The 61,265-nt window shown below is 41.7% G+C and overlaps 10 protein-coding genes across 10 annotated transcripts; 6 read left to right on the forward strand and 4 right to left on the reverse strand.

Moving 5' to 3' along the window:
* Positions 1-8,743: 8,743 nt before the first annotated feature.
* MELLADRAFT_65227 (uncharacterized protein) lies at positions 8,744-13,255 on the forward strand (the record flags this gene model as incomplete). The annotated part of the gene is made up of 7 exons (XM_007412667.1): positions 8,744-9,574; positions 9,636-9,893; positions 9,974-10,280; positions 10,379-10,523; positions 10,633-11,391; positions 11,479-12,730; positions 12,767-13,255. 7 exons carry the CDS (start codon positions 8,744-8,746, stop codon positions 13,253-13,255), a joined length of 4,041 nt encoding a protein of 1,346 aa, XP_007412729.1.
* Positions 13,256-14,485: 1,230 nt separating this feature from the next.
* Positions 14,486-17,789, forward strand: MELLADRAFT_89752 (uncharacterized protein; the record flags this gene model as incomplete). Its single annotated transcript, XM_007412668.1, has 5 exons — positions 14,486-14,993; positions 15,085-15,498; positions 15,603-17,324; positions 17,397-17,445; positions 17,531-17,789. The coding sequence occupies 5 exons, from the start codon at positions 14,486-14,488 to the stop codon at positions 17,787-17,789; spliced, it is 2,952 nt and encodes a 983-aa protein (XP_007412730.1).
* A 1,096-nt stretch (positions 17,790-18,885) lies between these two features.
* Positions 18,886-19,959, forward strand: MELLADRAFT_108855 (uncharacterized protein; the record flags this gene model as incomplete). Its single annotated transcript, XM_007412669.1, has 4 exons — positions 18,886-19,048; positions 19,173-19,253; positions 19,341-19,549; positions 19,624-19,959. 4 exons carry the CDS (start codon positions 18,886-18,888, stop codon positions 19,957-19,959), a joined length of 789 nt encoding a protein of 262 aa, XP_007412731.1.
* A 1,291-nt stretch (positions 19,960-21,250) lies between these two features.
* On the reverse strand, positions 21,251-22,691 carry MELLADRAFT_108856 (uncharacterized protein; the record flags this gene model as incomplete). Its single annotated transcript, XM_007412728.1, has 3 exons — positions 21,251-21,729; positions 21,829-21,936; positions 22,610-22,691. The coding sequence occupies 3 exons, from the start codon at positions 22,689-22,691 to the stop codon at positions 21,251-21,253; spliced, it is 669 nt and encodes a 222-aa protein (XP_007412790.1).
* Positions 22,692-22,944: 253 nt separating this feature from the next.
* MELLADRAFT_108857 (uncharacterized protein) lies at positions 22,945-26,073 on the reverse strand (the record flags this gene model as incomplete). The annotated part of the gene is made up of 9 exons (XM_007412727.1): positions 22,945-23,134; positions 23,264-23,346; positions 23,439-23,820; positions 23,951-24,033; positions 24,125-24,464; positions 24,603-24,685; positions 24,777-25,689; positions 25,810-25,886; positions 25,963-26,073. The coding sequence occupies 9 exons, from the start codon at positions 26,071-26,073 to the stop codon at positions 22,945-22,947; spliced, it is 2,262 nt and encodes a 753-aa protein (XP_007412789.1).
* Positions 26,074-27,366: 1,293 nt separating this feature from the next.
* Positions 27,367-27,947, reverse strand: MELLADRAFT_29054 (uncharacterized protein; the record flags this gene model as incomplete). Its single annotated transcript, XM_007412726.1, has 3 exons — positions 27,367-27,490; positions 27,577-27,731; positions 27,798-27,947. Coding segments are annotated over 3 exons (429 nt in total), but the record flags the coding sequence as incomplete, so codon positions are not given.
* Positions 27,948-28,593: 646 nt separating this feature from the next.
* MELLADRAFT_89755 (uncharacterized protein) lies at positions 28,594-30,107 on the forward strand (the record flags this gene model as incomplete). The annotated part of the gene is made up of 4 exons (XM_007412670.1): positions 28,594-28,711; positions 28,852-28,959; positions 29,036-29,235; positions 29,319-30,107. The coding sequence occupies 4 exons, from the start codon at positions 28,594-28,596 to the stop codon at positions 30,105-30,107; spliced, it is 1,215 nt and encodes a 404-aa protein (XP_007412732.1).
* Positions 30,108-30,966: 859 nt separating this feature from the next.
* Positions 30,967-33,732, forward strand: MELLADRAFT_44375 (uncharacterized protein; the record flags this gene model as incomplete). Its single annotated transcript, XM_007412671.1, has 10 exons — positions 30,967-31,225; positions 31,305-31,376; positions 31,475-31,589; positions 31,665-31,747; positions 31,815-32,041; positions 32,128-32,590; positions 32,698-32,883; positions 32,949-33,086; positions 33,195-33,375; positions 33,447-33,732. The coding sequence occupies 10 exons, from the start codon at positions 31,196-31,198 to the stop codon at positions 33,578-33,580; spliced, it is 1,629 nt and encodes a 542-aa protein (XP_007412733.1).
* A 1,102-nt stretch (positions 33,733-34,834) lies between these two features.
* On the forward strand, positions 34,835-36,229 carry MELLADRAFT_123954 (endoglucanase; the record flags this gene model as incomplete). The annotated part of the gene is made up of 7 exons (XM_007412672.1): positions 34,835-35,189; positions 35,253-35,387; positions 35,452-35,564; positions 35,646-35,720; positions 35,781-35,973; positions 36,037-36,110; positions 36,182-36,229. The coding sequence occupies 7 exons, from the start codon at positions 34,835-34,837 to the stop codon at positions 36,227-36,229; spliced, it is 993 nt and encodes a 330-aa protein (XP_007412734.1).
* Positions 36,230-40,973: 4,744 nt separating this feature from the next.
* Positions 40,974-43,216, reverse strand: MELLADRAFT_89758 (uncharacterized protein; the record flags this gene model as incomplete). Its single annotated transcript, XM_007412725.1, has 5 exons — positions 40,974-41,512; positions 41,576-41,891; positions 41,990-42,321; positions 42,391-42,470; positions 42,552-43,216. 5 exons carry the CDS (start codon positions 43,214-43,216, stop codon positions 40,974-40,976), a joined length of 1,932 nt encoding a protein of 643 aa, XP_007412787.1.
* Between the last annotated feature and the right edge of the window lie 18,049 nt (positions 43,217-61,265).

Consider the following 61,265-nt stretch of genomic DNA (forward strand, 5'->3'; position numbering starts at 1 on the left):
TATATCGCGTCGCCGCCTGTAACTGTCGCCTCGAACATGTTCTGGCATGAAGTCCGCAAATCTCAAGGAGGAACAATCACTGACTATCAAGATTTCAAGTCTCAATTCTTAAATCACTATAATTTTGACATGATGGTAGAAGAGATATTGGAAAAAGTCAAGATCTGTTATTATAAACAACCCTGGGCCAGCGACCAACACGTCGCAGCAGACCACTTTTTTGTCGTGTTGCTCCGCAGCACACAGGGAAAGACCGCAACTCCGCCTGCGTTGCGCAGGATACCGCAACATGAAATCTACTGGTCGTGTCGTGCCGCGCCACTAGGGCCAACACAGCGCAACGCAGCAACCGCAACACCGCCAAAAAAAGGAAAACAATTTTTTATTACTAATACTTTGAGATTTTTAATCACAATAAACTTGAGAAACTTGATCTAAAACATAAATCTTATTGTATCTTCCACATAGAACTTGTTTTATAATGTGAATAACATGAAAGAAACCAATCTGTATATAATTTTGTAACCGAGTTAGCTTTATAAGAAATCTAATCAAGCACCACACCAAAAGTCTTGAAGATGGCAGTCAGGTCAGCGAAGTCAGAACCTAGCATGACCCCTTCCCTTAACCATAAGCACAGTGTCATTTTACTACTCACTGGCAGGCCAGTGAGTTCTTCCAGCTCAATCCAATCTCAATCCAATCTCAGATCCATGTCAGTTCAATATCAATCCAATTTCAATGGTTGGTCTAAAGTAGCAGACAAACAGCCTTCCAGAATGAACTGGAATAAAGTTTGGTTGCATGTCCACACATGAAGGTGTCAGAATGTCTGGGAAGGTTTGTGTGATTATGCAGCCCATGCATATCCCTCACTCAAACATCATTGGAGATCACGTTTCTCGAGTTGATATTGAATTGAGATTGGATTGAGGTGAATGGAACTCACTGGCCTGCCAGTGACTAGTAAAATGACACTGTGAATCAGCTGGAAGCTAGGGGCTCAATAGTCCTTGCAAGTAGACTGCTGCGATCACTTGCACAAAAATCAGTAGTGCACAAGGAACCAGTGGCGGCCAGATAATCGCGTGCCATGATGGACAGAACCCAATAGGTCCTTTCATTTTTCTACAATTGCAATTACAAAGATGAGTTATCATGATAAGATAAGTTACAATAGAAATTATCAACTTACGGACCACCATTCCAGAGCTGACCAAGGATCAGAGAGATTGTAATCTCTTTGACGCATCTTGTCCGACATGAGTAAATAATTATGCAAAGAATTGTCAACCATATCAGATGTGTCTTCTTCATCTTCAGAGTTGTTGTGAAACATTCTAGTTTTAAGCTGAGAATGATTAGAACTCGAGGCAGGTGTCTCTTTGTTTTCTTTGTTGGAACTTGTAGCGCGAGGAGAAGCCAGATCATATTCGGAATACAAGTGTTGTAGAGTCGCTTCTGCCTTCATCGGAATATCCCCGGTTTTTCCATCAAACCACTTAAGAAAGAACTTGGACAGAACAAAGGATGAAGCAAAGTCGCCATTACAAGGGTTTCACACCCAAGAGCTTCGTCAAGATACTCTTGAGTCTTCTGGAGCATCTTGGCAAGCATGGGATAGACAGCATCTGAGGTAGACAACTTGTTGACCTTCTCTTGTAAGTGATGTCGCAGTTTGACGTATTCCGGAATAACCACTACAGCCGGTAGGGCCGTCACCTTCCATTTTGAGGGTGGTGACAAGGAAAATCTGAACGTGATTAGGTTGCTCAGTAAATGATTGGAATAAAAATATGTATTAAAAGTTAAAACTGTATCATACCTCGAGCTTGGCATTGATACGTCGCACCTGATCCCATTCAGCTGCCGTGATTTTGAGTTGGTGGAAGTAACCATATGGCTTTCCATTCTTTTGAGGACGTTGACCCACAGCAAGAACTCAATCTATATCTTCTTTGCACATTTGATCAATGACCTGTGTAAAAAAAGGTTTGCTACATGTTAGTCTTATGTTTAAGAGTCCAAGATAAAACCTTACTTCTCTTGCCAGCCAAGCTTTGTGCCGGCTCTTGTACTTAATATTCCACCTAATGCCGTAACCAGCAATGAGCGAGCCAGTGAAATGCTTTTTTGCACTGACTTGCTCGAACTCCTTACGCCAAGCAGTCGACCAAGTAATACGACATACAATGAAGTCAACCTAAGGGAGGATGAAAGAGAAAATCATATCAGCGAGTTATATGATAAAGATATATATAACAAATTATAATGAGAGCATACCTTTTGCAATATGAAGTCCACTTGATTTGCTTCTCGGCAATGGGTGGGCACAATTTGGTCCTCCAAAACACCACCAGGTGTGAATTCATCCTTGGCATTGGCAAGGTCCCATTCATTCTCACCATCAATGTCAGGAGTAACCTCGCCAGTCGAAATTGGGGGTATCACATCATCAAGTTCGTCAGGATTGTGTTCAGGTTGCATATCATCAGTTTCACCTTCATCTTCTTCTTGATAGTGCCGATATTGGTTGGGAATTGACCTCGGGATGCTGATTCAACTTTGGCTGGGGGCGGAGCCTTCACTCCAAGTTTGGCTAGACCAGCGTTCACGATCAAAGCTAATTTATGACAGAAACAAAAGATATGCATGGAACTCGGGTCCCATGCATACTTGATACCTTTTTAACCGGCTGCAACGCGAACTGACGGTGCATTTCATCTGCCATTGTCTTGTTGTTCAAACCCAAATCTGTGGTTTGGCAAAGAATGTGAGACACATCAAAGAATATCCAGTTTTATTACAATTTGTCTGATAGATACAATATGAGAACCAACTTGTTGGTACTTATCTTTTGACCTATATCGTGCTTTACCAACAGGTTCACGATTGGTTCTGCTAGCCAAGGACCATGATGGTGCCAAGCTACAACCTTCATTGTCAAGTGCCGGACATGATAAGCCCACTTCAAATCAACATAGGTTACCAAAGCCCCGATAAAACCGTGACGATTTGCCTTACTAGTCCAGCCATTGTGGACTAGGTTAAAACGGGAGGTAAGTTGCTACAAGTCAAATTGAATGTCAGTTTAATCTCATTCATAGACCACAAATAAATGAGACTCTTACCTGGAGTTCGTTGAAAACCTTGGATTTCAAAGAATAGTTTATCTTCTTTGCTTCCGTTGCTACCCATTTACAGCCGTACAGTTTGGCATCACGTCTAAGGTAGCACACCATAGTTCGGAGGATTGGATCTTTGACTTGCATCCATGGGAGTGCATGGCGGATGATCCAGGTGCAAGCCAACTGATTAAAAGTAAGGTTGTCGAACTTGTGGCCGGGTGTGGCAACAACAAAACCATTGAGTGTTGTCCCATCCTTGTTGATTTCAGCCCCGCGTTTCTCTGCAACCAAAGGAGGCACACCTAAAGATGAGTCCTTTTGAGATTTGGCTCGGCCAGTGCAGCCTTTATCAGATCGCCTGGTCTGAGTTGATACATTGTGATGTACCCATAGCGCGTCAGTCATGTTGCTATAGCTGACGCGTACTGGGTCCTTTTCGTTCTTATGACAGAATTGACACGCATAGGACAACAGTGGCTTTTATTCACAGTGTCATTTTACTAGTCACTGGCAGGCCAGTGAGTTCTATTCACCTCAATCCAATCTCAATTCAATGTCAGTTCAATATCAGTTTGACCTCCAGTTATATTTTAGTGGGGGATATGGATGGGCTGCATAATCACTCAAACCTTCCAGACATTCTGACACCTTCATGAGTGGACATGCAACCAAACTTTATTCCAGTTCATTCTGGAAGGTTGTTTGTCTGCTACTCTAGGCCAAACATTGAGATCGGATTGATATTGAACTGACATGGATTTGAGATTGGATTGAGATTGGATTGAAGTGGACGTACTCACTGGCCTGCCAGTGAGTAGTAAAATGACACTGTGATTGGTCCTATGAAAAAGATCAGCAAGTATGGATAAATCGATGGTCAGTAATTGAATTATCCAGAAAATGAAATAGAAGTGGAAATCATCTTAAAAAAGAAACACTTAGAAATATACTTATGTCTTTCTTTCCGTACGTTGGAGGATGATAGTAAGCGCGCAATTCGGTTAATTCATCATTGCCGTTGTCTACCTTGCGTGATGGTCGCTGGATTACGCCAGTAATCTCCACGTCAGAATTGTCCCGAAGCATCTCCTTGGTGACATTGGAGGATATTTGCTGCACGAATCAACAGTCTGAGTTAGTAATCCAATATAACTAAACTAGTAGAAATGCAAAAGCTCACATCATCTGGTAGAGGCGCCTGTGCTGCTTTCTTTTTGTTCCGAGTCTGCTGAGACTTGGCAGTTGCCCTTTGATTATTCTTCTTTTGGGTTGTCTGAACGCTGATAATCAATTCTGTTTCCGAGTCACTAACCGGCTGGTGTTTCTTTCTGGAAGGCTGAAGAACAGCTGAAGCATCCAACTCAGCCTTGGTATTGTCGGTTGGTGCTTTTCGCTTTGTTTTGGGTATCACAGGTTGTTCAACATCAAATGCTCATACGTTGACAAGAATCAGGAGTTGATCTGATCATTCCCGAGTGGCGGACCTGCTTTCTGGAGCAAATTGAGCGGCTAGGGGTCTGTGATCCGGCGGACGACATTCTATGTTTGCTGGTGGTGATTTGAATAGGTAAGAGAGAGAGATGGGGAGTGGAAGGAGCCTGCGATAAGAAGTTGGCAATGATGTATATCTAAGCACATTGTCATTTTACTACTCACTGGCAGGCCAGTGAGTACGTTCACCTCAATCCAATCTCAATCCAATCTCAAATCCATGTCAGTTCAATATCAATCCAAACTCAATGTTTGGCCTAGAGTAGCAGACAAATAACCTTCCAGAATGAACTGGAATAAAGTTTGGTTGCATGTCCACACATGAAGGTGTCAGAATGTCTGGAAGGTTTGTGTGATTATGCAGCCCATGCATATCCCCCACTCAAACATAATTGGAGGTCAAACTGACATTGAACTGACATTGAATTGACATTGAATTGAGGTGAATGGAACTCACTGGCCTGCCAGTGACTAGTAAAATGACACTGTGAAGATGTGAACCAGGGATGATATTGAAGCAAGGTAATGGGATCAGAAGAAAAGATGGAATGTTTTTAAAAGGATGATATCGGATTGTAAAGTTGAGGAGAAATCGGATGGAACAGAAATGAACATAAGGAAACAATTTGGATGGGACAAAATTGAAATCGAAAGGAACTCACCTTATCCTTATACATTCCCTTCCAGTTGTGCCCAGCGTGGCTCCTGTCTTGAACAAACCAATGCATCACGAGGTGCTTGATTAGGCGATGATTGGTCTCTCAATTGATGAGTTTAGCGTGAAACAAGGTGAGCTGATTGCCTGATTGGGCAAGCTGACAAAGAATGATCCCAAGGAGGATCCGGCCTGCAACAGCAGCTGCCTGCGGGGCATTACTGCAACACATCATGATTTGTTGTGGTACAAAAAAATTACAGATTTCAAGGGCTCTGTCGCGCCGCGGGTTGGACCCCAACAACACGGCAAGGTCTGCGGTGCGGTGCTGGCCATGAAAAGTGCAACACACCCGCAGAGCAGCATGCAACATGTGCGTTGCTGGCCCAGGGTTGTTATAAAGGAGACATGAATGATTATATCTTGAGATTCCAAAGATTAATGGCTTACTTACCTTTAGATGTTGTGACCTTTGAATCCCGCTAATTCAACTTCATTGATAAACTCCCAGCTCACTTTAGAGAGAAGATCAACAATAAAGGTGACATTAGAACTATTAAAGACATGGAATTGATTTACTCAGCTGCAAGAGAAGCTGAGAGAACCGTAAAAATCAATAACCAAAGTTTCAAAACTCAAGATCATCACAAACCCTCTAGCTCTCATCACAAGAACTTTGAGAAGAAACCTTTCAATTCTTACTGAAACAACCATTGATCACCTAATCTCTTTGGTAAACCTCATGCAGTTACTAATGAATCAGGACCAATGGACCTAGACTCGATTGACTCCTCCTCAATGGCAAATATCGAATGTTACCGCTGCCACAAGAAAGGACACACTACCAAGACTTGCCGCAATAAACCATCTCAATAGTCAAACAACCGTAACCACAATTCAGGAATTAAGAAGAGCCCCGACTTACTTGTTATGGACCATCTTCCTTTCTTCCCTGACTCCCCTTCTCTAGATTCATTCATCCCTCCGTTTCAAGATCACAAGCTTCAAGAAGAGAAGCCTTTCATCACTCCTTTCTCAGATGCCAACAGTCAGATTTATAGAGCATCCAAGGAATCTTCAGAAAGCCTCGATGGACCTACTGAAGATGGATGAATTGATCTAGAAGAATACGAGAAAAACTATCTTGAAGCCTTACGTGATATAGAACCTGAAACATTATTGAACCTATCGAAGGAAAGAGAATCAGTCGCCAGAGTAATAGAAGACGCTAAGGATTTTTGTTTTTGTAGCTCATCTAAAGGGGTGTAACAATTTTGGTTTATCAGTCAGTCTCTTAACCTGCCAGCAAAGTGACTTTTTCAATGGGTGCCTCAACGGAAGCAGTCAAATTGTCTCTTTGTCAAAAGAGGAAACTTCCATCAGTATCTGAAATCAGAAAGGGTCATGCTCAGAGATTAAGAAAACAAGCATCTGATGTTTGAGCTCATAACAATTAACAACCAGGGAACCTGGCTTATCCACTAGACACTATTCAGTTACCAACAATCCAGAAGTTTTCCAAGCAATCTTTGAATGGATAACTACTCACAAGGCTGGCAAGTTCAGTGAATCATTTCATCTTGACTTGTGAATTTCAGAATCAACTGATTTTCTTTCATCCTCTGATTAGGTCTCGCCTAGAATGCTTGTACTTCATCTTGTTGGTGTAATTTCACCTTGATTTGAAAAGCATACTGATGTGACAGAACAGCTGAACAATGGATAAATAAGCTGGGTCTCACTGTCAAGGCATGCTCAAAAGGCCTCTATTATTATGGGCACAAACATGCTGACGTAATAATATATTAATACAAGTGCTGTAACTAGGTCAAAGAACTCTGGAAGTGTGAGGTCTATTACAGCAGCAAGAAATGTGATTTACCTGTGTATCCTGAACTCAAAGGATCTGATTGGGGGATTGTGCATGTCTACCAAGACAAGTTTACAATCCACTCTCACAAAGAACCTCTGAAGCATTAGTTTGCAGAGAACAACTGTGCTTTCAAGAGTAAGGGGGATGGGAAGCTGATTCACACCTCAGACTTAATCAAAAAGAAACATGGCAGACTTGCTGTATGCAAGGATTCTGACTGCCTGCTTCCATTCAAGGAGGGCGCTGTTGTGATCTATCCCGGAGTAAATGGGGATGCATACTGGAATTGCCTCCAAAATCAAGGACAAATCAAAGGGTGAGAAATTCCAATGTTCACTTATCTGAACTCTGGGTGCCAAGCTCTCTTCATCTTTGACTTCTTGTCTACTTCATTTGCTCTGGTCCAAGTTGAAAAGATGAATATGGGCTCTGCTGGTGGACAGCCTCAACTTTGAACTACAATTATTCCCACAGACAATCTCAATCCCAGGTCATTGCGGACAAGTTAGATGAACTTCCCTCTGGATTATCTTGGCATCAAGAAAATGAAGAACAAACCTGATCTCAAGTTATCAGATGAGCCTAAAGGTGTACAGCAAGGGCTTATTGAGCGGGGATCATGGGACTTTCATAACAACAAATGTGCCTCACCAGGTCTCAAAACAGCTCAGTCCTGAGTTCAAACACAATAAACTCAGTGGACTTGCCAAGGAGAAGATCATATGTATTCGGGCTGAATGACTCATTCAAAATTTTGAAACACCAGATCACCAAGATTTCATTGACTCCATGATCAGCCTGCTCCACTCAAAGGTCAAGATGTGGACTGTTGTGCTTAAAAGCTCTTCTCACATCAATCTGACTTCAAAAACAAAAAAACAGTACTTCAAACAGTCATTGAAGGAGTAGGTCACCTATGTATGTTTCTTCCCAAAGGAGCGGCACTGCGAGCAGTGCAGCCCAGTCAAAGTTCCAAGACAAGGACGAGGTACATAGGGGCTCATAGGGGATGCGTGAACCCGGATTTAACTATATCCGAAACTATACAGCAGAATCTCGTATCCAGCCCATATCCAGTGGATATCGTATATATTCCTCGCGCCTGCTCTAAAATTCACAACTCCGGGCAAGTTTCCGAAACCTAAAAATACGTAAAAAGACAAACTTGAAACCCCGTAGTAGATGATACCAGGATTGGGGGCCGGGTGAGGGCTTCGCCACATAAGATCGGATGGATGGCGTCATGCAGAAAATGTCGTGTTTTGTTCTGTGTATGTACCTCATCTGCATAGCTTCTTCGTAGAGCTTATTCAGAGCTTATTCGGAGAATCCTAGTTGAGTTTGAGAATTCCTATGATGCATTAAACTTAACTATGTCGCACGCCGACCACCGCCGTTGGTCGATGTGCAGCCGGTCGTCGGCGTGGAACTCAGACAAGTTTTGTGATCCATGTCATTTCGCTTTTTCAGGTTTTGTTTTTCACTATTGCCCCGCGTTTCTGGTCACCATCGACGTTAATAATATACAAAACCTCTTATAAAATTAGACCGCCGCCTACCTTTCTGACACCTCAAGGGGTTTGTTGATGAAGAAAGATGAAGATCTTGTCTTATTCCCTGTTTTCTGCCTTGCTGATACCAAATCATTGCTTTGCGCCGCTTCCCAAAGGCGTATTGGAGGCGGAGTCAGAGCATTCGCAACCGATAACCGAAACTTTGCATTTGTTGGATGAGAAAGGTCATCTACCTATATCGTGCGAATTTCCTCAAGAAACCTGTTCGGAGGCAAAAAAGCTACAAACATTTACATCTTCTGACCATGAGAGAGGGCAACAACAAAAGGGAGTCTCGAATTTGCATTGTCCAGATCATGATACCGAGGTCCCGCCCTTGAAGAAGAGTACTTTCGAGTCCCTTCCACGAGCTGTGCGTACTCTCAATAGAATGATCCATTTTTGCTACCTATATGAGTCATTGACTTATCACGTCGTGTTGAATTTCTTAACCAAGGACTTCGAAAAGAGTACAAGAACCAAGAGGGAACAAAATCCTGCTGAACATCATAATCCTAAATCTACTTGTTCCAAGGAGGAAAATGTCGCCTTGGACTCCACCTCTAGGCCGCTCAAACCAGCAAAGTCAGAAACAGAAACAGAAAAAGACACACTGATGCCGTTATTTCAGGTTGGAGAATTCAATATTCCAACAGCACCAGCTAACATCGCTCCAACAGTACCAACAACACGTGGACCGGTCCCTTCGCAAATTTCTACCAATGCGTCGGAACACATCAGTAGCTTCCCGCAACACACAACTCCCTCAGAATCATTGCACGAGTACAAACCACACGGGTACAATTTTCCTGCTCATGATAGTGCAACCATGGAGTATTTCCAGCCGCAACCATATGCTTGGCCATATTACCCAGTGAGCATATTTGGCCATCACATCTTGTAGCTCACCCACCGAATAGGTAGCTGATCAATAGATATATCCAAAGGCAGCGTACATTGGCTCATCAAATACCCCACATGTAAATATTCCTGTTTTTGAGAATGCACACTGGAATCTTCAACCCATATATGGGTCTCACCAACCAGGATCTTTACTCCATTCCCCTCTCTCAGGGAGCTATGCACAACACTTTCCACCTTCAATTACACCCCCCAACCAGTATTTTTTTCAATATGGTTACCCTACACAGTATATGGTCGGGACATTAGTTTACGCAGTTCCAGTGAGCATGGTAAGTTTGAAGGAATCATATTTACATTACACATACTATTATTATTAAAAACTGATGTTAACTTGATGTTTTCTCACTAGCCTTCATTTACATATGAATGGAATGGGTCAGGATATCTATTGAATACCTGCTATCCCTCACCAATGGACCCTCATTTTGCTTGCATACCACAAGCTCCATTAGAAAATACACTGCAAGGTGAAAATGAGTTCAACTTCTATCCACCATCAGGATCAGAAGCTCTGAGACCAGTACAGTATCCAGGTGCAACAAATCTCCATCTGGACAAGGGATCTAAACTTGAAAGTATCTCAGCAATCAAACGTTCAGAAAGACCACGCAGGCCAGAAAGCCAATTTGAACCCAACTCCAATAAAATGGAACCGGGTAGGAGATATTTCCACGAATCCCTCTAAATGAAAAAGAAGACACTTCAAAACTTCTTAGCCAACTCAATCACAGACCTAACATTGTATCTTCATCAGACAATAGGCATATGACATCAACATCTAGCAAGTCAGGAAAAGGAAAACAACCACAATTGCAAACTGAGTCAAACAGTGTTACTCACAATCTGGAATCCTTGAAAATTGACAAAATGACTTCTGAAACTAAAAATCACCATAATATGTGCGTAGTGCACTTCATTTTTTTCATTTTATAAAGGTTGTGATCTCAAGAACCTTTTTTGAAAGAATTTCAGATGCTGAAATATAATACTAACATTTCATACTCAAAGGGATCTGCTAGAGAGCGGATTCAAAGGTGAAACTCTCAACAAATCAAATGAGGAAGCAGATTATTCTGCCAGAAAAGATTTGGATTCAGAGTATAATGAATGGCTAGATTCAGAAGCTAATAAAAAGGTAACACCAAAGGGGTTGTTTGCGTCAAAGTTGGTCCAAAAGATGGCACAAAATCCTTCAGAACCTATCCATACCAGGGAGGATAGTCTCCAGATTTACAATACCACACCCCAGAAAATTTCAAATTTCAATCTCAACAGTGCACATGAGTTTCCACCTCTTCGATCATCTTTTGGACAACAAAATCAATGGTCGGGTAAACTCAATAAAGGGAAAAATCCCATCTTGGAATATTTGAGTTCAGAGAAGACTAAATGTTCCACAGACAAATCATGTGAAACAAACATTGAAGCAAAAAAGCCTTTAACATACAATGAATTATCAACTTTGGTTGGTCATGGTACCCCAGGGATCAAAATCAGCTCAAAGAAAACTGGATCACCTTCCAGGTACAAGGAGGATTCCAACAAAATATCTGATAAGTACTTATTTGATTCAATTCATAAATCAAATAAAGGAAGTTTATCATTGGAATCTACTAGTGAAAAATTTCATTCAAAGAATCCAGTCAACAACTCTATGAAGTCTCTTGGAGTTCTCCAAGAAATTGAAGATTTGGAGAGTGAAGCTACAATTTCTCAAAAGACTTCAAAAACTGGTCCATCAAAGGCTTCTTTGTCTTCAATCTCAAGGTGAGCTCCTGTAAAAATGTGGTCTCTATCTTTATCCATTCAGAAAACAACAGTAACCTCTAAATTACACTTTTATTTTGTGGTTAGAATCAGAGATACTGGAATGAATGCCCAGTCAATCAAGAATGAACATATTGCAAATAATGATGAGAATATGAAAATTGTGGTACCTAGTAGTATCAGATCTTCTAACACAAAGTTCAACATGAGAAAAAAGGTTAAAAGCAAAAATATCTACCCTCCAGTTATGCCTGTTGAAAACTCCTTGCACCAAGGCTCATCTACAACACTGCTTGATGCCTTCCAAAAACTTTCAATGACTGGGCCACATACGAACAAATTTGTTCAATGGATATATACTATGATTTCACAAGTTGGAAAGGTTATTGGACATCAAATTTGGAATGCCCCCCACAAACTTGTGGAAGTTGCAGGTGAAATAGCTACTCAAGCTACTGAGATAGGTCTAAGATACACTAAAGAGTATGATGATGAACCTTCAAAGGATTTCAATGAACAGGAAGGTTTTCATCATCTTGATTCCAAAAATGCCTCACAACTAATTGAGAACCAATCACAGCAAAGAAAAAAGAAGAGAAAAACATTCAAGGCTTTAATTGCCAACCCTCTTTCAAAAGATAATCAAGATAATCTAAGAGGCACTGCAAACCTTGCTCAGACTGTTGATAAAAATTTTCATCAAGAAGAAGGAATGAAGCCTGAATTGATGGAGCTGCTTTGTGGGTTGTATCAAACTCACAATGAAACTGAGTTCTGCTCAATGGATCTTACTTTGAGCTTGCATGAAAAATTGAAGGCTTTTAGTGACTTTAGATGGGAATCTATACCATCACATATCATCCATCACTCAAATTTACCTAAAAATGAGGTTCAAAGAAGGACACAAGTCCTTGCTCATCAGCAAAGTCAATTTATGATTGATGAAAGCTGGAAAGATTATCATCCACACCTTGATGCTCAAGTAGTTCAGTGGCTTTGTTTGATTTTTCAAGTTGAGAGTCCTTGGCCAACCTTCTCCCATTTGAATGAAAGCTTTGAGATATGTGTCAAAAAGGAGTTAAGCTCAATACCTCAAATTGGAGAGAAGTTTGACACATTGAAGATGGTTTTGGGAAAAGAGCTAGACACAAGGAATGAATTGATTCATTACATGATCTCCCGTGGATCCAAGCCAATTTGGTGGGATGTATCTGAAATGAGTGAAGCCAGAAGACAAGGAATCTATGTCATGGACCTCATCCGACTAGGTGATGCTCTGTGCTTTGATAACCCTCAAGCTTTCAAAAAAACACTTTTAGTATTAGATGAATCCAAGCTTGTAAGTCTCAACAGAGAGCTGGACTGTATATTACAGAATAGGCAAAGAGACCCCCAAAAGTATCCAGTATATGGGTGTGATTGGGAAGATTCACCGGAGAAGAATTGGTTACGCAGTAAACCCAAACTATGGAAGATCTATCAATCTAATTTGAAGGAATTGATTTTGGCAACTGACAAAGCTTGCCTATATTTACATCCAGGGTTGTTAAATCACATAGGTATATCCTCAGAAAGAACATGGTGGTCAGGAGGAGATTTATTGATTTGGAGTGATTCAAGTGCGCCAGTGATTTTAATGAATAAAATTGGTGAAAGTTTAAATTTGAAGAATTTTAAAGACCTAAAATTTGATATGATTCCAATAATCAAAAAGAAGATTACTAATCATGGTATTGATTCAAAAACAAGGAAAAGGATGATGCTTTGTTTTGAGAGAAGATGTGAATTGAACTTGGAACTTGAAGAGAGAAATAAAGGCTTGATTTGGAAGATAAAGGATCATATTTTCTCAGCTTGGTCATAATTACTATTTAAATAATTATACAAATGAATTATAATTGATACATATATTGCTTTGTAAACATGATAATAAAAGGCATGATTGACCTTCTAGGTTATCTTCAGTTTTTTCCTTATTAAGATTGTTTATGTATGAAAGTTTTTAGTATTCACCTAAGTATCAAGCCTTTTGATGTGGTGATGATCTATAGAAATCCACTTGGATTTTTGTATATTTCTGAGGTAATTGGTAAGTTTTGATGTCTTTATTTGAAGGATGTATGATAATATTTTCAACAGTTGTTACATGCAGATGGATGATAATAGATCATGACATTCTTCCAACATGCTCCTCATGAGTTGTGCAAAAGTGAGATGTTGAAGTTTGGGTTCAATGATTTTGTATCCAGATTGAAAGTCTTTAGTGCAATGACCTAAGCTTACCCCATGATGTTGCTTTTGTGCACAGTGTGGTATATACATCAATGTCTTTGTGGCATCTCTCTTGTTTTGGTGTTTGGTCCTGCATTGCCCCAGAATCACCACTTTTTTAGTCATCAACATCATCATTCTGAGCTCAAACTAGAAAAAGGAGTGTTTGTCATATATATTTTTTCAGGTTAAAAACAAGTAAACCAGGGGTCAGAGCATCCAAGCTGTTTTTTTTGCAAAACCCTAAGTAGCTAAGTTTACCTAATGTTTACTGAATGGCCTGAATCTGAACTCATAATTGTGGTTGTCGTCACATCTTACATCACATCTTCTACTTCTACTTCTTTGGCAGGAGTCTTGGTAGCAACCTCTGAAGTTGCATGGGCACATCCCACCCAGTAGGACACATAAACGGCTGATTTTGCAAAAATAGTGATTTTGACTGCTTATTGCCTCTCACACTAACTTATACACCCTTGTTCTTTTATTTTTGTACGCCTCAAAGGTGGACTTGGTCAGTTTAGCCTCTCACGTAGCTTCTTCTAATCTCATTGCAAGATCTTTCCATCCTCTTGCCTTTTTTTGATCAGTTCAAAAATCAAAATTACTATTAAGTATACATGTAATAATCTTCTTGATAAAGCCCTGTGCCCACCTGATGCTGCCGCGGGCCGGGCCACGATATAATCAGGCGGAACTCGGATTCGGGTGGGATATGATCGGATACTATGACATCAAGATTCAACAAGCTCGAGAAGCGCTCAGCAAGAGCTGCTCAGCAAGGAACAACCACAAAGAATCAACCAATCACTCAGAATAGAAAATGAAACCCCTTATCAGCAAAAGAAATTTAAACAAGCCATCAACTATCTCAACCCTTTTGACGGTTTCGATCATATTTACCATCAACTTAATCTCAACTTTTTATTCTCATTCGACAACTGCCAAGAGACTATCATCAACTTCTCTGCTAATCAGATTACATCGAGTCTCAATCAAGAAAAGATCGATTCAAACATATCCTACTTCGAACCTAACTTCAAACAAAATCTCAACTTCAGCTTCACATCAAGTGCCATTGCCAACGCCAGTGCCAGCGCCATTGCCATTGCCAATCCCAATTGAGCATGAGCAACCTCCTGGATCAATACCTTATCTCAAGCTTTACTCAGCACTCTCAAACACTCTGAAGCCTCTTGGTTTATTTCTCTTGATATTTTGGTCACTCTTCTTATTCGCTTTCGTCGGGATCGTGGCCTCTGACTTCTTCTGTCCAAACCTATCGACAATTTCTTCGAGTTTAGGATTACCGGAGTCTGTTGCTGGTGTTAGTTGAGTCTTTTTGATCCCTACTTTATATTTCCCCTTGATTTCTTGTTGAACTCATTCAAAATGCGGTCTCTCAAAAATTTATCACTTCAGCGTTCCTTGGTCTCGGTAATGGCGCTCCAGATGTATTTTCAACTTTCGCTGCAATGAAATCTGGAAATGGCTCTTTAGCAATTGGTGAACTGATTGGCGCAGCTTCCTTTATCGTCTCTGTCGTAGCTGGCTCAATGGTACTCGCTTGTCCTTTCAGAGTCCCTCGACACTCTTTCTTGCGTGATGTAGGCTTCTTCACATTTGCCATCGCCTTTGTGCTTTACATCATCCATGACGGTCGAATTGTGCGTTGGGAAGCTACTGCCCTCATCATACTTTATGTTACTTATGTCTTCGTTGTCGGATTCGGTACTTGGTGGATTGAACGTCAACATAGGAGAAGAGAATTGATAAGAAAGGTTCGGAATGAATATGCTGATGATGGCGAAGAAATCGAACCTTATCAAGATGATCGTCAGTTCTCTTGATGAAAGATCTTTAATCTGGCTTCAAATTGATCCACTGATACTCCTTTTTTCGATTTGTGGTCGTCTTCTCATTTCTTTCAACACCTTAAGCCGATTTTCCCATTCAACCGGGTGGATATTCGCCTGAGAGCGTCCTTCTGACGTCAACTACTCCTATCGGTTCCCCGCGACCGAATGGCTCCCCGCGTCTTCTTCCAATTCCAGCCGATTCTCCCATCCTGAATTTCTCCACCCATCTCAATGATAATCAAGATGCGATCTCATCGCATTCCGAAGAGTTTTTGACAGAAGCAACTTCTAATCTCAATCTTCCTAATTTACATAACCGTCGCATGCGAGCTCCTTCACTCTCATACAAAGCTCACCAACACGGTATAGGTTTTTTAAGCCCTGTCTTTGCCATCTCAAGACCTCCAAATGAGCACCGTATAACAGATGTGGAATACGGACAGACTCATACAAGACGAAGAAGTAAACCGATCAACAGTTCGCCTGCGATTCGTTCAAGTATCCTTGGTGCTATCGAGTTTCGTGATGTGGTTAACTCTCTCAACCGAGACTCGCGTGCCGAATCTCTGGCTCAGTTTACCTCGCGACCAAGATTATCTGCTAGTATTGGTCCAGCTCGACCAGCAATCTCTGATCCTAGTCTTGAATTCAATCGTAAACGATCTGGTAGTCATAGCTGTGCATTTCCAATACCTCTTAATAGTTCTCCATCTCTCGTAGTCTCTCAATCACCTGTTTCGCCTCTCAGTCCTTCTAATTTGCTCGAGCCAAACAAGAGTCCAACCGCAAATCTGTCCTACGGTAGACGGATGGGACATCGCGCCTCACAGAGTGCTGCTGCCGGTACAAGTCTCTTCAAATGGGGAAATGATTGGGCCCGATCGCTACCTGCTCAAGCCTCTGATGATATACCGCCCCCGAGTGGATTCCCTTGGTTGGGATTCAATGGAACGGACTCGCCAACCCCAAATAGAAGAGCAGTTGCGCAGATAGAGGATGTAGCTCAACATACAACAAATCGAGAAAGTCGAATCCTTTCCCAAAGTACCAGACTAGGAGGGCTGGCAGAAGAAGGAGATCTGATAGAAGATAGGACATTGAACACTGGATTGATACCATCGATCATGATCATTGGAGAGAGAGGAGACGCTAGGCAGCTACATGATCAAGAATCGGCACCGTTAATAAAGAAAGAGGTTCAATATTGGTGGCTGATATTGAAAGTCATATGTCCCTCTATTCAAGATTGGAAGTCAAAAAGTCATGCTGGACGACTTGCAGCTATCATCTCTGCTCCAGGAATTTTACTTTTAACGCTTACTATACCAGTCGTACAAGATAACTCTGAAGTGTATGATCAAGATGATCAAGATGAAGAGGAAGCCGAAGGGCAACAAATTATGGTGATCAATTCCAAGATGGATGGAGAAGAAGAAGGTGATGAAGGAATTCCATCAGATGAAAGAATCGCACATTGGTTATCGATCATCCAATGTAACTTATCACCCATCTTAGTGATTGTAACTCTCTTATCAGAAGAAAGATGGTACTATTGGTGTACTTCGGTTATGATTGGAATAAGTCTTTCGATTTATATTTCTCAAAGATTAGATCAAACTGTAAAAGTTGTGTTATGTTTTGTCGGATTTGCGATTTCAATGGTTTGGATTTTAACTATTGTAAATGAAGTGATTGGGGTTTTGGAAACTATTGGACAGATCTTGGGATTGAGTGACGCGGTTATTGGGCTTACGATTTTTGCGGTTGGAAATTCATTGGGAGATTTAGTAGCTAATGTCACAGGTCAGTCTTTGTTATCTAGATGAAAGTGAAAGTTGCTTTGTATATGAAGCTGATTGTTTATTTCTGCATTAGTTGCTAGGATGGGGTTTCCTGTTATGGCTATCTCTGCTTGTTTTGGAGGGTAAGTCAAGATTGTCACTTCTCAAATTAGTATTGATTATTTGCTGACGTATTCAAATTCACAATCTTCTCTTTATCACCATCAGGCCAATGTTAAATGTCTTACTAGGGATCGGATTATCCTCGACTTATTTAATTTCAATCAATGATGGAAACCCGTATGAATTTAAAGAAAGTTCAAGATTATTGATTTCAGGGATTGGTTTATTAATTGTCTTATTAATCACTTTGATTGTTGTACCTTTGAATAATTATAAACTTTCAAAACCTTGGGGGATCTTTTTAATTGGTTCTTATGTATTTGGCATGATTATTCATTTGTTTTTTCAATTAATAAGTAACTAGAAGAAAAAATGGTTGATCTGGTGTTGTTTGTTGTAATCTGGAGTGATATTTTGATTTGTTTTTTCATATTAAATTCATCTTCATATATTTGCTTTGTCAGTTCTTTTGTATTCGTTCTTAGAGGACATTCTGGTATCTTGTTGTATGTATGTTTCTTACTGTTTGAACATACGTTATAGTATAGAAAACATGTAAGATTATGATATATCATTTACAAAAACTAGGGGGCAGTTATATTGGATTTGATAAGTTATCATACATCTATTCTATCTTCTTCCTTTTCAGTCTCCTCACAATCCTGTCTTCTGTAACTGAAGCAATGCCAGAGTGGGTTGTAATTCGTGTACGCTCTCTTTTTAAAGAACTGATGGCCGTGTGTAAACCAACACAATCCTCTTCTGGTACCTCATAGGCTACTGCAGTAATTGGTGCGTCAGGTAAAATCAAAAGCGCTTTTTTGTCACCGGCAGAATCAAGTGATAACAAACGCATAGTAAGTTGATGAGATCAATGGCAAAATGACCTCTTATGACTGGTAATGGTTAGAGCGTCTCGTAACTCGAGTACAAATCCTTCTAGTCGTTGAGCGACTTACAGAACCTCAGCATCGAGGCGGAGGCCTAGATTTGATCCATTCCGGCCAACTTGAAAGGTTGCAAGGATCTCTACGTCATCGTTTCCTCAGCTCAAGATCTCATAACAAAATAGTGGCGATGCCTAGGTGAACCAGGCAGGCAGATCTGTCAAGACAAATTTGTGCCGAATCATTCTCGTCTACGTGATACGGTTTCTCGAAATACATGGCGATTTCATCATAAGGTCGTCAACGACTAAATCAGTAAGAAAAACTCCCCAAGAAAGTGCGACGGTGACGATTGTCAATCAGTTGAGGAATTTGTCTGAGTTTGAATATATATCATATTCTCAAAGCGACTTCAGATTGAATAGTTCACTTTTACAAAACTTCATCCTTTTCCCATCTTGAAACCTCTTGCCAAATCGACTTCTTTTGCAGTACTCATTGAACTTAACTTGAGCGAAACCGACCAAAGGCCTTTGAACTTATTTATTCATCATCAAAGCTCCATCCTTGACCATGCGTTCCAGCTTCTTCCAACTTCTCATTGTCCTTCTCACGTCGACTGTCTTTGGTAGTCCATTCAATCATCTTCATTTGAGATCATCTACAGCTAATCGTGGAATACTCTCGAGTTGTGATGTCTCAGGAGGCAAAACGGGACAAGACAGTTTTTATCCTGGTGAGTCTCCACCACCGCCTGCTCAAAGCCACTTATCGGATTACATATCACAACAATGTATTCCTCAAGGATGCAATACTGATTTTTGAGATATCCATTTTTGTACATTGTGTGATTGCTTTAGGTGGTGATCACGGTCCAAAGACAAAATTCGATTCAGAAGGAAAATTCGAAGTTTGGAGTCGAGTCAAAGACATCCAATCAGGTAAATATTGAGAGAATGTTTTTTCAGCCTTCTACCATCATATCTTTGTGATGAATTCCTGATCTTTTATACATTCCATCTTCGTAGAATCTCAGATCCGTATGTGCCAAATTGACGATACTGGAACTGGTGATATAATTTTCATGGCAAATACCAACTTTGAGGGAAATGGTAAAATAGAAGAGATTGAAGATGGAGAAAAGGTCCAACCAATGATTTCGATTCAAGTTCCAAGTAACACTAAGTGCAGCGGAGGTGATGATGGAGAGAGTTGTGTGTTGAAGTGCAAGATTGAGGTAAAAAATTCCACCTATCCTTGACTACTCCCAGTGAAAATTAAACCTTCGTTTTGTTCTGTTGCTGTTTACAGAACTCCAGCTCTTCTATGGTTGATAAGTGCGTTTCATTTGGTCACCCTGAGGAAATTGACATCAACACTATCGGTCAAACTGTCTTCGGAATGTCATCCCATCAACAGGACGTAGAAGAGAGAAATCCAGATAATGAACTTCCTTCATCATATCATCTCGAAACTGCGTCAGGAAATCGTCACACGAAACGTTCGATCATCGAAGCCAGAGCTGATGACTCAGATTTGTCCCCTCAAATTCAATGGGAAGAGTCTCGCCTTCCGGCTAATCTTCCTAAGCAGGTAGACCCCAAAGACCTCTCTCCAGTAAAAGAAGGAGAAGCAAAGAAGCCATAAATTCATTACAGCATTTTGCATTTGTATCACTTTGTTATGCTCGATGGTTACAAAGGTGTTATAATTCTGCGTTTAAAACGACACTTTGTTTTTGTAGAACATCCCCCTCCCTTTCAACTTTTAGAACATTCAAAAAAAAATAAACGTAAACATATCTTGCACCAGAACAAATAATAATCCTTTCAATGTAACAGAATTTTGGGTGCATCCTGCCTCTTCCCAGCTCCAGTTTTCTGCGCCATATCATCTATCATACTTCTTATCTCTTCTTAAGTCAATTTAATTCAAGTTGCCTTTGAGAAAACCATTACCTGAAACTTGAAATTATTTGATATCGATTAAATCTTGACTTCCAAGCAAACACGTAACACATAGTACTCAATCTTACTATCTGAATCTTGTGTGCCCGGTGTTATCTTTGATAATTTTGAGGGAGTCTTACATGCGCCATTTGAAAGTTCGATTGACAAATGTAGCTTGAAAGCACCACAGCAGATCAAAGCTGCACCCAAATACTCTTTCAGGGGAAACTCTGGTCTCCCTTTGGCGTTTGCATCTGTACACCTTGTTAACAACTCCACATCTCGGTAGTGTTCCAAACTTGAGCATGTACACACTGAATTCCATTCTCGAGAGTAGAAGGAGTGACAGGTGCAGCCAAGGATGTCACGTGTGGTAGTACTAGTGATGACATCTCCAACACACTCGAATTTGGAAGATGAGAAGAGAGGAAAAACTTCATCCTCTCTACTTACTCCAAATTCTCCTTGCGCTGATTCCTGGCAATCCTGCAAGTAGTTATTTTGGCTTCTTCTCTTTTCTCTCCATTGTTTTTTCAAAAGCCGCCCACCGCCCAGTGCTTCTGGAGTTACTATAATTAGGTAACTCTGATATACAGATGTCTATTCCAAAACTTGCTCTCCACGAGGTCTGAATGGATCTAGATACATGCGGACTTCATTTTCATGAATCGAAAGGATAATTATCCTTTTCCCTCAATTCAACTTGATCATCGATAAGCAGATTGATAAAAACTAGGATCAAACACAACTTGATTTTGATACAAAATAAGGTAACATTGGTACATGCAAAACCTGTGGAATTCTACAGAACAGAAACACTCCTCCATCGCAAAAAAATATCCCTATCATTCCGTGTCCCAGAAGTTCCTTATCCTTTCAAAAATCGGTTCTATCTGTTCCAAAAAACAATTGATACATCAAAAAAATGAAACCCTCTTGCCAAGAAGTATGAAAAGGATGACTTACATCACTTTAAACCCGAAAAGGTCTTAAGAAGAACGGAGATAATAGTCTAGACTATCTTCTTCTTCTTCAAATGATGCTCTATGAGGATCAATTCTATTTTCCGGAGTATGAAAAGGGTATGAGAATCCAGAAGAAATCTCGGAGGAAGATTGAGAGGAGGAAGGGGAGGAAGAGGGAGACCGGGATCGAGAACTTGCAGAAGGTGAGCAAACTTCACGTCGATAGTTTTGCAATTGCGTGATTGATAGTTTCCTAGGTGGAGTCTTAAACCCACTAGGAAGTAAAGTATCTCTCGCTTTTCTGGTCATTCTTCCACTGAATATCGCTTCCTTTACTTCTTCTGGGCGAGCTGGTTGACATATTTTCATTGAATGATCAAATCTTTGTGAGATCTCTTGACAGACCTCAGCGAAAGATGGTTCGTGGGGTGTGACCCAATCGTCTCTAGTATTAAGCCTCGATGAAGGTCTACTACGTTCAAGAAACTCATCTGCTTCTTCACCTTAAATATTGAAAATCATATTTTAAACCTTGGTTAGTTCTGAATTGGTGATCGGAAAGAAAAAGAGTAAATGAAGTCATATTGACTTGCAAAACGAACTTTCAGCATTTGCCTGGTTCGCAATTACCCTGGCTTTCCCAAAAGCACTTCCGAGTGGTGGGGCGATATTGGCTGCGCTAGCCCACCAACTTCGAGGATCGAGGAAAGCTAGATAAGTAAACAGAATCAAGGGATTAAGTTAGAACAAAAATTCAAAAACAATCATGATGATATACGAAATTCAAATGACCCTTCAATCTTCCATTTTCCTTTGGTTTTTCGAATTCCATAATAGTGGCCCTTCGTGGGTGGATAGGTGCGTTCTCACTCGTGTTGGAAACGAGTGTAAAACTTTCTTCTTGAGTATGAGCCGGAGGGGTAGGACTCTTGGAGGTAAAGCAAAGTGATAAACCCAATGGAAGATTGATAATCATATGAGTCGATAGATAGGTATTGGGTGGTTGAAATGTGGCAGATTTGGAGATTCAAGAAAATCAGTCTAGATTGAGGGAACACAAAGAAGCGTTGTCGATTTGTTGATGAGAATATTTGAATCTGAAGCTTGATATGAGGATCGAGTAATCGTGTTCTCGTGAGATGATTGAAAATATCAGGCAAGGATGCAAGTGATGTTATAATCGATTTTGTTCCTATCCTTGAGACGAAGCACAGAAGTTTTTTTTGTATCAGCAGGACTTCTGTTCCTGTTTTTTTTCACAGATTTGAAATCAAGTCATCTCCATAACTCTTCCACATCTACGAAGGCACGAATCCAAAAAGAACCTGAATGAGAACCTCGCGAGACGTGATCAACTTGTCGCCTAAGGAAGCGATTGCTCACCATCTGCACTACAATTCATAAGAAGCACTCTATGCTCGTCTCGTTCACTCCTTGGATGAAAATATCTGTTTCCTGAGGACATGAGTAAGAGTTGGATTTCAAAAGTCTTTCAAGACATGATTCCGGCAAACTGCAGAGTTTTCTTGCATACATGTATCGGGCTTGTTCTTTGAAACAGATTTATAATGGTGTATATTGGAATTTGGAAACTTATATACATATTACACTACAACAAATTTGAGCGAGTATCAATTAGCACCACTTACAAATAAAGGGTGGTCAAGTTCAAAGCGGAAAAACCAGACGCAGGAAGGAGAAATCCGATCACAGTTTGATCAGGCTTTCGCATCTCCCGCTTTCTTAACAGACTCATCAACTGTTGCTGTGCAATCAGTTTTTTGTTTTCCACATGTCTCTAAGCTTGTGCCGGGAGTTTTCTTAAGGTTGAAGGCGTCCGCACAGGCATTGAATTGGGCATCACAAGAGCGTACAAGCGCGTCCCTCAAAGTATTCAAAGTTGCCTTACTATTATTTTTCATGAATTGCGACACGATGGGGAAAGTTCAGGAGGTTTTGAAAACATCAGACGTCGCATAAAATAGTTCAGTCAGTGTAAAATCTCAGATTTGGTTTTTATATAGTCTCGCGTCTTACCCTCCAGCTTTTTTGATGACATCAAATGTCTTGTCGCCCTTTACTACCTTTGGCGGTGAGATGCCTCCAAGCGCACCAGTAAACTGTATTGTAAGAAGGGAATTCCAAAGATGACTATGAGTCTAAAAATTCACCAGGTTGCTCTGATACGTGATGAGAGGGAAGTTGTACATACTGTTTGAAGGTTTCCTTCAGTAGAGGCATTTGGCGCAGGATTTTTGTCTGTAGGTGAGGTCGTGTTGGTGGGTGGAGTCGCCGTGTTGGTGGGTGGAGTCGCCGTGTTGGTGGGAGGGTTACTTGCGTTGATTGGGGTAGTAGTAGCATTAGATGGAGGATTGGTGGGAGTAGTACTTGAAGTGCTAGTCGATGACGAAGTCGTATCTCCCGCTTTCTTGACAGACTCATCGGTCGAGGCTATGCAATCAGATTTTTGCTTTCCACAGGCGTCTAGGCTTGTTCCAGGAGTTTTCTTGAGGTTGAAGGCGTCTGCACACTTGTTGAACTGCACATCACAAGAACGTACAAGTGCGTTCTTCAAGCTACCAAGAGTCGCCTTACTAATATTTTTTGTTCATAGAGGATTTCAAGATATCAAAAGTAATATAAGATGATCTGATCAGTCTCCTAATCATACTCAAATACCTTTTGTAATAATTCTGTTTGTATATTCCCGTGTCTGTTTCTTACCTTCCATCTGCTTTGATTACATCAAATTTCTTTTCGCCCTTTACAACCTTTGGCGGTGGAATACCTCCAAGGGCCCCAGTAAACTATATTTTAAAAAGAAATTTCGAGACCCACTGTAAGTTTCAAGCTCCAACAGTTTGCTCACATCTATAATATCATAGTGGTTATGCGTACTGTTTGAAGATTTCCTTCAGTAGACTGTGTTGGAGGAGGATTTGTGTTTGGGGATGGGGTAGTTGTGTTTGTGGGCGGGGTGGATGTAGTAGGTGGTGTAGTATCTGGAGTACTTGGAGTAGTGTTTGGAGTACTTGGATTGCCACTTGGTGATGCGGTTGTATCTCCCGCTTTCTTCACAGACTCATCAACAGTTGCAAGGCAGTCAGTCTTTTGCTTTCCGCAAGCGTCCAAGCTTGTCCCAGGCGTTTTGTTAAGGTTGAATGCGTCTGCACAAGCATTGAATTGTACATCACAAGAACGCACGATCGCGTTCTTCAAGGCATTCAATGTTGCCTTGCTATTGATTTGCGCAATGATACCACATTCATCAAGGGTTTCAAATATTATAAATCAGGTAAGGGGTTTCAATCAGTATCTTTCTTGACCTCAGAGACTTTGGGTGAGATTTCATGCGGGATATATTAACATGACTTACCCCCCCTTTGCCTTAAGGACATCAAATTTGTTGCCATTCTTTACTACCTTTGGTGCTGGAATGTTTCCAAGTGCACCAGTAAACTAAATTTTTCAGTTATAGTTCCACCACTACTGTCAGTTTAGTGCTATAGCAGGTTAACTGCATTTAGAAAGACAAGAAGATAAAACACACTGTTTGGAAATTTCCTTCACTAGTCTGACTTCCTGGGGTAGTGTTAGTTGTGTTTGCAGGAGGAGTGTTGTCTTTAGATGGAGTGACTGTGTCTTTAGGAGGGGTGGATGTGTCTGCAGGTGGAGTAGTGGCATTTACCGGCGGGGTGGATTTTTCCGTGGATGGAATGGTAGCATTTGCAGGAGGGTTATTTGTCTCTGTGGGAGGAGTGGTAGCATTTGCCGGCGGTGTGGATTTGTCTGTGGATGGAGTGGTAGCGTTTGCTGGAGGGTCAGTTGTCTCTTTGGGAGGTGTGGTGGTGTCCTTAAGAGGAGTGTTTGTGTCGGCAGATGGAGTGTTTGTGTCCTTGGGAAGAGTGGTTGTGTTGGTGGGTTGAGCAGTGATTTCTGCAGGAGGTGTAGCTGTGTCTGCAGGGGGTGTAGCTGTGTCTGCAGGAGGTGTAGTAGTATCTGTGGGAGTCGTGGTAATGTTTGTGGGAGGGGTAGCTGTGTCTGCGGGAGAAGTGGTGATATTTGCGGGAGAGGTAGTTGTATCTGTGGCTGCCACACTTGTGCCTGCCGTCACTGCTGAAGTGGTGTTTGTGGATACCGCAGTTGTGTCTGAGGTTGTGGAAGTTGTGTTCGTGGAAGCTGTGCTCGGTGGTTCTGTATTCACTGCCTCTACCAGTTTGGTTTCGTTGGCAATCAACTTGTTGGAGGTAACCGGAACTTGGGCCGCCTGGTCGGTATTGCTTTTTGATGGGTTTGTAGGAGATTTCATGCAATCGGAGTACTGAGCTTCACAATCTGAAACGCTTAGTTTTTTATCACCCTTACCACCCTTACCACCATTAACAAAATTTGCGCAAAGATTTTTCTGCACGTCACAAGATCTAGAAAGAGCTCCCGCTACGTCGGTATACTCGGCAGGTGGACTGGTATTTATCAAGTTTAACAAAATGGTGGGATGCCAAGGACGAGACGTTTATATAAAGAAGTTAAATCATTTATTAGCCTTCACTCATGATTCAAAAATCGTTCAAGATACCACTTACCCTTTAGGGAGCGCGACCAGAAATCCACGCCCACCGATGGTTACCGCGGGGGCTGGAGCCCCAATTTGACCCTTAAACTACAAAGTGATCAAATACGTTTCAGTATATTTCAGATCCATTTTGGCCAATCTTATTCAGGAAGAGGAGATAAACCTTTTGCAGATTTCCATCCTGACTTGGACCATCAACTGGCACACCCGAAACGTTACTCAGCAATTGTACCCCAACCAAAATGAGTCCAGCTCTAATTAAGTCAAATTGCATTGTTAGCTTTCCAAGAAGAGGATTTGATGCTGTGATGTAAAGAACCGATCTACAGGAAAATTGGGTTAGAAATTAGAATGAACGGCCGAGGAATATTCGATTTCCCTCTATATATGAAATATGAGTCCAATTAAAAGAGGTGAGCAATCATTGAGTATCTGGGGATCAAAAAATCGCCAGTTTGAATTAAGGCTCGGATGCGGAACAAAGAAAAACTCCAACTTATATGCACTCGGATTACGATGCTATCCGTTGCAGAATCTATCGACAAGGTCATTTTGGCTTCCATAGGGAGTTACCGAATTCTACGTTGCCGGCGTCAGAGTCCTTTGTAGTGTGCACTCACTTGCAGTCGACTGGGTGTCGATTGCTTTGTGACGATATGTAGTTGGTATATATCTTGGTTTATGGATTCAAGTTTATCCGACCTGACTGATCGCTTCATGAACCCAGATGCCGGACTACATTTCAGTAAGTTAGATTCGCATACCATCGAGAAAGGTGTCGTTTCAAGGGTATTCATCAGAAACGATGAATTCACCTCCACCAATTGGGATTGCTTCTTGGGATCTCTCGAGACTGAGTCACAATCCTCACATACAAGCAGGCCAACAGCAGCGGGGGGAAAAATCATCCCCAATGTGCTTCTTTCTCATAGCCATTTCTACTCGCTGCAATCGAGTAATAGTACCGACCAAGTATGAACGTTTTGAAAAATGACACGAAGAGGATAATGAGCTCAATCATCATTCGATGGTAAATTGGTAATTGCGAAGGTGTTCGAGCTTAAAATCATGATGAGGTGAAATGCATCAGCTTCAGTCACCTGAATCCATTTTGTTAGCCTTCGTATGTAAAACCCACCACGGGTCTGTTCACCGTGGTAAATGCGCCATATGTTAATCATTCAGAGACGCATTTGTAGCCAGACTTATTACGAGACTGAGTGATCACGACAGATCAGACGTATCTTTGTTTTGTAGCTTAACCTTGATATCAACCCTTTTGAAAAATCGGGCTTCCAGTAGGCCAGGTGGGCAAAGCCTTGCAGGGAGCTCAAATGAACAATGAAAACGATGTTGGTTCTTTTTTCAATGCTTCAGTGGGTCCTACGACAGAATGAACTCTTGCGATGTTCATGTCCACAAAACATATTCATGAAACATCCAGACACGTGTTTCAAAGTGATCCAGCTCACAAATCCTACATTACGTTCTTTGAAAACAGCGACAGGAGTGCTTGGCAAGAGAGTGATCAAGAAGAGTTGGAAAATGACCTATTGATCTGATCAACTAAATAAATAGTTTGAGAAACAGTTTTTGCTTTTAACCAAATTCTGCCGTTGAGCCCAATGGAGATCTCGTAAGGGACTTGCTGTCCAAGTTTTGCCAAAAGGGTTTGAGGAGGTGAGAGAAGCCTAATAAGGTCAAACCACCATAAAAGAGTGGTTAATTTATACTTTGTCACATTGAGGTTGTATGGGTAAGAGAAGAAAAGTCGTACAATCTGGAATTTCGCAAGTCAAGATCGCGCATTAGATATCCTCCTGTCATTTCACCGAATCCATTTGCTTTCATTGTTGTGGGATCCATGCATTCAAGTTCAGGTTCGATGAAAGGTAGTGCTAATGAAACCCTTGCATAGACCACAGTTCCGATCTTTTTTGAATTCCATACGCACATTAGTAATCATCCTGACAAGATCAGTCATGCAAAAAACCTCACTTTAAGATTCGGTTTCGATCTTTTGGTTGCTGATTCAAATGCGAGGGCGTCTAATCGAGCGGTAAGAGACGACCCAATGTCCACTTTATACCCATCAGCCTGTCGAGAGACAATGATCCCAATCACAGGTTCACCAAGAGCTGGAACATACTACGATAGACATAAACACGTGTTGGTCTCTGTTTCAAAAAGAAGAATGAAAGAAGTCGATATAGAGAAGATTTGATAACTTCATCTACTGTAGAAAAAAGGATGAAAGGATTGATTGAAAATAAGACATTGACGAACACGTTTGCCATTTCCTTCTACCCATTGTCTTTGAAGAGAGTTTTTCTGAACGGTTTGAGATCCAAGAAGACCTGGTCGGGTGACGATTGATGGTGGAAGTTCGTTTGAAGGTTTGTTTTCACTTGAAAAATTGGTGAAGAGTGGACGAAGACCTGGTCCAAGGCTGAGGGTAGAGCTAGAGCCAGAGTTGGTTTTCGGATGAATGATTTGATCACCGGGTAGGACCACTCTTGTTTGACTCATAATCAATTAGACTCTTGATTTCCTGATTTGTCGTTTGATGTGATATAATAAGGGAGATGAAGAAATTTGGCAAAGTATCGTAAAACTTTTCAAGTCAGCCTTTACACTTTTCAGCAACGACAGCGGACAGAAGGATGAAACGTTAAGGCGTTGTACTTAAAGAGGATTAAACGACCTAATATTTGGTTAGTTTTATCTTGAGCCCTTCTTCCTATCACGCATGCAATCCCAGTCTTTGATTAATGACAACCAATCAACCTTACAAATGGCCGCCATATCGCTTTCCGATTTACCTGCTTCGCCTTTGGAACTGAAGTCCATCATGCCTTATCTTCAGCGGGCTAGGGAAATGGAAAAGGTTGATCCAGTGATCACTTATTGGTGTAAATCTTCACATTCAAATCCTTAAACACTCTTTGGAACTAGATTGATCAACTTGATGATCTATTGGAATATTGACTTGGTTTTGGTTCCTTTTGGATTTGATTCGCCTACGGTTATCTGGATCTTGATGGATGAATAGGCTCATTCCATGCTGCTCAGACCTGTATGTCTGTCCAACCTGTCGAACCAGAAAGTAGGACGTTCTTGATGAAACTATTGGATTACCTAGAACAGGTCGGTTCCACTGGTGATATCAAACTACTCTAAGTTTTTCCTTTGTGATGATTGAGTAATGATAATTTGTTTTCTTTGAAAGAAAAAAGCTAGCCTGTCAGATCACGATGCAATTACCAATAACATGGCTGCAACGGCTTATGTGGAGAATTTTGCACTCAAGATCTTTGATGGTGCTGACCAAGAGGATCTCAAAGGCAATTCAACCAAAAGCACGGCTTCAAGATTCCTCGCAGCTGCTTGTTTTTTGGAAGTCCTTACCTCTTTGACCAATCAACCCGAAGCAGATGTCAGTGAGCCCTCAATCTTCATGCAAACTGAAACATCCTAAAAACTAAGATTGGTTTGATTTCCGCTATCGGTTTGCTGTAGATCCTTGAGAAGATCAAATACGCTAAATGGAAAGCTGCATCAATTGTGAAGGCAATCCGTGAAGGTACTTCGCAGTCTCAAACCCTCACCGGGTCCTCAAGTTTGGCGGCCAAGTCCACCGATTGGGCTCCTACGGATGATGCGAGTCAAGGTCCACCTGTCACCGGTTCCTCATCCAGTTCTCCACTGCCTCCGCATATACAAACATCTGATGTTTGGCCTACAACCGAACTCTCTCCGAATTCGGCCTCTCACCTTCCCTCGCCGATCCCATTTCAGGATCCAAATATTGCCCTTAATTCAAGTCAAACTGCTTTTCCCTCCACCGTCTTCCCTCCCGTCTATGACTCTCGTCATAATCTCCCATCAGTACCAACAGCTGGAGATCCAATCCCATCGGCGCCCGACCTCGACCCTAGCAGGATGGCCATCGAGCCAGTCATCGGGGTCGCACCGAGACACTTCCCCAGTCAACCCCCACAATCACACATCACACCCCAGCATCCAATCTCATCGCCTCCCAACCCCCCCGGTACAGGTCTGTCTTCAACAACTCATAATCTCCCCCCACCTTTACCACCGCCACAACAATCTGCCGGAACCGTTCTCTCAAGAGCTTCCATGGGGGCAGTTTCTTCCAGCCAATCAGGGCAGATGATGGACCCAACTTTGATTGGAGTGATTCAGAAACACGCCAAGTATGCAATATCGGCCCTGAATTATGAAGATGTAGTTACAGCTCGATCAGAACTGCTACTCGCACTTGATAAACTGGCATTGCTTGGCTAAGGTAAGAGGATGTCTTTCGATACATATGAAATAGTCATTTGACTCAAGTTTTATAATCAATTTGTAGACATGTGTACTAAGTTTTACAATTTACTTTTTTCTTACGTCGAATCTTTGAGCAAGATACTCATGCTTTCAAATCAGCAGCTTCTCAACAACAACAAAATACTATACACTGGGTGAAATATAAGAAATATATCCATTGTGTACAAAGGGAGACCTATGGTCACCTACCCTCTTGTTTTTTTTAATATGGCCGTAGTATAAGGCAACTAACTTCATTTCTTCGCATGTAACATACGCTTTGATTCAAGAATGACATGCAAGAAGTTTAATCATAGAAACAATGGCCCCACTCATAGTTTGTGGTCTTGGGACTTTTAGACCAGGGAGGGCTTCTTTACCCAATTGATCTTTGACAACTATACGACATTCAGATTGATCTGCGTGTTGTGATCAAATCATTCAAAGTCCCGCTATGATGTCGGTGCTGGGAAGTAAAACACTTCTTTTGATGTAATGATATGTATCACACTACATGAATACCGTTAGCATGTTATTCAAGAAGGCATGCTGATGCATTTTTTAAAAAATACTTTGAAATTGAGTGCCCCTTGATTTCCGCTGGGCTTAGTATCAATCAAGATAAAGCTATAGGCTGATGATGATGATGTTCTCTTGAGCTGACGATGAGATGTCAAGGATAGGATATGTAGAACTCAAATAGTCCCCGGAGTGTTACTCTGAGTGACATGTTACAGATCACTGATCTCTACTCGTGACATTATTAAATTTTTGACAATTGACTGACTCAGACTGGGTGTGATCTTGAAAACCTTCGATCTCGTTTGATTACCTTGAAGACTTATTCGACTCCTTCATTTTTGAAAACTTCATTTCTGTCTATTTACCCCAACCTGAACGCAGTCGACTCCCCTTGACTTAGCTCAGAAAAATCTGTACGACCAAACCGACTGAAGAAAAATTCATTTCAAAGCCTTCAAGTCTTCAATTGACCTCTTGATTGTTTTTGGTACGGGAAAAGGCGATCATCTGTTGATAAAAGTTTTCGATCGAGTTTTTTAAAAATGGCAGAAGCAATGTATGCCACGGACGAGGTCTGTAATTTTTCAAAACCTTTGATGTTTACTCTGAGAATCTCACAGATGATGTTTGAAACATGTGGTGTAAAATTAGTATGGACGTCCATTCATTATTATCAAAGATCAGGCGACCAAAACACGTAGTCATGGTGTAGAAGCCATCAAGGTTAGTCAATTCTTTATGCTCTTTGGCTTCATGAACATACTAGACTTCTTGAAATGACGCACTGATTTGCAATTGTCATCTTTTGCTTATTTGCTTAGTCTCATATCCTAGCCGCACGTACAGTTGCCAATATTGTCAAGACATCCTTAGGACCTCGAGGTCTTGATAAAATTCTAGTCTCACCCGATGGAGATATCACAGTGACAAATGACGGTAAGGGTTTTTATCCTCCAATTTATTGGCAATACTAATTTCTGATGTATGGAACGTCTTGATCGACTTTGTCAGGTGCTACGATCTTGAGTCAGATGGAGGTAGAGCACCAGATTGCCAAACTGATGGTGCAACTATCACAATCACAAGATAGTGAAGTGAGCACTGGTGCTGCATGATACTTGACGGGTCTGAGCTGATAATAGTTTCATTGTCTGAGTTCAGATCGGTGATGGAACAACCGGTGTAGTGGTGCTCGCAGGTGCTCTACTAGAAGAATCGGAAGCTCTGCTCGATCGTGGAATCCACCCCATTCGAATTGCTGATGGGTTTGAAAAGGCTTGTGCTATCGCGGTACAGGAACTCGATCAGATTAGTGATCAGCTAGAGTTTAGCGAATCTGACAAGAGTCAACTTGAGAAAGTTGCAGCCACCAGTCTAGGTAGTAAAATGTTAGTACCTGATTACCTTTTACAATTATCTCTTCTATGAATGCTTTTTACCACCCGGACTGACAACCTATTTACCGATCTTCTAGTGTATCAAAGTCTGGCGATCTGTTTCCGAAGATTGCTGTGGAAGCTGTTCTTTCAGTTGCAGACTTTGCTCGAAAAGATGTCGATTTTGAGCTCATCAAGGTAGATGGAAAGGTCGGAGGCTCACTCGAAGATACCAAACTTATCAAAGGTGTTATCATCGATAAGGATATGTCACATCCTCAAATGCCAAGATCTTTGACCGACTGTAAATTAGCTATCCTAACATGTCCTTTTGAGCCACCTCGACCGAAAACCAAGCACAAATTAGATATCACCAATGTAGAAGAATACAAGAAACTGATGGGTTACGAGCAAGAGAAATTTTTGCAGATGATTAAGCAGATTAAGGATGTTGGTGCTAATTTGGTGATTTGCCAGTGGGGATTCGATGACGAGGCAAACCATTTACTTTTGCAGAATGAGTTACCGGCGGTAAGGTGGGTTGGTGGGCCTGACATTGAGGTCGGTTCAATTCATTCTAAATATTTGAACCACGTCTAGTACTGCTGCTGTTGTCTTACCTGAAACTGCTTCTCTCATATGGACTATGGGCTATCTTAATTTCGTAGCTGATAGCAATAGCCACTAATGGTCGTATTGTACCCCGTTTTGAAGACTTGACTGAAGCCAAGTTGGGCAAAGCTGGTATTGTTCGAGAGATCGACTTTGGTACAACAAGGGAAAAGATGTTGGTGATCGAAGAATGTGCAAACTCAAGAGCAGTGACCGTTTTCATCCGAGGTAGTAACAAAATGGTACGTCTTTTTGGTAGACTGTTTTTGTTGGCTTGATAAACTGAGACCGAGGAGGTGTATCATAGATTGTAGAAGAAGCCAAACGAGCTTTGCATGATGCACTTTGCGTAGTTCGAAACTTGGTGACTGACTCTCGAGTTGTATACGGTGGTGGATCTGCAGAAATTGCTTGCTCAATAGCTGTTGCTAAAGCAGCTGATGAGGTTGGTAGATTCCTATTTTCATATGTGATATACTTGTGAATACCATCCAGTACTGATCCGTGTATTCCATTGTTCGCTTTGTGTCACGACCCACACGTGTCTCCTCAGATCCCAACTATTGAGCAATATGCTATGAGGGCCTTTTGCTCAGCATTAGATGCTGTTCCTTTAGCTCTTGCCGAGAACTCAGGATTGTCGCCCATTGAAACATTAGCCGATGTAAAAAGTCGACAAATTTCCGAAAAGAATCCACGTTTGGGTATTGATTGTGTTGGTCAAGGAACTAATGGTAAGTCGAGTTATGATTTTATACAATCCAAGAGATTAAGCTAACTCGTTTTATGTAACTTGATGATGCAGATATGAAAGAACAATTTGTGATTGATCCATTGATTTCAAAACGACAACAATATTTGTTGGCCACTCAACTTGTCAGAGCTGTTTTAAGGATTGATGATGTGATTCATAGTCATGATGTTGGTGCGGATTATTAAAAGAAATGTTTATAATAAGTTACAAAAAATCATCATTATCATCATTGTCGGATGGGTCTTTCTTTCTCTGAGGGATGTTGGTTTGGAGATCTGACGTAATCTTGAACTACAACAATATATCTTACCATAATTGGACTTTGATTTCTTCTTCGTCTTACTCTGAACTGATGTTAAATAAGGGTATCAGATGGAACAAAGAGGTTTGCTGTGAGTGCAAAGACTCCAATGATTACATATTGCGTGCTTCTAGTTATCAAAGAGTTCGAGAAAAACTTCATCTTGCGTGAAGTTGTAGTGAGATAGAAAAGGATTTAGACGTCAAAGTTGTACACAAGGAGGGCTTTAGGTTGTGGCCATCTTCATCTTGAAGTCTTACCAAAGTAGCAGTCTTGGGTGCAGCTGGTACACAAGCTCTTCTCAATTTCAATTTCAAACTACAATTCTGATGTAGTCTCTCTGCAATAGATATCTAATTGTACACCATTGAGTTGTTGAGGGTTTCACATGCTTTCAAGGTACTGGTGCTTTGGAAACAATTTTATAAGGGCTCTATCTCGCGAAAGGATTTTTGGAGGTTTAGGATCTTTGATGAAGTGTGCTTCATTAGATTTTTGTGAATTGTTTGTCTGCCCAGATGGATCAAAAATTGGTGAATAGTTGCACTACCTTGTCACATAGGATTTTTCACCCCATGCCAAGTTTATGTGCCATAAATTCATCAAGGACAGTCTGAGTTTGAACTGTAAGAGTTATCGGCGCTGGTGAGAATATGCAGGAAATGGGAAAAGGCGTCTCATCAAGACTCAAGGGAGGCCTTTTGGCTGAACGGCGGCTTACAAGCCGAAAAGAAAATCCTCAATACAGCCACAATTGAGATGCGTCCGGGGGGCGCTCAATGGAAGAGTAGGAAGTACACAACCACCTAAACAACCTGACAAATCTCACGGATACCTGTCGACTGAAGGCTCTTTAATTTCAGCCTCATCTGCTTAGCTCTATTGCGCCCTTGTGTATGTGTGGGGCATGGCGACGAAGTATTTCTATGTGCATATTGGTTGAGTCCACAAATATAATTGCTTTCGAAGTTCAAAAACCCCACATCTTTCATAATCTGCCTCACAAGAGTTATCAGAATCCGCCGCGCGAATTCTTTGTCTGCAATTCTTTCACTCTACTCTCTCTCTCTCTCTCATCCCCACTCCCGGCGACAAGGGAGCATATCTCGAAGATATCTCATATATTATCATAACCACGATGTTAATTCCTACATTTCTCAGAATTGCTATCTCCTTGGCTCTGTTTCGGCCCCTCCTAGCTCAATCTATCCCAAGTCTCTCTAGACGAGCACTGACAGAGCTCGAAGAAGGAAACGCCCTTACCCCCACTAGGAGACATCGTCGTAGTGTAGATGCGAGTCATCGGATTTCCCGAAGGACCCCACTCTTGAATGGCGCTCTCGGAAACCTCCTCAATGATATTCTCAACACCTTTGGGCAAGGCGTGCCTAACGGCTGCAGTGGGAAAGAAATGAAATATACCGAAGGTCAAGGCTCATTCGATAAAGATTCAATTGCTCAACGCTTCGACATATACCATAATGCTTGGGGCTGTGAGTGGTTCAAATTCGGTGCAATACACAAGGCCTCCCTACTGACATGCAACTGGTTTTCAGCCCAGGCCGCGACCCCTGATAGTTTTCAAACCACCAAATGTCATCGATATGATCACATCTTGGGAATTACCGTCTGGAGCACAGCCTACGATTGGAAACCTGTGGATGATTCCAAGAAAAATCAAGTAAAGTCTTGTGTGTTCCCGCTTGGTAGTTTAAACGTTATCAACAAAAGTACTGACCTGCTCGACACAATCAGATTGCAATGCTGGGTGGGCAGGTACTCCCGTGCAGATTAGTGCGTTAAAAAAGTTTGAGACCACATGGAAATGGTCGTACGAAGATGCCAGTCAGGATCTAGTCTCCGATGTGGTATGTCACTCTTTTGATAATCAAGGCTTGAGTCAAATGAGAAGCTCATCGTCTCTACCACTCTTCACTCCACATATTCAGTCATATGATATCTTCACATCTAAAAGCAAAGACTGCTCGGGTCAAGCTGGAGGTTGTGCAACTCATGAAGTGATGGTCAGTAAATTTCACTTATGATTTTCAAATCGCTCAATACCTTACAGACATCTTGTACAGATCTGGCTCTCAGCTCGCGGTGGTGCTTTGCCCGCGGGTTCGAAGGTTGATGACAAAACTATCACAGTAGAGGGCGGTTATACCTTTAGCGTCTATAAGGGTGAGGTCGGTGGAATACCGGTGATCTCCCTCGTACCTTCACCTGCCGACAAGGAATACACAAATTTTTCGGCGAATTTAATTCCCTTGATGGGTTAGTCGAACAAGATTATAGCCCATGTCTTAGTTTCTGAGACATTTCTTTGCCTCCTCACAGGTGACCTTGCTGCATATGGACTCGAGGCAGATGAGTATATATCGACAATTGGCGCTGGTACAGAACCTTTCATGGTCAGTGATTCTGAGACCGCGATTCCAGACTACGACCTATGAACTGACACATACATTGCTTGTGCCCATAGGGAAAAGCAAAGCTTGTGACGGAGCAATACAGCCTGCTGATAAATTGAGCTGTCTTCACACTTCGATGGACTTTGAGACACTCATAAGACCGCCAAGGGTTTGACTGGAGCTGAACTCAATCATCTTTTGTTGATGCCATAGGCATTCCTATACCATTATAATTTTGATTCACTTCCTTTCAGGTGTTACTTTTTGATATCTATTTAATTGTGGTCTGAATTCATGTGGTGTGCGCCACTTTCTCAAGCACTTCTGCACCGGTTTGGCTGAAAGAGAGGCAAAAATCGTATCCCAGCTTCAAGTGCGGCTTGTGCGTCGTATCCGATGATTTTTCCCATCAATCTCATACATACCAAGTTGGAACATGTCCCGCGTTCCAGGAAAGAACATACACTCTAAGTTGAATATACATCGCAGCCGAACCGAGGAAGTAACCAGAAAGGCGTCTTCAAGCTCAATAGAAGAAGAAACTTGTGACAAACTCGTCTGGATGTGTGCAACAAGCAGCCAAGGTGAAGTTGCACATTCTCCTTGCAGCAAAGCTCTCCTGTCTCCCGACTGTGTTCTAAAAGTGTGTCTGATACTGGACAGTGAGGTCACATTTCTATGGAACATAAAAATATTGAGGCATATTTTGCAGTCAATGTATAGCTCCAGAGCTCAATATACCAGTAATGGGGTGTGCCTGTTGTAGTAAGTAATCATGCTAAGACGTGCTATTGACCATTGTAGAAATAGAAAAAAGTTGTGTCAAGTTAGTATGTCACATCTCATTGTGTGGTTTCTATTTTCAATGTTATATGTCATTGTCTCCCTATTTTTTTCTTGCAATGTTTGACATAGTTGTCATTCAAACTACAATTCTAGTTTGAGGAAAATATTTTCCAATTTCATTGATTTTCTTTTTGATTATTTTCCAAAAAGACTAAGGGCCCGTTGGGCTACACTTGTACAAACTTAACTAAGTCCCACGTGCCGGGGTTTATACATAGCAAGCGATGACCGAGGCACGAGGGACTTACTCCTTACCCCGGTCATTTGGCGTGGTTCGTTGAGCAATTTAGTAGGGGAAATCTGGGATCTCCTTTATCCCAAACTTCCCAGTATTGACTGTTTGGAAAAAAACAGGGAGCCTGAAGCGCCTGCTTCTTCTCTATCTTTCTGTCTATCAACTTTCTCGCTTTCTTTATTTGTTCTTTTTTTTTCTCAACACTGCAAACAAGGTCATCCAGATATTCACCGAAATGCTTCTGCTGCGAGATTGTTACACAAGACATACAGAAATGAAATTTCAAATTCGCCAAGTTATGGAAGTGTAGAGAGCGAGGGCAGTGGAGAGATTGAGGTTTGAGACGGACACAAATGAATAGAAACCAAGAGAGAGTAAGGGGGACTTGAAACACACCAAAAAGCCAGCGTTTGTAGAGCATAGTCCGTTGGGCCTCCGAGCGACCTTGCCAAAAGCGACCTTGAAAATGTCCGTTTCAAAAAGAAAAATCGCAAAAGTCTATCCACCATTACCACAGAGGCTCGAAGACACTTGCCAGCTCCTCAATTCGCTTGGACTGGATTCTAAGAAGTTTGTTCAAGGGATGTTAACATGCACCGACTCAAACATAGCGACAAGACGTGGATCTTGGGGAACAGAAAAGGGCTGGGTTTCCACGAGGGAACTTTTGTACGGGTTCAAGGCGTTAATCTGTAAAGATCGAGTTAGTGGAAATGAAAGATGGTCTGCATTTATCTTAGAAGCGGTAAGTCCATTAATTGGGTTTTGAAGCATATGCATACTGACCTTTTCTTTTTGGAAAATTTAGGCAAAGGAGATCGTGATCAGAGAAAACTTACCCAGTGGAGACCCACCGAATGGAATGTTTCATACCTCAAAGAACGTTACACATGAATTCTTTTCACCAGAAGAAGAGAAACGACGAGATAGCTCAGTTGAGATTCATATGCCTTTTTTACACTCACTCGTATCAGCCAAACTTGTGCATGCTCGAGAGATGCGACAGAAGGAAAGGGCAAAGAGAAAAGAAACAAAGCAGGATTTAGATGAAGAAGGGATCTGCCTCAAAGAAACTGAAGAAAACACCGTGAACCCAGTGGACGATACCAAGGGTGTTAAGTTGTTTGAGTCTACAACAACCATGGGAAAAACAAATCAGCAATTGGAAGAGCATTGCATGAAGAAAGTACGTACCAACTGAATACTCTCAATGTACCTATATACTACTTATTTGATTTCCTGGTCCTTTTAAACCTTCTAGCTTCCTGTAATTCTATGTTCTATGCTTGCTTTTGCCTGCAATCGCCGACACTGCGGGTTACAGCTCCAAAATTCGATAACGTTTCTGGCGTGTGGGGTAACACAAAAGGTCAATGATTACCTTCATTTGCTTGGCTTAACTTCATCAAGAAAGACAGCTTTAGCAGCTATGGATACTCTGAAGAAGGCCACTGAGAAAAAAATTAGGGAAATAGGTTCAAAGTCTTACAAGATTTGACCTTTTTGGTGTGTTGACAACATTGATATTGAAGCAAGAGTACACGAAAAAAGGGTAGATGCTCAAACCAGAATGTTTCATGGAACTTGGGGGTATTTACATGAGATACCTGAACATTTAACAGAGGATTTATCAGCGGAAGAACTTGATCTCAACATATTTGTGGATGCAATGGAGCGTAGTAAGAAGGAAGTTGTTGAAGTTGATTCTATGATACCTACAAAACAAGAAGAAATTCATTTCGAGCTGGTGAGGAAGGCACAGATTTCGACGGCTTTTCTGGATCACTGTGTTGAAAAGGGTAGTGCTGAACATTCTTATTGTAAAGTTAATTTAGAGATGGCTCCACCTGTGGTTGATCCAATCAAGATGTACACTCCAAATATCACGATGTTGAAGATGATGAGTGCCTCAGACAATTCAGCAACTGGAATTGGCCAATTGATGGAACAAATCCTGGAGCAGCTTGGTGTTGAAAGCTTTCAATTTGGCAAATGGTTTCAAGTTGTTGAAGGTGACATGGGGACAAACTTAAACTTTGAAGGAGCAGTTAGAAAGCGGTACCCTTCAGGACACGCTGAAGAAGGACTTCAGAATCTCTCGTTTGGACTTGCTGGTGCTCACACAATGTGGAACATTGCTAGTGCCATTGTCAATACTTACTTTGGTGATATTGAAGACTCAGCAGATCCAGGTATATTTCGATGTGCTGCTTCTTTGAGTATAAAGCCGGAACATCTAGTTGATAAATCAGATTTTGGCCTGTTGATGCAAACTGTTCACAAAGTACAAACGGCGACATATGTCTTCCTGCTCAAGTAAGTGGTTTCCCACTTGGTGATAGAGTTTTTTTTATTCACAGTATTTGACTGCACCTTTATTTCAGACAAATCATATCTTCAAAAGATTCTAAGCTTGATTTTACTGTGCCAGGAGTTGCACAAGCCTTGGTAGATGAATGTTATGACAAGTACTGCTTGGGTGAATCAGTTAGAGAAGCTTCCACAGCAGAAGATGGAGCTTTATACAATCTGCGCTTGAGGTTGCGTGACCTTGCCACAGTGGTTGAAGCAGATCATGCAATGCGTCACCTGTGTCACAATAAATGCACGGACTCAACCCAAAGAAAAAAAGAGTAATCATTTTGGCTTGTATCCGAAAATCTGCATACAGATTCATCCCAGATGCACAGAGACATCTGCTTAACCTTTATAAACACCAAGTCAAAGTCCTCTACCACACCAAACAAGTATGTAAACATTGCTCAGACAGTCTCAGGAGCACTCTAGAGTACATATGGACTTTTTTACTACAATTCCAGAGGTTTGTCCTTTTCACATACTCAGAGGGATTTATAGGCGTCCAGATGAATCTGACATGTCTACACATTGTGATTCAGACTCTCCCCGTGTGCACATTCAGATCAATCTGACTCTCAAGAGTACATGATGCTCTCAATCATTTTTCTGATTGACGTACCCAGATGCATCCGTGCCAGATGCATCTGACACTTGCACCGCAAGATTGACTCACTTCCAGATGCAGATCACTCTGAATTTTCAGAGTACACGCTCTGAATCATGATGGCCAGGTCTTCTGAGTAACATACCCAGATGCATCTGGCTCAGATGGATCTGACCCCTGAACAGCGAGATTCACTCACTTCCAAATGCAGATCACTCTGAATTTTCACAGCACATGCTCTGAATAAAGATAGCCGCCCTGTGTGCTTGACATAACCAGATGCATCTGGTTAAGACGCAAAGAATCAGAATCTGACTTGTCCAGCTCTATAGCCTAACAGTCTATGCATGCCTCTGGGTGCCAGCATCTGCCCTCAGATGTCGCTGAGCTGATTGCCCTGACGCACTTGTCCCGCCCTGCTGGGCCCAGATGCATCTGGAAACTCAGCCGCTCATGCCCTAGTTGAACACCCATACATAGGCATCCAAATGTCATCCACATTGCTACTCACGTTAAAATACCATGTACATCACCATCTTACTTTCTAACTCCCAAAGGTGGCGCACAAATTTTTTTGAACAAAAGTCAATTTCAATTGAAAACGCCAAGCACTGCGGCTACAAGAGAAATTAGAAACAAAAACCAGAAATAGAAATAGAGGGCTGGAAGTCAATTTTGATTGAAAACGGGTAGGCCAAGCACTGTAGCTACAAGAGAAGTTAAAACCAAAAGCAGAAAAAGAAATAGAGGGCTGGCAGATAAACTTGAAAGATAGGAGTTAGGAAAATAACTAGTACAAAAGAAAACAAATCTTGATGAACTATTCTTTGTCTCCGTCGTCGTCCTCATCTTCGATCTCAATATCATCCTCCTCCATTGGACCATCATCATCTAAATCATCATCTAGATCATCATCTAAATCATCATCTAGATCATCATCTAAATCATCATCTAAATCATCATCATCCTCATCCAAATCAATTTCTTCATCTTCATCTTCGCTATATTCTGTGTCTTCCTCCTCATCTTTGTCAATGAATTCAGTCGACTTTATTTTCTTCGTACGCTTTGTACGCTTTCCATCCTTTGTTTTGATAATTTTTGATTGAATAGATTTCGATTTCTCGGATGCTGCCAACGGTTCTAACCTAAAATGCTCACTATTCAGGTCATCCAGCCATTCCTGTTGATGTACCTTGGTCATTGCCTTGTGACCAACTCTCAAGTCATCCTCACTGAGTTTTGATCCGGGCAGTTGTACAATCCGAACTGGAATGTTGCGCTTGATAAGACCTTCGATTGGATCACCGGTGAGAGGAAATTGTTTACCTCTAGTTGGGCGGTATCCCAGTACGTCAACTACACATAAAGAAACATTGCATATCAGCAAAAGGCAAATATTCAGGTCAAAGTCGGACATACCAAGTCTTTCATTCACAAGGTTTGCCAGTCGAGTCTTCAGAAGATCACTCGGTTGCAGCTTACTGGAAATTGTACCAGTAGGTATCTTCCTTTTTTTCGATTGGCTAGCCTTGGAAATCGCGTTGATCATTGACTCGCCCTGAGCCACTGTTGCAAAGACAGGAGTCAGGCCAATTTCGCGATCAGCCCAATTGGTGACAGCAGGTATTGCCGAGTATTTTCTGGACCATCCAGGACCGGAGTTTTTTCTTGGCGTGTGAGCGCTCGAAGCCAGGAAAATGTATTTGAACTTCAACCGCTCGCCATCACGGGCAATCTAGACAGAGTCAAATCCATTAAAATAGGATGGCAATGATGAGAAGGATGATGCAAGGTGTAAAATAACAGATAGATAGAACTCGACATAGAACTTACAATTTTTGCGAGATGACGAACACGCTGCAAAGACCGCCCATTGAGATCCTTGTCCGCCGGTAGTCTTCCTTCCTTTCTCAAGACTTTCTCGTGTGCAACAAGCTCTTCGTAAATAGGCCGATACTTTTCCTCGTCCTCTGGGCTAAGTAAAGGAACAGTAGGTGTGGTTGAATCATCATTGGCCGGGTTGTCAAGATCGGGAATACCAGCTAATGCAAAGAAGTGGGTACGATTGAAAACACGACGCTTTTCGGGACCGTAAGTTCGCCAGATCCTACCAGCTTCCTTGTTCCTAAACTTCATTGTCTCACCACCTCCTCCTTTCTTAGGCACTATTAATATGAACAAATCAGGAAGGTTCATCAAGTAATGTATTGCACAATAACTCGAAATTTACGTACTTTTGAGTGCGATCACCGCCTTAGAATAAGCCAAAAACCTGCGGTATATATCACGAGGGCGGGTGGGACTGCCTTCGCCACTGATGATCAAATGAAGATTGTATAAGTATCCACATCTACACAAGTCAAGTTTGAAAAGAAGAGACAAAGATCTTACTTACAGTTCTTCCTCAAGTGTACTATGTTTGATTTTCCCAATTGCAGCCAGGAACAACTTGGTCTTCTGATATTGGAGCTTTGCAAGTCTGGCCTCGGCAAGGATGTTGACTGGAATACGAGATACAGTCTTGGATCGGGCATCAACGACTCCTTGAAGGCGTGTCATGGGCCACGCTTTTCCATGTTGGCGATGATTCTCCAGAGTGATGGTCGAGTCAAAGATCTCGACATCTTCGGCAGCTGTTGTGGTGGGTGGAGCGCGATTTGAGACAGTCCCACCAACTGGTGAGTTGAGTCCAGGTGCTGCAGGAGGAGTGGACTGGGGTGACTGAGCTGGCTGAGTTTCACGTTGATTGGTTTGCGTTGAGGCTGGAGCTGGACCCGTTTTGCGTTTCGTAGGTGGAGCGCGATTTGAGACAGTGCCATCAACTGGGGAGTTGAGTCCAGGTGCTGCAGGAGGAGTTGACTGGGGTGACTGAGCTGGCTGAGTTTCACGTTGATTGGTTTGCGTTGAGGCTGGAGCTGGAGCCGTTTTGCGTTTCTTATGGTTTCGAGAGTTTCCCTTTGATTCGTTCGGACGTTTTGGCGCCGGTTGTGATTTCGAGTTTGTTCCCGCGATGGCTTGCTGCGCAGTTGAAACTGAACCCTTGGAACGTGTAGACCTCATGATGAAGGGTATTTTGATAGAAACTATGAGCAGTATGATTTGGGAGGGGGAAGATGGAATGGATTATGAAGCGATGCGAAATGTTATCTCCGATTGGGCAATGGCCCGGATGCATCTGGCTATATATACACGTACGCTATGTATGTACATGTGGCTTACGTCATCCATCAGATGTATCTGACTGCGCAGGGCAAAGTGTACCGTTGGATAGGTCTGGCACCAGTTGACTAATATCAATTCCAGATACATCTGGGCGGCCAGACACATCTGACTTAACTGGGTAGCCAGACCTAGTGTGATGATAACACGTGCATCACACTAGGTCTGAATGGATGTATCAGATCCATCTGATCTACATATGTAGGGCAAATATTGGGATATAATTCATTCCAGATACATCTGGAATTGTCAGAGACCTAACGATACCACCGATACATGCAAAATCTGACAGATTTTGCCAGCCAGACCTAGACCTATTATTTGATGCACGTGTTATCATCATACTAGGTCTAGATTGTGTCACTGATTGCAGATGAATCTGGGTGGAGGCGTTTGCCCTTCTCCACCCCACCCAGGTTAAATCGTGTATGAAAAGAGGATTCATTTGCTGTATTCCCATGAATACAGCAAGGATTCATCTGGACATAAGCCCTGAGCTTATTAAGTAACAACCCCGAATTAGCAATGACTTCAATACATGATGTAGAAGGGGGATGAATTGATCCAATACAAATTCTTCCAATTGTACAATCCAGCCGGAACAAAAACCATATTGAATTATATCACCAAGTCTAAAGACTCCTCAGCTAAAATAATCAAGTGTTCACAAAGTAGTTGAATTGGAGTTCAGGACGAGAAAATGGTCCAATTTGGCCCCATTGGTAAGCCTTGACTCGAGAACAATCAGTGTTTTTTTGTTTTTCAGCATAAGCATATCTCTGCCAAAAGTTATCCAAAAATGATGTTACAAAAATGAAAGTTGAGGTAAAAGTTATTTCTTATAGAGTTTGCTTTGGCACAAATCCCATATCTCTATGTATGCAGCGTCACACACAAGTTTTAGTGATGTTGCGGGGTGGTACAAAGGCCAGAAACACTTCATATCTTGTTCAATATTAATCCAAACATGATGATGCAAAAATCAAAGATTTTCATCAATCAAATTAAATCACAGTTTTATATAACACATTTGAAAATGTTTGACATCTGAATGCACTTTATGTTCAAAATGGTGTTTTGACCTTTTTTGGCCATGGGTATATCTCAGCCAGTTTGAACTTTCAGACTTCTGTGTTTGTTCCTACGTGATTATGAAGGTTTTTTAGGGGGGGTTTATTAATGACTTTTTATCTCAAAGTGACTTTTAAAATCTTCCAAAATTTACGCTCAAACAGGAGCAAAATGGATGTTTTATGACTGACTATACCAACCAAAAGTACTCCAGCCAAATGGGGTTTTGAGTGGAGGAGTTGAATTCTCATCATAAATATTTTAGTACTTTCCACACACTTCCCAAAAATACATAGCTCACCTGAAACCACGGCCACGGAATCATGAGGTTCTTTGATTGTTTAACTGAGGTCAGGGGCAGGTTCTCATTAGAGCTACCAAACATAACACCACCATGATGCAGCTGTTGTCCCAAGTTGCATTATTGACCCACATTAATGTTGTGAACCTCTTTCCTCAATGGATCATATAGTTAACTAAGTCTTGTGGTTGTTGCAACATCTTGCAAGGCCCCAAAATGCCACAAATGAACCACATGCCTGCCCACTTTGAAAAGATGTTGTTCTGAATACCCCTCTGAATACCCCCCTGGAATTAGTTGTAGGGCAAATTTCACTGTCAGAGTACAATGATGAATGTACTACACCAAACATGTGAGTTTCAAAAACATTTTGGCGAGGTTCAAGAACACTGTGTTGTGTTGCTCACTAAAGGTGAGCAAGCCCTGCCTTTACTTGATTGCAGACGTGGGCAGGTCAGAAACACAAACATGGTGTCAATCATAAAGATCATCTTCTTCAATATCCTATTTAGATGTCAAACATAGTTAACTATTTGATATCAACCATGTTTGACCTCGAAATAGCAGTGGTAATAAAAAGTGATATGTACAAAACAATTTCCAAGAGATAAATTCAAAGATCAAGAATTTTGTTGCTGATCTTACCAGTACACACAGAAATCAAAACTGATAGATTTGATGGAATATGTCAATCAATGAAAACTTTCAAGAACCTCAACCACAGTGACGAAATTCCATCTGGTACCTCTTCACAACTGCCGTGGGGAGGATCAGTGCGGGAACTTACTCTGTGGAAGTGGCTTGAGTACACCTTGTCGTGCGATTTGCCAGGCTGCCACATTGGTCTAGTGCCAAACCTCCAGGAATAACACACTAATCTACGATTGAATTGTGGAAGGGGCTGTCAATCCACCGTCAATCGATATTGATTGACGGAATGTTTTGGGGACAAATCATCCCCAAAAAGGAAAAGAGCCTGATATCGTCAGGATTTCATTCCAAATAGCCTGACGTGTTAAATTCTTTTAAAATTATTTTGCTACTATCTATCTATGGCTGATTCTCGGGTGCCTTGCCCACTGGGCGGACGAGTTCAGAATCGTAACACCAGGAACCAAAGTGCATCTGCTCAACGGCTGGCAGAATTCGAGGCCATGGAGCTTGATTATGTAGAGCCTTTGATTGATCTGCTATCTCAAGCCATCACTCAACCAGACGACCTCGACTCTCCCTTTCATGATGACGATCAAATGCCCAATGGTTACTATGATCTAAATCACGACTACAACAAAGACTCAGTCAAATCCTCTGGTTCTTCGGATTCGGACGTTGATTCAGAACCGGAGAACGCGCCAGGTCCTGCTTATGTACAACTTATCTCAAGTGAATCATATCAACAACGGCGTATCCGGGAAGCGGCATTGTGGAAGGATATCACGAAGCGTATGTTTGTGACGTTCATGAAATGTCGATATAAGACCTTATATTGGGGCCGCCCTGACCTGTGGAATCAAGACTTCAAAGAGGCCTGCTATTGTAACAGTAGAAGAAAAACCACTCGATACATAGATTTAATTGACATATTTAGTGAGATCATATGCCTTCTGGTATTATTGATTGTATATAAACTAAACTCTTTCTACGCAGGTCGATCGAGAGTTCAAGTTACCTTTTGCTCATGCCAACCTGATCAGATCCGACTGATTAAAATGGGTTACATTGGCGGATCACCCGTCCATCCCCAAACAGCCTTTTCGATTTGCTTACTTCGCCTCCATGACTGTCTTTGGAAGTATTGTAATGTCCGAATGCAACCTTTTGCTCAGGCCATCAATGAGTTCCTTGACCCAAGTAATCCAATCCTTTGGTCAAGGAACGGGAAATATGTGAGTATTCCTGGTACCTTTTCAATTCATCTTTGTATTATTGATTTTGATGTGATTTGCGACACCTTTTTCCAGGCCAGAGCTTGGAGATTCAATCTCACAGCTGCTGTGGATATCTATTGTGAGATGCTACGATTGGACAAAGAACTGAAGGAACAAAGCCTTCGACTAACTCCTTTTGAGAAGCTTCAATCGAATTGCTCAAGATGTTTCGGCAGATTTTCAGGAACCCTTCACCAAGGCGAACCTGACGTACTTGTATGCCTTGATTGTAACTTTCAACAACGACGTCATAAGTCTGCCAGTGTTGAATTGGACTTAATTGAAAAGCATACTCCAGCACTCTTCTTATCGGACGATCGACTCAATAAATGGTCTCAACAACCAGAGCCTAATGTAAAGTTAACTAATGTAAGTTTATTTGTTACTGTTCTTTCTGTAGGACGTGAGCTAACTATTGGTTTGCAACTAGGACCAATGTACCGCTTCACACACTGCAGCAAACGATCAACGCGACGGTAAATCTTGGAGAGCTTGCGATGACACAGGTTTATCGGGCATGTGCTGTAGACACGACAACATCCTGGCCTATGTGAACGTGGTCCAGAGTGGTGAAAAGTCCGTGCCCACTTGATCATCAATCGTATCTACCAGAACTGAATTTGTTTCCCATCATTTGTTTGTATTTAGAGCCTACTTCGCTCACGCTCTGATTGACTGGTTGTTTGATCAACTTCGCAGTGCAGAAGGACCACCTAAAACTACCGGTGTCATTTACGATGTCGGTTGCAACCTTGAGAAAGGTATTGTCCGGGTAAGTTTTGGTTTTTTTGTACAGGGGTTCAACGCAGTTAATAATACCTTACAAACTATAAACAGCACAAGCTCTTTGAAGATGAAAGGCAGGCTGGTAGGATGAAGTATGCTGTGGGTGCCTTCCATTCATATGCTCACGCATATGGTTGTCAGCTGGCCTATGACCCTTGAAAAAATAAAGGTTGGGGCAAGTCTGACGGCGAAGGGTCTGAACGTGTCTGGTGGAAGCTTGCCCCCGAGGTTCCGGCCAATCGATACGTTACCAGCTTCACTGTAAACATCATTCAACTTCCCCAATTTGGCAGAGGAAAATGATTAATAGTACAGTTTTTCATAAAAGAATCTAATACTGCACACCTGGGCCATTTCACCCACACTACATATGTGCAGCAAGCTAAGTCAATAGTTGTCTATCATGTACATACAGGTCTGCTCAGTTTTTTGCCCATCAGAATAAATAAATCACATGTTATACCACATGTAACTTTTTCGACTTTGAATTTTTTTTCCCAAAAATTCACTACATATAATTCTGTAGCTGCTCAGGCAATATTGTTGAAGCTATGTCTTAGTAACAGAAAGTGTGTTACATGCAGTTGAGTTGATGAGATCACACCAAAACATTGAGTCAGTGTATGTAGTCAATCTGTTGGAAGCTTTTTTCAATCTGAAAGAAGTTACAGCATGTATTACATATGAATAACTTGTCCTGATGAGCAGATAACTGAGCAGAACTGTATGTACATGATAACCACATATTCACTGAGCCTGCTACACATATGTAGTGTGGGTGTTATGGCTCAGGTGTGGAGTGATAGACCATTTTATGACAAATCATACTCCCAATCATTTTTCCCTGCCCACTTGGGGAACCCGAATAATGTCTGCAGTGCTTACACCGAAAGGTTTCTTTGGATCTCAAGACACATCACATGAATCGTATTTGTCTGGAGAACGCAGGTGAGTGATCTTGCTATATTTTATAATCCGTCGTCTACAAATGCTCAATGCTCAATTTTTTCCAACAGTAAAATGGTTTATGTCGAAGTTAAATGAATACGAGAAAGAGCTTGAGGAAAACATGTCAGTGCTGAATCACCTACTTGAGGAAGAGGGTAGACTGCCCGAGTACTATGCAGATCAATGGGATCAACAACGAAAGGCCCAGCTTGATCTGCTGGGAAATACTGTCTTGTCGGACTTGACCGGTCAGCTTGAACGTCTGATAGGGCTTGAAGAGCAGTGTCGTATACAAAAGTGAGTTACGTCTCTCTCTTCATTTATCGACTCAACTCATGAAGCTGATGCGATGTCTCAGGCAGCGACTTGAGGAGCTTCGTGAGAAGCGCAGACGAACGCGTACAGAAGAAGAAAACACCGAGCTAGCTAGTCTGCCAGCTAGTTTGGTCTTTTTGGAGGTGGAGATCAATGAAGTTGTTGCCGATCTAGGAAGTCAGGACTTTAGAGACATTCCTGGGGCACAAGGTAACTTGTGTCCTATTTATATCATTTGATTCAATGATAAGTGTACCAATGAAATTTAAATCTGGCTAGACCCAAGGGGAAGAGCTCGCATTCGAGTTCGCATTGCTAAAGCTCGCCTCTACAAAGCCAGGGTTGGAATTATCGAATTGCAGAGGCGTTGGGATCGCCCAGGCTTAGGTAGTTTCTCACATTCATCAAACAAATTCGAAGTGGACTTACTGACTTGATACATTCTGACATGACAGGTACAAAAGTTCAAGCTTCCTTTAAGCAACAGATGAAAAATAAAATTAAGCTGTTAAAAAGCAAGTGGAAGACATATCACACTCAGGTCTCTGATTACAACGACACATATGACCCAGATGATCCGATTGAATGCCCCAGTCTTGAAGGTGTAGAGAAGATGGACATTGAAGATGATTTCTGGAATTTTGGTAATCTTACTCATCCAAATGAGGATTGGGCGGTGAATAAGGCAACTCAAGAGGGAATCCGGTCGTATCTGAAGGTTCGAAGCTGCAATGAGGAGCTACGTCGCATTGGATGTGAAGTTTTGCATGTTATCGATTGGGCGGTAATGATGGCAAACAAACTCGAGTCTTTAGCAGATGTATGTTATACGGGTAAGGCCTGTTCTTCTCACAAAGACTTTTATGTTTTTCTGATACACTATCATAGAGTGGAACAGTGATTTTAATTTCTCAGAACCTATTCAGTGGGTATTAGGACATACTCAAGTTTCAAAGCAAAACTGGGAAGAGTGTGTTGAGGTTTTGTCCTCACAACACCATTCCCTCTTAAATGAGTACTGCCATCTTTGGGTGAACTGGGGATCGGACTTGAATCACCTGTTGGAAAGGACATGTGCCTATACTGATGTGAACATCCCCATCTATGAAGACCTGTCCGAAAAATGGAGTACTCTGCTCAAGGCTGCAATAGAGGCAAAGGAAGCAATGGAGCCAGAAGCTGTTATGGTGGGAGACATCCCTGGCAACGAAGAAGATGAAATGTACAACCACCTAGGCTTGCTCCTCCATGATGTAGAGTTAGATGGTGGAGAGTTGTGACTTGTACGTATTCATCAGTGGAATGTATCAACAGATGCATCTGTTCAACTAAGCGTCCCAGAGCCATCTGGGTAATGTGAGAAGCAGTCTAGGTAGCTAGTAGTCCAGATGTGTCTGGGATGTCACAGGGATCTAGCTCCAGCCAAGGGACCGGACAATCAGCACATCTGGGAGCAGATGCTCACACCCAGATGCATCTGCGCATCCTTCAGCGTCTGGAGGTTTTAGAACTGGACAAGTCAGATTGATCTGAATGTCTTGGCTTTAAATATCCAGACCAGGTATCACACAAGTATCACATGATCAATATCAGATTCTGATTCTGATTCTTTGCGTCTTAACCAGATGCATCTGGGTTTGTCAAGCACACAGTGCGGCTATCTTGATTCAGAGCATGTGCTGTGAAAATTCAGAGTGATCTGCATTTGGAAGTGAGTGAATCTCGCTGTTCAGGGGTCAGATCCATCTGAGCCAGATGCATCTGGGTATGTTACTCAGAAGACCTGGCCATCATGATTCAGAGCGTGTACTCTGAAAATTCAGAGTGATCTGCATCTGGAAGTGAGTCAATCTTGCGGTGCAAGTGTCAGATGCATCTGGCACGGATGCATCTGGGTACGTCAATCAGAAAAATGATTGAGAGCATCATGTACTCTTGAGAGTCAGATTGATCTGAATGTGCACGCGGGGAGAGTCTGAATCACAATGTGTAGACATGGCAGATTCATCTGGACGCCTATAAATCCCTCTGAGTATGTGAAAAGGGCAAACCTCTGGAATTGTAGTAAAAAAGTCCATATGTACTCTAGAGTGCTCCTGAGACTGTCTGAGCAATGTTTACATACTTGTTTGGTGTGGTAGAGGACTTTGACTTGGTGTTTATAAAGGTTAAGCAGATGTCTCTGTGCATCTGGGATGAATCTGTATGCAGATTTTCGGATACAAGCCGAAATGATTACTCTTTTTTTCTTCGGGTTGAGTCCGTGCATTTATTGTGACACAGGTGCAATGCGTGCGGGGGATATTGGTCGTTTGATGTCAATGTGGAAACGATGGAGTATTCTTGCTCAAGGAATCAATGGCCTATCACATTACGCGCTCCACCTTCCTCGGTATATTCTGATCCTGGAAGAATATCTCCCCAAGAAATTAGCAAAGGTCATTAAGCACAGTTTATTGATACCTTCGTCTGGACGTGAAGGTCACTGGGTGGCCAAGGATTTCTTTTTGGAAGTCCAAAACTATTGGCTCAAATACTTTTATAACAATTCTGTATGTAGCCTCTTTGGTTTCAGAGCCCAACCTTATTTACTCATCCACATTCTCTTCCATTAGGGACAAGGGACTAATATTGAACGGCTCACGGAACTTTTTTCAATAAACATTCCCTTGGTAAGGTGATTACTTTTTGATTGTTGCAAACAAAATCAGAACATAGGCTAACATACAAAGCAGTTACGAAGCCTTATTCACTCCCTAGGTCTTCGGTCAGGCTTTGAAACAATACACCAAAGTCACTGTTATGAGCGCTTTACCTCATGCTTATACTTAGATATGCTTGTACTGAGTTGCTCTCTAGCTAGTAGTCTGGAGGATTAGACTCTTCTAATCCTCACGTAGCAATCTATCTACATACCTGGAGGACCTTCACGCTCTCATCTTGCATCTCAACGCCTAGAGGGTTCTAACATATTGCTACGTCTTTAAACATTCGAGATCCAAGAAACTATCAAGACAACGAAGAAAGAAGTTAAAAAGAAAGTAAAATAAAGAAAAGAAGAAGTTAAGAAAAATAAGAAGAAAAGGAAGCAAACTAAAAAGTACAAAATTAATTCAAACAAGAAGATCACTGACGAACTTTACCAGATCTTAGATCTTCAAACCTTGTCAAAAAACATCGAAGACTGACTAAAAGTAGATTATCGAAGCTTGCAGATCTTTTTATTCAGTCTCAAACCTTATTATCTCCACAAAACACATTCACGACGCCGGACTTTATATTACCCAAAAGTCCACCTTCAGGACAAGAAGAGACGTTTGAAGACGCAGAGGATACAGCCATGTCGGAAGTTGAATTGCAGGAGTTAATGAATAAGTTTGAAGAATTGAATGCGAAACTGAATGAAGAAAGTCGGTTAAGACAAGAGGCGGAAAGGAAATGGATGGACTTACAGAAGAGCATTGATCAGAACAATGTAAATCAATTAGGTCATCAATCGTCTCAGATGGAAACCCAACAACCAGCACCGACTACCGCTACAACCGTTCCTGCAGTCCCTATCACTCATGTCAAACCACCTAAGATCGCAACACCAAATAAATTTGATGGAGCAAAAGGCCAGAAAGCTGAGGTATTTGTTAACCAGATCAGTTTGTACATGCAGATGAATGCTGCTAGTTTTGTAAATGAACAGGCGCAAGTTGCATTTGCCTTGTCATATATGGATGGTAAAGCGAGTTTATGGGGCCAATCTTTAACCGACCAGCTATCTCAATTCAAGCAAGGTTTAAAGAAGGACATAAGAGTGCATATGGTTAGGGATGTGTTTGACAGTGTAGAGGAGATGGCGAAACCAAAGCTGAAAGAGAGATACGCGCATTACACCAAAGTAGATCAGTCACCGATTATTGGATTAAATTCTCTGAACTTTCCTTGATTGTTAAATGGCCCGAGCTAGTTCTAATATCTCAATTCAAGCAAGGTTTAAAGAAGGACATAAGAGTGCATATGGTTAGGGATGTGTTTGACAGTGTAGAGGAGATGGCGAAACTGGCGATCAAAATTGATAATGAAGTTAATGAAAGGAACCAAGACTCAACTCACCACGCGAACATCAACGCCACGACACCGTCAACCTCTACAAACGACCCTGATGCGATGGACTGCTCAGCGTATAGATTTAATATCACCAATGATGAGTACAACAGACAAGGGATGATGGGTGCTTGTTACAATTGTGGAAAGACCGATCACTATGTGGGAAGCTGTCCGGACAGAAAGAGAAAGAATGGAAGGGGTAATTGGAGAGGAAGAGGAGGGAGTAGATTCAAACCTAGAGTAGCTGAAGTGGATGGAGTGAAAGAAGGAGATGTGTCAGAAGGAAGATCAGAAGTGTCAAAAAATGGAGATGCTCGGGAGTGCTAGTTGTGCCTCCCCCGAGCGAAACCAACTTACGTGTAGAAAATAGTGATATTGAAGCCCTAGAAATCAAAGATACGAGAATTATTCATGATATCACTCTTATCAACAGTAAAACTGACACAACTTATGTTGCGAGAGCCCTTGTAGACAGTGGAGCAACCCACGAAGCCCTAAGTAAGAAATTCGCAATGAAGCATAACCTCCCGACTGAACCACTGCCCCAAGCCCGATCTGTAACAGGATTTAGTGGTCATGAGAGTAAGATAACTCACACGGTTGATCTCCATGTCATTACCACCTATGACGCTCCCACGATGTTCATCGTCACCGAGCTAAGAGACAAGTACGACGTAATTTTGGGAATGCCGTGGATAAGAAGAAATTCAGCGTTAATCGATTGGGAAGAAAGCAAACTGAAGATCGCAGATACAAGCATTGCCGTTGCTGATGTGACGTCGCTAACACCGAAAACACCCTCAAAGGACCTGGAAATGGAACCAATGAGGTTAGCTAGGAATTGTAGCAAGGGGGTGGAGTTAATTAACTCACTAACACCCCCGCAATGTGAGTATTTCTCACACAATTCCAATGTTTTTGAGTCAGCTGGCAAGCCAGAACATTCCTTGAATTATGATTTAGAACTCGATAATGAAGAATGAAAGCAATGCAACAAAAACAACATACCTGACGAAGAAGTACCTGCAACTACGAGAAAAGTAGTTTTGTCCAAGCCGGAAAGAACCTCGACGGACCACGTGTTGGAGCCCAAGAGGCATGCTAGGCAAAGTGACCAGGGGGTTGAGCAACTAGAGTGTTCTATTAAACCCCCGCAGAGTACGTGTACAACTTTTAAGACCTTGTTTCCTAGAATTGCTGGCAAGCCCTCTTTATTTCCAAATTCATACGTAAAACAGGCAACTTCTCGATTACCACGGATAAACCCAACAATGAAGAAACTGCAGCAATTGATAATACCTACGAACATTATGATTGAGGCTGCAAGTGCGTCATGGAACTTATCAGCAAAGTTAGCTGCTGAAGAAGCCAAGAAGTTACCCAAAATGAAAGCATCAGATTTAGTACCTGAATGTTACCATAATTATCTTCCAATGTTTGAGAAGAATAATTCCAATGTGTTACCGCCACACAGAGCTTACGATTTCAGAGTTGACCTCGTCCCGAATGCCACTCCTCAAGCTGGAAAAGTGATACCTCTGTCGCCTAAAGAAGCGGAAGTTCTCCACGAAATGCTGGAAAAAGGTCTCAGTAATGGAACAATACGTCGAACTACGTCCCCATGGGCAGCGCCGGTGCTATTCACGGGAAAGAAAGATGGGAATCTCCGCCCGTGTTTCGACTATTGCAAACTCAACGCTGTCACGGTGAAGAATAAATATCCGCTCCCTTTAACAATGGAGCTGATTGACAGCTTATTGAATGTCGACCGGTACACTAGTTTAGATATGAGGAATGGGTACAATAATCTTCGAGTAAGAGAAGGTGATGAAGCGAAATTGGCGTTCATTTGCAAGGAAGGACAGTTCGAACCCTTAACGATGCCGTTTGGGCCGACTGGAGCTCCCGGATTCTTTCAATTTTTTATCCAAGACATCCTAAAGGCGCATATTGGACGTAATGTAGCTGCTTACCAGGATGACATACTGATCTACACAGGACCAGGGGAAGACCATGAGGCAGTAGTCAAACAGGTATTAGAAATATTGAAACAGCAAAACGTCTGGCTAAAGCCTGAGAAATGCAAGTTCTTCAAAGAAGAAATTTCTTATCTAGGCCTCATCATTTCAAAAAATCAGATTAAAATGGACAAAAGCAAGGTCAAGGCAGTACGGGATTGGCCAGTACCAAAGAATGTCACGGATGTACAAATGTTTTTAGGGTTCGCCAATTTTTACCGCAGATTTATTCATAACTTCTCCAAGATTGCAAGACCTTTACATGAATTATCAAAGAAAGACACATTATTCGAATGGACTTCTGAATGAAACTTGGCGTTCGAATCATTAAAATTAGCATTCACAACGGCGCCAGTCTTGAAAATAGCTGACCCGTACCAACCCTTCATACTTGAGTGTGATTGCTCAGACTACGCTCTGGGTGCTGTGCTTTCACAAGTTTCAGAAGATGACAACGAGTTGCATCCGGCCGCCTTTTTATCACGTTCTCTAATTCAGGCTGAGCAAAATTATGAAATTTTCAACAAAGAATTACTCGCTGTAGTGTCCGCATTTAAAGAATGGAGACAATACCTTGAAGGCAACCCCAACCAATTGAATGTCATAGTCTACACTGATCATAAAAACCTTCAATGCTTAATGACGGCGAAGGAACTGACACGTAGGCAAGCGAGATGGGCTGAGATACTTGGCAGCTTTGACTTCGAAATACGCTTTAGGCCAGGTCGAGACTCTGCAAAACCTGATGCGCTGTCAAGACGACCAGATTACATTCCAGCGGAAGGCACTAAACTAACTTTTGGACGCCTAATCAAGCCTGAGAACCTACCGGCAGACGCTTTTATTGACTCACTTGATGCAATTGAATTATGGGTGGCTGAAGATGAAGCCTTTGTCCAAGACGAGAATGAAAACGATGCAGAAGAAGAAGTGGAGCGTGATTCTGACACGTGGAGTGACATAATGATACTAAATGAAATCAAACAGAAGGCAGTAAACGATGAAAAGCTGAACGAACTCAAGTCATTATATGAAGCTAATCCCAATTCGAAGCTGTTCAATGATTACAAATTGATTGATGAAGTGATGTACTACCGTAATAAAGTAATGGTACCCAATGATGCTAACCTGAAATTGTAAATACTAAAATCCAGGCACGATAGCAAATTCGCGGGTCATCCTGGCAGAATGCGAACATTGATGTTGGTGAAACGGGCGTATCATTGGAAGGCCATGAAGGCTTATGTGAACAACCATGTGGATGGTTGTCAATCGTGCCAACGTGTGAAATCAAGGACAGAAAAACCGTTCGGCAGTCTGTAACCACTTCCGATTCTGCAAGGACCGTGGCTGGACGTCTGCTACGATTTAATCACAGACTTACCATCATCGAAAGGGTATGATAGCATCCTTACAGTCGTAGACAGATTAACGAAAATGGCACACTTTATAGCATGCAGGAAAAGTATGACGTCCGAGGAGTTGGCTGATTTGATGATAAAGGATGTGTGGCGATTGCATGGATTGCCCAACTCCATAACCTCCGATCGAGGTAATATATTCATATCACGAATAACGAAAGATTTCCATAAACGCCTTGGAATCAAAACCCAGTCGTTGACGGCCTATCATCCTCAAACGGACGGCCAGTCGGAAATAACGAATAAGGCAATTGAGTTGTTTATAAGGCATTTCTCTTCTTATAAACAAGACAACTGGGTTGACCTGCTTCCTTTTGCTGAGTTTTCGTATAATAACAATCATCATGCTGCAATAGGAATATCGCCATTCAAAGCGAACTATGGATTCGACTTGAATTTTACACAAATCCCGGCTGTCGAGCAATGCGTACCAGTGGTTGAAGAACGATTAAATCAAATTAAAGAAGTTCAGCGTGAATTGAAGGACGCATTATTACTAACACAAGAGGGAATGAGAACACAGCATGACAAGAAAGTACGAAAAACTCCTGTATGGCGAAATGGTACTAAAGTTTGGTTAAGTAACAAAAACATGTCAACCACAAGGCCTACTGTTAAGTTTTCACATAGATGGCTTGGTCCTTTCAGCATAATAAAGAGAATATCCGACAATGCTTACAAATTATCTTTACCCAAGACCATGAGACAGATTCACCCAGTATTTCATGTAAACCTACTACGAGAATTCAAACCAAGCAAGATAGAAAACCAAGGACAATCACCCGCACCACCAATTATATTAAATGATGAAGAAGAATATGAAATTAATGAAATACTAGATAAAAGAAAAAGAGGTAAACAAGTTGAATACTTAATAAATTGGAAGGGGTATGAATCAAATCATGATAGTTGGGAACCAGAAAAATCACTTCAGAATGCAAAAGAGGCGGTGCTAGAATTCAACATGAAATATCCTCAAGCAGAATCAAGATATAGGAGGTCAAGGGGAAAGTGAGAGGGTGAGGCTTTTTCCCACAGGGTTTTTTAATGCCAACCCGTGGAAAGATGCTAACCTGCAAGAGGAGGTTGAGACATAAAAGGGGGAGTGGTGTTATGAGCGCTTTACCTCATGCTTATACTTAGATATGCTTGTACTGAGTTGCTCTCTAGCTAGTAGTCTGGAGGATTAGACTCTTCTAATCCTCACGTAGCAATCTATCTACATACCTGGAGGACCTTCACGCTCTCATCTTGCATCTCAACGCCTAGAGGGTTCTAACAGTCACAAACACCCCCTTTCGCCAGCGTCGCTGAGTCAATTCTTGAAGCTTGCTCGTGATCATCTTGCTGATCCAAGCATGATCAAAACTCCAAGACAGAAAGGCTTGATCGCCAATCTAGATGACATCTACTTGAAAGGTATCAAAAAATTTCAATCCATATTTCGAGAGGAAGATTGGAATGCGACTCCCTGTCAATTCAACTCGGGAGCAGCAGGCATATTGGGAGCTGAATTTCAAAGAGTTAAAGATGATCAACCTTGAACACATGAAGAATTTGTCGAGTAGAAAGGAATGAATAAATTTAATGTTCACATAATTTTTTGAGTTTCAACTTGAGACATGATCAAACTTCCTTGAAGAGTTTTCATTTTCTCGTGTTTCTCCTTCTCCTTCAAATTTTTCACTTCAGCTGCTTTTTCCAACCTAATCTTTTTTTGCTGCTCGATCTTCTCCTTCTTGGATTTTCGTTTTTTGGCTTTGATCAACTGGGCACTGTGGTAGGATGCCAGTATAGCTGCACCCATCTCATAAGCCTCCTTTGCAGCTTGTTCAGCCTGGCGAACTTCTTCAAGGTACAATTCATAAGTAGGACCTTGAATCCAATTCTTGATACAATTGATTATCATGTCAAACGTCCCACAAATGGGCTGGCTACCCAAAATCCCCCTCAGATACTTACCCTCAAGTATACCCAAATAGTTCTTGACAATTTGCCAAGCGTTATCGTTATCGAAAAGATTTGAGGGGACCAAGTCGGATTTTCGATTGTGATGAGTGTAGAATAAAGTTTTGAAACAATCGATCAGCGAGCGTTCCAGCACCATCATGGGGCTGGAAGTGCGGATGCGATCAGTATTGGGACATAGTAAAGGTCGATTAGTCCTTTCCTTCGGCTTCAATTTCACAATTGGAATTTGAGTGAGAAAACTAGCTGCTGGTAAATCATGACCAACAGTGGCACGATCCAAGAGCTGATGAAATTGGTACTTGTTGGTGATCTTGAGATCATGAATAAGCTCGATCGCGCCAATCGGATCACAATTACAGCAACGACAAAGGCCTATATTCAGCTTATCTTGACGGGCCTTTTCTTCGATGTATGCTGGCTCATTGACCAAAAGAGGTAGGATTCCGAGGCTGTACAAAATCAAATTTAGAAGTCAAGATATTAGTAAGAAGATAAAATCATAAAAGCAACAAGGAGAAAAGCTCACCGAGTGTCAGATGAGAGTGCAACCCTAAGGCATACCGGTGTGATTCTCAAAGCACTCGTCCTGTCATCATCATTCATGACTGAGATGTTTTCAAAATCTTCGATTAAATTCTTCCCAGTCTGACGAAAAGGTTCAACCAACATAATGGCTAAGCATCTCTTACCACCTTGCCCTCCCCTTCCACCCATTTGAATGATTGCATCTGGGTCCATGCCACCCAGAATTATTACTTGATCCACGATGGACCAGTCTTGACCAAGGCCGAGTGCGTTTGTACAAGTCATTGTTGAAAATTTACCGTTCCCATAATCCTGAGCTCTAGTAATTTTATCCTTCGGGCCTGTCGATGCATGATACCTTTGGCAAAAGCTGCTGTTTCCATCGTGAGCCTGTTTTGTGTTTCCTCGAGCCAAGTGAACAACTTCTGAAGCGGTCCATGTCGAGTTTTGAGTTCCGCAATAAATGAGAGTTTGTGTCATGTCTTCATCAGAAACTTTGGATTTGTGTGGGATTAGTTGAGCTAGATCTTCACATGAATCCAGAGGGCGAGTTAAATACATTCGGATCCATCACATCTTGGGTCGAGTAAGTTCTCCTTCAAGCATAGTGATATTTTGAGGCGTAAGGCTTAAGCTACTCAAAATTCTCTTCACAGCTATAGGTCTACAGGTGGCAGATAGTAATAGAATAGGAACTGAGTCGGTGGCCATCAGTGTTTTTCCTAAATGACCGTATGATGGTCGAAATTCGCAAACATCTTGAAGTATGGAATGGCTGTATAATTTTTTGGACTTTCCACTTTCCACCAAACCCCACAAGTAGATCACATGTGCTTCGTCAACAACCTTCAATATAAGGTGCTTCTGGAAGTCCGAGCTGTGGTAGACTTCTGCAAATTTCACACTATTGACGAATATTTCTGGACTCTGTAAGCAGACAAACAATTTGAGAGTCAGTCCATCTGGCCTTTCACATTTGATCAAGGTGAATTGGAACAGGAGTATCTGAAGAAATGACATACAAGATATATGAAGCGGTAGTAGTGATTTTGAATATTTTTGAGATTCTCAGCCGTAAAAGTGATCTTGGTCAGATTGATTGCCGAGATCCCTTGCTTCAGCTTGTCAGAAACCTACAGATAGAATTAAACAGCTTCAGAATGATCCTTGAATGGATCATCAATCGAATACTACTGACTTGATTGTCACCTAGCGCATCGAGAGGGTTGAGAACAAGTACCACTGGTAGTTGTTGAAGATTGAAAAGCCTGAGAAAAATTTTGGGTATTCGTGATTTTCCATATCTGGTTCCAGCCAAGAGGAAGGTATTGAATCCATTGATGAGGCTGACTATTGTAGTGACTTGCAATTCCTTTGGTTTCTGATTCTTATACCACTTCAAGAAGATTTTGATTACATGCTTTCGTTGTTCTGCCAATGAGCTATTGAGGATAATGGACGGAAGCAAAGGTCGGGTGATTTTCAAGTCATTGTCAATATCTGCTAGGTTTGGTTCCAAGGTCAATTCTTTTAATTTGCTTCGGGTATTCATCGAGCAAAAGAGTGTTAACTGATGTGAAGATTATGGCAACAAGTTGCTGAGCAGGGTTGAAAACAAAGCAAAATCAAAATTTGAAATTCAAGTTTGACCTTTGGAAGCATGTTGTATGTAATTTGATATTACATATATATACATAGACTCCGCAGTCTCTCCCCCAAATATCTGGATGACCTTGTTTGCAGTGTTGAGAAAAAAAAAGAACAAATAAAGAAAGCAAGAAAGTTGATAGACAGAAAGATAGAGAAGAAGCAGGCGCTTCAGGCTCCCTGTTTTTTCCCAAACAGTCAATACTGGGAAGTTTGGGATAAAGGAGATCCCAGATTTCCCCTACTAAACTGCTCAACAAACCACGCCAAATGACCGGGGTAAGGAGTAAGTCCCTCGTGCCTCGGTCATCGCTTGCTATGTATAAACCCCGGCACGTGGGACTTAGTTAAGTTTGCACTTGTAAAACTCTATAACATGTTATAGACCACCAAATCTAAAAAGTCTTTTTCATTCGAAATCTTTTATGAGTTTCGAAAAAGATGTGATGTTTGGCAACAATATATGATCAATAAGGACAAGGCGCGGAAGTCAGGTCGTCGTCGTGACAGAAGTATAGTTAGTAGGCTTGTTTTAACCGGATTTTCAAGCCATCTTCTCAAAAGTGGCTTACAAACCGCTTTCAGACACTGTTTTGTCGAGATAGATGGTTTTTTATTGTCAAGCCTCGCATAGGTTCAGTGAGGCTTGTGATCAAGCATATGTCTGCTATGGGGCTTTGATGTAACTCACTTCTTTAATCCATTTGCTCATCACTTGATCGCAACGAATTCGTGAGGTCCTAAAATTGGACCTCACGAATTCGTTGCGACTTGACTGTTTTCTACGCTAACAGTTAAGTTTCGGCACTTTTGAAAGTGATTTAACCTGTGCATCTTTCCCTCGAGGATGATTTGCACAGG

This window comes from Melampsora larici-populina, assembly GCF_000204055.1.
Source record: "Melampsora larici-populina 98AG31 unplaced genomic scaffold MELLAscaffold_32, whole genome shotgun sequence".
Lineage (NCBI taxonomy): Eukaryota > Fungi > Basidiomycota > Pucciniomycetes > Pucciniales > Melampsoraceae > Melampsora > Melampsora laricis-populina.